At 34.2% G+C, this 69,321-nt stretch overlaps 10 protein-coding genes across 19 annotated transcripts; 5 read left to right on the top strand and 5 right to left on the bottom strand.

Annotated features, from left to right (window-relative positions):
* The first annotated feature begins 13,950 nt into the window (after positions 1–13,950).
* On the top strand, positions 13,951–15,037 carry LOC135135103 (ribosome-recycling factor, mitochondrial). Its single transcript, XM_064064089.1, has 4 exons — positions 13,951–14,245; positions 14,295–14,432; positions 14,482–14,692; positions 14,741–15,037. Exons 1-4 carry the CDS (start codon positions 14,035–14,037, stop codon positions 14,979–14,981), a joined length of 801 nt encoding a protein of 266 aa, XP_063920159.1. The 5' UTR covers positions 13,951–14,034; the 3' UTR covers positions 14,982–15,037.
* Positions 15,027–16,135, bottom strand: Prosalpha6 (Proteasome alpha6 subunit). The gene has a single exon (XM_064064088.1). It carries the CDS (start codon positions 16,029–16,031, stop codon positions 15,198–15,200), a length of 834 nt encoding a protein of 277 aa, XP_063920158.1. The 5' UTR covers positions 16,032–16,135; the 3' UTR covers positions 15,027–15,197.
* Positions 16,136–18,624: 2,489 nt separating this feature from the next.
* LOC135135630 (uncharacterized) lies at positions 18,625–23,723 on the top strand. Its single transcript, XM_064064722.1, has 4 exons — positions 18,625–22,145; positions 22,272–22,429; positions 22,480–22,531; positions 22,724–23,723. The coding sequence occupies exons 1-4, from the start codon at positions 18,625–18,627 to the stop codon at positions 23,721–23,723; spliced, it is 4,731 nt and encodes a 1,576-aa protein (XP_063920792.1).
* A 6,422-nt stretch (positions 23,724–30,145) lies between these two features.
* Vps45 (Vacuolar protein sorting 45) lies at positions 30,146–32,176 on the bottom strand. The gene has a single exon (XM_064064810.1). It carries the CDS (start codon positions 31,965–31,967, stop codon positions 30,258–30,260), a length of 1,710 nt encoding a protein of 569 aa, XP_063920880.1. The 5' UTR covers positions 31,968–32,176; the 3' UTR covers positions 30,146–30,257.
* A 152-nt stretch (positions 32,177–32,328) lies between these two features.
* Positions 32,329–36,184, top strand: LOC135135674 (isoleucine--tRNA ligase, mitochondrial). The gene is made up of 13 exons (XM_064064808.1): positions 32,329–32,568; positions 32,619–32,741; positions 32,817–32,961; positions 33,016–33,214; positions 33,290–33,394; positions 33,442–33,805; positions 33,857–34,093; positions 34,148–34,320; positions 34,378–34,510; positions 34,683–34,978; positions 35,028–35,241; positions 35,303–35,737; positions 35,793–36,184. The coding sequence occupies exons 1-13, from the start codon at positions 32,395–32,397 to the stop codon at positions 36,021–36,023; spliced, it is 2,829 nt and encodes a 942-aa protein (XP_063920878.1). The 5' UTR covers positions 32,329–32,394; the 3' UTR covers positions 36,024–36,184.
* A 1,114-nt stretch (positions 36,185–37,298) lies between these two features.
* On the bottom strand, positions 37,299–39,109 carry LOC135135677 (major antigen-like). 3 transcript variants are annotated; one of them, XM_064064814.1, is made up of 8 exons: positions 38,953–39,109; positions 38,749–38,895; positions 38,305–38,687; positions 38,194–38,251; positions 37,991–38,146; positions 37,541–37,936; positions 37,441–37,490; positions 37,299–37,395 (listed from the first exon to the last, which is right to left on the bottom strand). In XM_064064814.1, the coding sequence occupies exons 1-8, from the start codon at positions 38,992–38,994 to the stop codon at positions 37,383–37,385; spliced, it is 1,245 nt and encodes a 414-aa protein (XP_063920884.1). In that variant the 5' UTR covers positions 38,995–39,109; the 3' UTR covers positions 37,299–37,382. The 3 variants fall into 3 exon arrangements, with proteins under 3 accessions (XP_063920884.1, XP_063920882.1, XP_063920883.1); XM_064064812.1 differs by having other exon boundaries at positions 37,441–37,936; XM_064064813.1 differs by having other exon boundaries at positions 37,441–37,936; positions 38,770–38,895.
* A 345-nt stretch (positions 39,110–39,454) lies between these two features.
* LOC135135676 (paramyosin-like) lies at positions 39,455–41,542 on the bottom strand. Its single transcript, XM_064064811.1, has 5 exons — positions 41,383–41,542; positions 40,699–41,327; positions 40,364–40,646; positions 39,610–40,307; positions 39,455–39,565 (listed from the first exon to the last, which is right to left on the bottom strand). The coding sequence occupies exons 1-5, from the start codon at positions 41,422–41,424 to the stop codon at positions 39,553–39,555; spliced, it is 1,665 nt and encodes a 554-aa protein (XP_063920881.1). The 5' UTR covers positions 41,425–41,542; the 3' UTR covers positions 39,455–39,552.
* A 239-nt stretch (positions 41,543–41,781) lies between these two features.
* LOC135135635 (small ribosomal subunit protein uS9m) lies at positions 41,782–66,943 on the top strand. 2 transcript variants are annotated; one of them, XM_064064734.1, is made up of 9 exons: positions 41,782–41,949; positions 42,003–42,206; positions 42,258–42,431; positions 42,484–42,569; positions 42,635–42,879; positions 42,937–43,052; positions 66,419–66,581; positions 66,632–66,726; positions 66,780–66,943. In XM_064064734.1, the coding sequence occupies exons 1-8, from the start codon at positions 41,854–41,856 to the stop codon at positions 66,721–66,723; spliced, it is 1,176 nt and encodes a 391-aa protein (XP_063920804.1). In that variant the 5' UTR covers positions 41,782–41,853; the 3' UTR covers positions 66,724–66,726; positions 66,780–66,943. The 2 variants fall into 2 exon arrangements, with proteins under 2 accessions (XP_063920804.1, XP_063920803.1); XM_064064733.1 differs by lacking the exon at positions 66,780–66,943 and having other exon boundaries at positions 66,632–66,765.
* Positions 51,177–65,067, top strand: Wtrw (water witch). 6 transcript variants are annotated; one of them, XM_064064725.1, is made up of 2 exons: positions 51,177–51,690; positions 61,786–65,067. In XM_064064725.1, the coding sequence occupies exon 2, from the start codon at positions 61,790–61,792 to the stop codon at positions 64,724–64,726; it is 2,937 nt and encodes a 978-aa protein (XP_063920795.1). In that variant the 5' UTR covers positions 51,177–51,690; positions 61,786–61,789; the 3' UTR covers positions 64,727–65,067. The 6 variants fall into 6 exon arrangements, with proteins under 6 accessions (XP_063920795.1, XP_063920794.1, XP_063920798.1 ...); XM_064064724.1 differs by having other exon boundaries at positions 51,177–51,699; XM_064064728.1 differs by lacking the exon at positions 51,177–51,690 and adding an exon at positions 52,559–52,579.
* On the bottom strand, positions 66,681–68,916 carry LOC135135634 (probable arginine--tRNA ligase, mitochondrial). 2 transcript variants are annotated; one of them, XM_064064731.1, is made up of 5 exons: positions 68,780–68,916; positions 67,537–68,698; positions 67,356–67,480; positions 66,957–67,180; positions 66,681–66,906 (listed from the first exon to the last, which is right to left on the bottom strand). In XM_064064731.1, exons 1-5 carry the CDS (start codon positions 68,813–68,815, stop codon positions 66,756–66,758), a joined length of 1,698 nt encoding a protein of 565 aa, XP_063920801.1. In that variant the 5' UTR covers positions 68,816–68,916; the 3' UTR covers positions 66,681–66,755. The 2 variants fall into 2 exon arrangements, with proteins under 2 accessions (XP_063920801.1, XP_063920802.1); XM_064064732.1 differs by lacking the exon at positions 66,681–66,906 and having other exon boundaries at positions 67,087–67,306.
* Between the last annotated feature and the right edge of the window lie 405 nt (positions 68,917–69,321).

Below are 69,321 nucleotides of genomic sequence, written 5' to 3'. Positions count from 1 at the left end.
ATTTCTCGTCATGGCTACCAATCTTACCGATCTAAATTACACCAGATCTATTAAAGAACTCCTTTCGGCTATTAACGAACTGCTGTGACGTCATTTGCGTGCTTTAATAGCTCTATTAGAAAATCAAAAAACGTGCGCGGTAGAAAAATTCTTTCAAAAACAGGCCACCATGGGATGTGATTCTTTAAAATTCTTTCGAAAACAAAACACCAGAGACCTCCTTAAAAATGTTTTTAAAAAAATACTAGGAATCCCAGAGATTTTTAAAAATTCTTTCAAAAAACAAAATACTTGGCGTCGCTGAGATCCTTAAAAATTCTTTAAAAAAATACTATGAGCCCCTGAGACTCTAAAAAATCCTTTCAAAAACAAAAGATCAGGGACCTGAGATTCTTTGAAATTTGTTCGAAAACAAACCACCAGAGATTCCTGAGATTCTCCAAAACTGTTTCAAAAACACACTAAGGGCCCCTGGGATTCTTAAAAATCTTTTCAAAAACAAAACGCCAGAGACCTATGATTTTTTAAAATTCTTTAAAAAAAACACTAGGGGCCCCTGAGCCTTTTTACCTTCAAGAGCAAAACACCGGGGATCCCAGGGATTCTTTAAAACTGTTTTAAAACCAAAACACTATGTCTCCCAGAGATTCTTACAAAATTCTTTCAAAAACAAAACACCAGGGATCCCTGAAATTGACTCCTTAAAATAGTGTCAAAGACAAAACACACAATGTCAGGAGCCCTGAGATTATTAAAAATTCTTTCAAAAACAAAACACTAGGGATCTCTGAGTTTCTTTAAAACTGTTTCAGTTACAAATCGGGTGTTGGCAGCTTGCACGCCACGGCTAGTTTACTTACTGACCGCAGCGCACAACTGTCCCTTACCTGCAGATTTTTCTGACCGTGGCTGGCAACTGACCCATGCCTTACAAATTAGCAGAGGCCCCTGGGATTCTTTAAGTAAACCGAGTTCTTAACGTAAATAATATTTATTGTTAGTAGTGTTTGAACGACCGTGTTGAATTTTAATACTTAATTAATTATACACCAGACAAGCTTTTTGATTGTGAAAGATACGCTAAATATATATAATTTAGATCCTAATTTAATTTATAATGACGTCTTTTACTAGTTCTATGATTTTCTAAAAATTTTATTTTGTTCTGTAACGACCCCTATTAATAAAAAAAACATGGATAATAAAAGTCACAATTTAATAAAACAAAAAACAAAGTTCATATGCCATTAAGCAATATTTTCCATGCCGCTTATACTGATATAAAATATTGTTGTACAATTTGACGCCTAGGGTAAAAACTCAAGGCGGATTCATAAACCACAAGTATAAGGGTATGTTATTTTATAAAATTTAAATAGCATTTATAGTGCAAACTTTTGAAGTGACGTCGTCAAATTGTCAATGAGATGGCCAGACAATTTTTCTACACAATAGAAACACATAAAATTCTAGGTGTTGAATCCTACTTTTGATGCTTTATACTTTTAGGTCAGGTTTTCCTTTTACAGCTATCTCCCAAATTCCTTTATTACTATCTATTAGTGGCACCGGTTGTTGGGTTGGTAACGGCAGGAAATTTTGGGTTAGCACAAAAATAACGCCACAAAGAAAAACAAACTGTCATTAACTAAGAAATCTGGGAGATAGCTATAGAAAGGAAAACCTAACTTAAAAACATATAAAATTTGACAACAATCGGTCCAGTAGTTTCGGACATAAATAAATATCGACACAGTAGATGACAAACCACAAACGACTAGACGACAAACAATAGGATTCTGTCTAGACGGAAACAGGAGACCTATTTTTTCATGGCACGGTCTGCACAAATGCAATATAAAATATATTTTTAAATCAGATAATCAGCGGGAAACCATGTATTCTTAATTCCTAGTAGTTGTTTAACTTTGACTGTTTATGTTTAAACTTCGAAAGAATTCGATCATTACCAAGTCATATCGTATCAGCGTCGGAATTGAAGTACGTAACGGTGGCATTAAATGCATGCATGTGTGTTAAAAGAAACTAAAATTTGATTGATTTTTTTTCTCTTCAATACAAACATACTCGATTTCTTTCTCCAAAAAGTATGTATAATAGCAGGATAGTACAAGAACAGCAACAAGTTCGCTTACACTCGTAGAAAAGGTTGCCGTTCAATTTCCATTTGTTTTGCGAAAATTAAGATGCCTCGGAGAAAATTTAAAGACAGATTCATGAACAACAAGTGCACAAATATGTTATCTTATAAAAATTAAACCCTACTTATTATGAAAAATTTGTAAGGTTTTTATCTAATCATCCCCACCAATGACACCGCCCCAAAATTTTGCACTGTAAGTACTATTTAAATTTTCTAAAATAACGTACTCCTACACTTGTGGTTTATGAATCCATCTTGATTTTTAATCCTAATAGATGTTCGCAAAAAATGCAGATTGTGTAACCTTTTATATTAATATAGCAGCAATGGATCGGCCGTATAGCTAGTTGGTTAGAGTTTCGTGGATTCAATCTGCTCATAGCCCACTTTAATTTTTCTTACACTGTAACTGGTATAATCCATATTTTTTGTCTAAAGCAATGACTTTATTTAAATGTATTTCAGGGACGAGGGAAGTTCTGTCTAATAACATAAGACCATTTTTTTTATATTTCTAACAATTAATTAAATATACGAAACTCCTCTGTAAATAAAAAAGTGGTACTGAAAAATTTGTACAGCAAATAATTACCAGACTTCGGTATCGCGGAAGTGATGTTCATACAACTTCGGGAATTCTTAATAACAATTACTACTTTTTCTAGGTTTTCCTCAGTTATACGAGTTTTCCTAGATGTTAAAATGCTTTAAAAATCAAAAATTACTGTTCAACATCACAATTTTCCTGACGATTTTGATCAGCTAAATCCTGAATTGCATCAAACGCCACTGAGGTTGAGATTGGACAGTCGGCCAGCTAAATTTATCGCCTGACGTCGCGCCGTCGTTTTTAATATTTATCTAATTGATTCCCCATCACTTCTGCTGTGCCTAACTCTGATAATTACACATGCATTGCGAACAATAATAATGCTGATGATAATAAAATAATAATTTTAGTAAATAATGCAAATTAATTCAGCTCACGCAATTTTCTGAACCATACTATATAAACAATGCAGTGAAATATGACCATGTTACTGCAGTTTGAACGATATTTTTTGATAAGGATGTATTTCATATTTTTTTATTTAAATAACATAATGAACTTTCCGGAGGGAGTAATGTTTAGTAATCCCTAAGTCGATATAGAGTTCTATGAAGCTCTTGATTTTGATGCAGTCCTCATGACTTATGTACTTCTATATACTATATTTTCAACAATCAAACGATACAGAACGGGAAGAAGGAACCCCCATTTTTGTATTCTAGGTACGCTAAGGTGACACCGAAACAAACGTTCAGGTTCCAAAAAGCAATTTACCATACAATACTTAAGCCCACAAGAAGTAAATGAATTAAAAAATGATGCATACTTAATACACCGTACCAGATTATCAGTTGCCACTTCAATACCTTTTCAGACTTTCCTCAATGCGCGTAGTGGCACCAAAATGGACCAAATATAATTATCCACTTGTCGATGTAAACACTCGGCGTTATCATCCCGATCTTGATCAATTTCCCAGACAGACCGGGCCTTAAGAAGGGGCGCCACGTTCTGAACGTGTCCGCGGGGAGACGATCTCACCTCCACTGTAATTATGCATCCAAGCCGCGAACCTTAACCAGCTTATAACACCCCGTTTAAACAACGAGTAATTATCGTGGACGCGACTTAAGTGGCCGCCAGTCACGCACTCTTAACGCCCCAGAGCTGGTTAGCATCTAAATACCGCCATGTCTTATTATCGCCACCTTATCATTATTACACACCGTGCGAATCCCGCAAGAGCCACCTGCGGGACCTCTGCTGTCCGCCCCTGAATCACGGGCGACCTAAAAAATCGAACGTAATGAAAAACGACGCCGACAGTGGTAATTTGCGGCTCGTTTTATTTTTGCAAAGTACTTGGAAAGGGATTATGGGGGGAAATGATGATGTAGAGGTGTGAGGATGTGGAATTATGGAAAATTGACTTAATGGAGGCTGTTATTATGACATAGTGGTTTTTATGGCGATGTTGATTGTGATTAGAGTGGCTCGGATTAATTTGGTTTTTTCTTCTTGGAAGATGAGCTACTGGGTTTTAACCTTGGGATTAGAGAGCTGAGGTTTGTGCAGCGAACGAGATTTACGCAGCCCACATACTGTAGATAATAATGGTAGATAATAAAGTTTTTTAAATTGTTTATGGATCTAAAATTTTGATCTGTAACAATTGACTTTCATGGAAAAACTGATTATAAGTAGCCATATAGATGATTGTTTGGAATTTTGCAAAAGAATTTTTAATTATCTTACCTTAACACATGAGACAATTGACCATTTATAAATTGAATAGTTCTGCATAAATAAATTAAAGACTGCTTGACTTTTTCGCGTATGTTAAGGCAAGGTCTAACAAGTGTCGTTCAAAACTCTGAACCACCATCTTTAAAAATGGCGAAGGTATGATTTTTTTAAATATAACCAATTTTTTCCTTAGAAATGCAAATATCTTAAAAAACATTCATCAAAAAACCCTTGCATCTAACATATTTGTTTCCTTTTTACTTTCCGATCGTGAGCTAAGGGAGTATTATTAGAGTCCATCCGACGAACAGCTACTTGCATGTTTTTTCGACGTTTTATCAAGTACGAAAAAATAAATCTCCCGTTTCCGTGTGTCTGTATGGTCAAAATCAAAATAATAATTCGAAAATAAATGTTCAAATTCAAGCTGCAAGAAATTATTCATCCTGTAAGAAAATATTGAAGCCCTTCCGTTTTCGTATCCACGATGATATTAATTTAACTGATGATAATTTTCAAGGTCCTTTCTTTCAAAATGGATCGATGTTAAAGATCAGTTTAAATGCAATCTCGAGTGAGGAATTATGAAATTTGGATAATTTAAGTAAAAACATCCAAAACTTTACATACGTCCTTACTAGAAATAAGTTGAGCCTAAATAAAGAAATTTCCCTCCACGTGTTTTAAAAAAATATTACTATAAACTGTGAATCTACAAACAATAAAGCAAAAATAACACGTGTTGACGGATTCGCCGAACAAAATTGCGGATTAGAAAATCGCTAATTAACTGATCTTACACTAATTACATTTTTTTTTCAACAACACAACATTCAAAATAGGTTTCGCAGTGTTGTTTTTTTCGGCGCGAAATTCAATTTTTCAAATCGGGACACCAAAACACATTCATAAATTAACGATATTTGGAGCACATTACATATTTTTTTTTGTTACAGCAGTACTAAATATGGCATGTTTAAGTGGACGAAACTATATTGGTATGAATTAACAACAGAAAATAAAGCCTAAATGACCTGGCGGTATCAAATTTTTAGTACAAAAATTTTGGTTTGCGTTGTAATAACAAAATATCCACCGGATGAAAAATTTCTCACGTTCTAGTGAAAATGATCGGTTTCGTAAAGTCGCCAACAAACGACAAACGACGGGCAAACGGAAACGGAAGATCTACTTTTTCAAATTCTAGGAGCTATGAAACGTCGACAAAACATGAAATTTTGTATTTTACTAGCTGTGAAATTCCACAAATTGTCTATCCTATTCATTCGGTTTAATTTTATCTAGACATTCTTTTGATTACTTAATTCTTTAGTTTATCATTAATAAATGTATTTGCAATATCAATCTAGAGAATTAATTTGAACCAAAATTACATTCAATTAATTTTCGTGCAAATAACAGCAAACAATACAATTGATTGATGAACGGATAATAAATTCTAGACTAATATCATCCTCACAGAAATAATGATGGGCAGATAATTTCCAAGTTTCATTAATATGCATTATAAATTATAAAATCGTTTAAAATTATTGAATAATAAATTACAGCAAACAAAGAAACGCACATTAATAATACCTAACATAAAAAGGATTGCATTTTACTGCGTATTTTCCAGTAAAAATTAATAAGTACCATCTAAGACTAGTCAATTTTTTAGTTCCAGACATTATTGAAACACCAGGTGACAAAAAATGTTTGTTTGTTCGTAAAAGAGAGAAAGTTTGCAAATACGTGTATTATTCAAAATAAACATGAATCCGCCAAGGAGCAATGTAAACTTGTTTCTAGTACAGTAACTTGAAATTGAATATTTACCCTAACCTTATAAATAATTTAAATACTGCAGTAAAATGCTTGTTGTCAATTTGTTATTATTTGCCATTTTCCTTGGCACGCCAGTCCCGACTTTTCTGAAACTTTAAAAATTTAATCATGCATAAAATTCTAATATAAAACTTTAAGGGATTCGAGTTAAAAAACTTGTTCGGGAGAGAATTGCCTTCACAGACCGTCGTTTCCGCTTGCTTATTAGAATTTCACGTCAGTACACAGCTCGACTATGGGAAAATATTTGTTACCGGTTGGAAATTCTAAACCAATTTTAAAGCAAATATGCCTACCAGCAGAACGAATATAACTTTTCATTTTTTACCCTCCTGTATATTAGAAAAGAAAAGACAATGATGATATAGTTACATTAAAAAGCGACTCGAGGAAACAAAGGAAGTGCACCCAGACCACAAAAGTTTCCCGTTTATTTACATGTATTTTAGTTAAAAGTTTCAAGTCGTTTGTTTCTCTTGTGCACTTCCAACATCAAAATTATTATTCGAGAGTTGCAGATTGTTTTCGCTGTACTGTATTCAAGTAAAAAACAAAACTTCAAATGCAGGATTAAATGAAGAATGGATTGTTTTCATCATGGAAGCTGGAGGCGATTTGGGTGATATTTGAGAAAGAACATTTCGTACAAACAAATTCTTTGATGCTCGGGCTCAGCATCATACAAACATCCACAATGGACAGGTTTTGTAGAATTTAGTTTTTAGAGAATTGGTTTTGGGCATCCATCCATCATGTCCAGTGAAACACACAAGGGTAGTTTTCACCCAGAGAGACGTATTTTGAAACCTTTGTGGATCAAAAATAAACTTAAAAATCCATTTTCACAATAATAAACAACCACAATAACAAGTAAAAAAATATGAGCTAATTAATTTTTAATTTAATTTACTCTGAAACTTCAAAACTAAGGAAAACTAATTCAGAAAGTCGCACATTAAAAAAAGAAAGAAATGAAAATTATAAGAACCGCTCGAAGTTGGTAAAACTCGTTGTTTTTTTTTTAAGGTAAGCTTCCTAGAGTGAAATTCTAAAGTTATTTTTTATTGTTGAGTGAAATTTTGCAAATGTTTTGATCAAACATAATTCCAATTCTAAATTCAGCAGTAACTGTTATTACCTTTAGATCTTTACGCAAGGTAATGAAATTCAATACCCTTATTTGCATTTAACGAGAAAAATAAATTATAAAACTTGTAATTTATTCTTAATTTATGTTCTACTCCCACATATTACTAAGCTACTCAATCTTGTTTATGAGGCGGCACCTTTTCTGCATCATCGCATAATAAAGAAATTATAATATGATGACATAATATAGATAAATGTCACATTTTACTGGATTAGAAGAATTTTCCTTGTTAAAAAAACTTGCTAATAACAGTGGACCAATTTACTCATGTTAAATATTGTTATAGTTTAATAATAATAACCTCGACTCGAACCTGGTTTAGCTTCTAGGTTTAGTATTTTCTAATTTTTGTCGTTGTTTCGAATATTCATACAAGAATTGAAAAGTTACTGCTCTTATTTTTCCTTCATAGTTATAAACATAAAAAACTAGATTTAGTTCAGCTCTCTTGTCTCTTACAAAATGACCCGGGCCTCTACTTAAGTAGCTTGTGTGATTACTTTAAATTGTATGTTTATAAGTATGCCTTAAAGGTGTGTCAGGGATCTCATCTTGGTCCCTTATAATTTTTAATTTTCTTTAATGATCTGTACAATGATTCAGAACACAGAAACATGAAATGACAACCATAACTGTCAACTTGCCAAATATGTATACCTACCATAGACAAACTCTCTTGCTTTGTCTATGATACCTACTTTCTCAATTCCAATTTCGATTCATTCATAACCTTAAAATCAGCATTGACAGTTTTATAACTAAAATTGCTAAAGACCGTTTTATATACTTAATAATAATTTTTATTGAACCAATTTTGAATAAATAAAATAAATTAAATTAAAAACTATTCATACAAAATAATAATAATATATACATAGTAGCTGCTAAAATAAGACCGATTTTGACAAATGACATACCCTCTAAGAAAAGAGAGGGTCGATGGGCGGGGCTAGTATCTGCTAAAATAAGACCTATTTTGGCAAATAACATACCCTCTAAAAAAAGAGAGAGCGGGTGGGCGGGGCTAATACCTGCTAAGATAAAACTGATTTTGGCAAATGCCATCAATGCATTCATATTGCTTATATGGGGTGAGTAAAAAATCAATAAAAATAAAGTCAAATTCGAAGAAATGCATTTGTTGGACTGTATTTCAGGGAGCTTCAATAAAGTAATTCTAGATCTTTTTTAATAAAGGAACAATTTTTGCACATTTTAATTTGGAAAGAACTTTTTTTCTGCCATATGGTGACACAAAATTTCCATACATTACAAAATTACGAAACCTGATGTTTCTTTCCTTGATTAAATTTAAAATAAAAAGCAACAATAGCTATCACTAGAGTACTAGGATTGAGCTTTGGATATTTGCTTTAGACAATGAGTTTAACCAGAGAACATAGAGAAGCGTCATAGTTTAAATTAAATGACGGTTAAGGACTCCTCGACTTATGTTGGCAACAGTGTTTGTTTCGAACTAGGAATAAAATTAACTACTTAGATTTGCCAGAATATTACAAGCTGCTTACTGTTTCCTTCACTTTAATTCAGGTCACACGAATTACAGTTCGTCGTCTGAGAACTTGTTTGATCTACAAACCAGAGCGCACTCAGGCCAATGTCGACTCTAAGCGTTCGGAAACGATTTGATGATCCGTGATCTGATACACATCCTAAACGGTTTCGACCATAATTTCTTGCTGTTTCAACTTTCGAAAGTTTAGTTTGGGGACTTTTCAGTTTACTCCTATTTATTATTCAATTTTTGGATTTTACAATTTCTCAATTTTTCAATTTCTCGGTTTTCACATTTTCTCTTCAATTTTACAATTTTTAAATATTTCGATTTTTCAATTTTTGACTTTTTTAAACTCTTTATTTGTCGATTTTTCAACTGATTGATTTTTCAGATTTTTTGGTTTTTCAATTTTTCTATTTTTTCAGGTTTCAATTTTTCAACTTCACTTTTTAGATTTTGCGATTTCTCAATTTTTCAATTTTCTAATTTCTCAGTTTTTGGATATTTCAATTTTGGGATTTTTCAGTTTTTCGATATTTTAGTTTTGGGATTTTTCAATATTTCTGTTCTTCGACTTTTCCATTTTTGACTTCTGGATTTTTCGATGTGTCGACTTTTTATTTTTTCGATTTTTAAATTTTAGATTTCTCATTTTTTTGGTATTTTAATTTTTCAATATTTAAAATTTAAGATTTTTCGATTTTTCATTTCAGCTCTTCCATATTTCAATTTTTCAAATGTTTCGATTTCTTAATCTTTCGATTTTTCGACTTCCCGGTTTTAGATTTTCTGTTTTTCAATTTTTCGATTTTTGAATTTTAGATTATTCGGTTTTTTGATATTTTAATATTTCAATATTTAAAATTTTAGATTTTTCGATTTCTCGATTTTTCATTTCAGTTCTTCGATATTTCAGTTTTTCATGTTTTCGAATTTTTCAAATGTTTTGATTTCTAATCTATCGATTTTTCGACTTGCCGGTTTTAGATTTTTTGTTTTTCAATTATCGTTTTTTCAAATTTTCGATTTTTCAATTTTTCAAATTTGACATTTATAAACTGTCAATTTTTCGATTTTACAATTAATCCGTGTTTTGATTTTCCCATTTCTTGACTTTCGAGGGGTTCGATATTCCTGTTCTTCAATTCTTTAATTCTTCGAATTTTCATTTTTTAGTTTTTTAAGGTTTCGATTTTTCGACTTCACTTTTTGGATTTTTCGATTGCTCAATTTTTCGACTTTTTAGGTTCCCAGTTTTTGGCTATTTCAGTTTTCGGATTTTTCAGGTTATTAGATTCTCAGTTTTTCTTTCATTTTTCAGTTTTTCGATATCTCAGTTTTGGGATTTTTCAATTTTTCGATTTTTAAATTTTAGATTTTTTAATTTTTAAAATTTTAGATTTTTCGATTTCTCGATTTTTCAGTTCAGTTCTTCGATGCTTGAATTTTTCAAGTTTTCGAATTTTTCAAATGTTTCGATTTCTTAATCGTTTAATTTTTCGACTTTCCGGTTTTAGATTTTCCATTTTTCAATTGTCATTTTGTGAAATTTTCGATTTTTTAATTTTTCAAATTTGACTTTCATTAACTCTCAATTTTTCGATTTTTCAATTAATCGATGTTTTGATTTTCCCATTTCTTGACCTTCGAGTGTTTCGATTTTCCTGTTCTTCAATTCTTTAATTTTTTGATTTTTCAGGTTTTTGATTTTTCATTTTTTCGATTTTTTAAGGTTTCTATTTTTCGACTTCACTTTTTTGATTTTTCGATTTTTCAATTTTTGGATTTTTAAATTTTAGATTTTTTTAATCTTTTGATATTTTAATTTTTCAATATTTCTTAATTCTTCGATTTTTCGACTTCCTGGTTTTAAATGTTCTGTTTTTCAATTTTTCATTCCCGATTTATCGAGATTTGATTGTTCGGGTTTTCGGTTGATCAGTTTTTCAATTTTTTTATTTTGGCCTATTTCGATTTCTCAGTTTTTCCAGTTTTCCATTTTTTCGTTTTTTGATTTTCTGCTTTTCCAATTTTTCAACTTTTAACTTTTTGTTTGTCGATTTCTCTATTTTTCGATTTTTCGACTTCATCACTTTTCGACTTCTCGTTCTTTTGATCTTTCAATCTCTCAATTTTTCAATTTTTCGAATTTTTAAGTTTTTTGATTTCTCGATTTATCGAGATTTGGATTTTTCGATATTTTGATTGTCAAGTTCTCAATTTATAAATTGTTCAATTTTTTACTTTTCGATTTTTCGATTTTGGCCGATTTCGATTTCTCAATTGTTCGACTTTTCGACCCCACGATTTCTTGATCTTTTGATTTTTCGATGTCTCTGTATTTCGATTTTCCAGTTTTTCGATGTTTCGATTTTTCAGTTATCCGATTTTTTAAATTTGGGAGTTTGGATTTCTCGATTTTTCGTTATTCGGTTTTTAAATTTTAGATTTTTTAATTTAACATTTTCTCGATTTTCTGATGTTTCATTTTTCGATTTTCAGTTCTTCGATATTTCGATTTTTCAATGTTTCAGTTTTACGATTTTTTAAGGTTTCGATTTTTCGATTCCAAACCAACCAAATCGCTTCTGAACGCTTAGAGTCGACATTGGCCTGAGCGCGCTCTGGTCTGTAGATCAAACAAGTTCTCAGGCGACGAGTTGTAGTGAAACAAGTTTTTTTATTGGCATCGACTATTTAAATTTGGCGCTTGTCTTTGGCGGTTGAGGACTCCAATGTCAATAAGGATGGTTTTGCAAAATCAGCCTGTATGTCGCATCTATATTAATCTATAGTTTAACTTTGTCTAGATAATACGAACGTGGTTGGCGAAACGCGTCGGCAAATATTTTGTGAGTTTTTGGTGTTGTGGGGATAAACGTTATATTAGACAATAAGTTCTAGACATGTAACCTCAAGATATACGGTCCAAAAGGCGAATGAATTATATTTATAAAAGTATCGCTGCCTAACGATAAAAATATGGCCAAAAATACTCAATTTTGCCTTTAATAATAGTCAGTTTACATAGCAACAGAGTTTTGAGCATTTTTCAGCTCCTATTTTTGTTCTGAAAATGTTGTTATACTCGTATAACCTACTCCAAACTCAGTGATACACTGTACTAATCAAACAATACATTTTTCAAAAGAAATTAAATAATAATAAAATATTGTACATAAAGTAGCGGTCATTTCTACGGAACCACTCGATAAAAAGTCAAGTTGGTAGCCCTGTCATCTAGTATTTTACGCCGAACGCGGTTGGTAGCGGTAGTTGATATGGCAATCGAAACTAGCACAACACGAATGTTTCGGTTGCCCTCAGCTATGCCGCACTGTATCCCGTGCAGACTGTATGTTCTGTTCATCTATTTATTAAAATAAAATATCTACATTGACAAAATGGCCATCTAACCTGTCAAATTTTTGACATATATGTTTTCCCCCAGAAACCCGTCAAGGCCACTTACACCAAACAAATTTTGAAAATTTACACTAGGGAGTGGTTCTATAGAAAAGATCGCGACTTTATAAGGAATTCACGTTCGGTAGATGTAACTAGATTTGGTAACTTTTTTTTTTAAGCTGTGTAACTGCGGACATAATTGTTCTAGTGTATAATGTATTACTGGAATGTCAGAAAGTAGGTATCAAAAATGTGACATGTAAGTAAGTAAAGGTCAAATATCGAAAATGTGATGGTTTTGTGGTAATCTGGTGAATCTATTTTTGAACCAAGGAGAAAAGCGCATCCCTCTAAAAGCCCAAAGAGCAACCCGCATCTAAAATTTTGAATCTTTTCCCTTCACTAGTTTTTTTAGGAGGACAAGCTTTGATGTCATCATCATGGATCCACAATTTCACCATGGATCCGTTCTGGTATATCCATGTCTCATCCAAGAAAATGAAAAGTAAATCTTCACCACAATCACGCAATTGGAGATAGGTACCGTCTTAGAAATTTGATTCTGGCAGCTATAACGTGTTTAAAATGTGAAAAACTTCGCCTTCGGAAACCTAAATTTATACGTGTATTACGTACAATTATTTTCAAAGCCGAGTGTTTTACCTCTTACAAAACAATAACGATTATATAAAACTTAAAAACCAATTGTAGAACGGAACCAACAAAGCATGTAGGTATATAAATCTGCGCAGTCGTCTTTCTGATTCTGATTATAATATTAACGGCACAAGCGCCGCTGTATCTGTATTATTTTAAAATTCGAAAAACACTCGACAACACTAGCGAACTTTACGGAGAATATTTCTGCCACCAGTTTAACTGTTTCCGTTTTACCCAATTTTTTGAAAACCACGAAATATTTCTTGTTTCTTTTCCTTTAAAATGAGCTTTCTCGTGATTACTTTTATAGAAATTGTTTCCATGCTGTATTTAAGGATTTTCTTGAAACGAAGCGTGTTAAAATTAGAAAAACTTCGTTTTTTTTCCACACAATTCAGATTTGACATTTGAATTAGAAAATTAGACAGTTGATGCCAATCTTAAATTTCTAGTGATCTTAAGATTGCAACTTAACCACAGAAAAGTTTCTGTCAGTTACTTCTACCGAACGTGAATGCTTATTACTCATTCTTTTATATTATTTAATCCAGTTTGCTTCAGACAATAGACTGAAACGTGACTGAAACTAACAGCAACAAAATACCGAGTAAGGAGTGACTACAAAAAAAATATCAATGTTTGTGATTTTTGGTCAGTGGCAACATATTTAAAATTTTATAATGGCATACCTGATATACAGATGAAATTTTGGTCACCATGGATTTGTTAGGAGCACTCGTGTCAAAATTGACTATTATGAACTGGATATGCAAACATTGCTGCCAATAATTCAGAAATGTCAATCCAAAAATTTGCAATCACTAATGGTTATTTAAAAAAATTGATGTGGTAAACACAGACATCTAGTAATTTCTGCTTTTCAGCAACCGCTTCACGCTTCACGTTGGCGGCATTGTTTGTCACTACCTCACATTTGTAGGTTATCAACACTTTGAAACTATTTTCAGCAAATATTTAAAATTGCTGCAATGTTCACATTTAGAACATTATTTAGGAGTGCTAATTGTGGAATAATTACCAACAGAACTTACTTTACTGTGACAAAATGCTGCCAGAATTATATTAAACCGTCTCCACTCAATCAGGTGTTCACTGAAGAAAGAAACTTCACAAAAAATGAAATACTATATACCTCTGTAAGACAATATGCTAAGTCTAAAGATAAGAAAAAAGAAAAAGGTAATTGTTCAGTAGTTTATAACAATTATCATTTACTTTTTTGTTACAGGTAAAGCAAAAGTTGCCATTAATGAAAGCCAACTGTCTGAAGTAATCAACCTCGAATCACTCAAAACTCATATGCAAAAAGCCGTAGAGACGTTAAAAGATGAGTACACGAAACACTTGTCAGTCAGAACAAATGCAGGTAAATTTTTATTTTAATTAAATAACTGATACATAATTTTTTGTGGTAGGTTCCATTGAGAGTATCCCTGTAGAACTTGATGGAAAAACGCACACCTTGCAAGAACTTGCTCAAATAGTTAGGAAGAATCCTAAAACAATGGTTGTTAATATGTCAGTCTTCCCTCAAGCCATACCAGCAGCTTTAAAAGCAATTGAAAAGTCAGGAATGAACCTGAACCCACAACAAGATGGAACAACGTTATACATACCAGTTCCTAAGTAAGAATAACTGTGTCCAAAGCTGAAATAATTAACAAACAATTTTAGAGTTACAACAGAACACAGAGAAAACTTGGCTAAAAATGCAAAAGCTTTATTTATAAAATGTAGAGATGCCGTCAAAGATGTGCAAAACAAGCAAATAAAATCACTGAAGAAAAAGGACAAACTATCGGAAGATCTAGTCAAGAATTGTGAACAACAAGTTGTTGCTATTGCTAACACATATGTGACTGAAGCTGAGAAAATATTGGAAAGCAAACAGAAAGAATTACTTATGAAAAATTAAAATAGGTCACACTTCTATTTGTTACATTTGAAGTAAAAATACAAATTTAAGGACAATTTATTTATTAATTAATGGTTGCATACAAATAAGAAAATTTATATAGCGATACTGTGCCGTGGCTGCCTAGTTAAAAATTAGACAGCCACGGCACAAATTCAAGCACGTTTTTCAAAGGCAAAAGGTAGATTTTTAAAAAAATTAAAAATCTTCCTTTATTTATTCTGTATCCATTGCTACTGCTGCGGCTGGGTCTCTGGGACCCTGGTCCTGGTCCCCCGCTTCCTCCCGTAGAGGTTCCGCTCCTGGATCATGAGTCCCACCACCTCTTCTTTCCTCTCCTTGAATCATAGCCAAGAAGGGACCAATTTCATCATCCACCAAAATCTTGAAAGGCTGTCCTTTTCCCACATACCCAATAGACACATTCTTGATGGTTAAATCAACCTCAGGCGGCAAAGTATCACGCAACGCCCTCAAACCATGCTTAATCAATTCCTCCAAAGAACTCGATGAAACCTCTTCCAAATGCTTCTCTAAATACGTGCGCGCACTCTGCGACCTCGCCCCAATCGACATCGCCTTACAATCATAAAAATTAGCTGACGGGCACGTTTGATAAACGTGAGCCCCTTGATCATCGTACCCTGCCACTAGCAGCCCCACTCCATATGGTCTTCGATCATATCGCTGCGTACACAACTGCATTTTATTTCCCAACTGGCTAATCAAACGGTTTAGGGGCAATTGCGTGTCATGCGAATACTTGTAGTTGAGGCATTCGGTTCTCATGTAGCGGCTAAGGATTCTTGCATCGGCGGTCAAACCTGAGATTGTGATTCCGATGTGGTCGTCGATGTTGATGACTTTCTTCTGGTACGCTGAGAGCTCGGAAGACGCTCTTTTGAGAGCGATTAAGACGGCGTGTGTTTTACTTTTCAGGCCGACGGTCGCTGAACCCAAATTTACGGCCTCCATGGCGTACTCCACTTGGTGGAGGCGGCCCTGGGGGCTCCAGACGGTGACATCGCTGTCGTATTGATTGCGGAACATTGTTTAACACTGAGTTTTGTTTAATGTTACCGGGTTTGTTTTTCTAACCATGTACTGCTGTGTCACTTACGGTTTTGGACAGAATAACAGTCATGAATTTTGACAGCGCGGGTTACAGAACTCTGTAGTGCTAAGCATTTTGGGTAATTATATTAGTAACCGCGAGAGGGCCAATGAGTGGGAAACAATTTTTTTCTGAAATAATTGACCCTTTTCCTGTAAGATCGTAAAACTTCCATAGTGACTTTCCGTGCGCACGCATCTTCAAAACCACGTTGGAAATAGTATCCAGCACTCCGGCAGCAGAGCAAACGCTTGTGACAACAAACCGCTTTGACAGAATGCAACCGGCTACACATGCGTAATCTGTCGCTCATTGGTTAATTTTAACTTGGCGCTCCAAAAATCTGACTTCGCCTGCGCGATGTTGTCTCACTCTGTATCATTGGAATTTATATAATGTCTACTCACTTTGCTTACAGGAAAAGGGTCAATTATTATTGTTTTAATTATATGTAAAAAGTGTTAAAGATAATATATTAATTTTTATTTCTTTATAAAGAAAACATATTTTTTTAATAATAATTATATAGCTGCTATTCCTAATCCTACATACACTGCACACCCGGGGCCAAAAATAATTTAGGTTGTATTTCAATTTTTGGCCGTGATTATACATATTTTAAACAAAAATTTTGAAAAAATATATGTATATTAACTATTAGTTAGAACTTTCCTCGCCCCTAAAATACAGTTCAACAAATCCAACTTCTTCAAAAAATTAATTATAACATTTGACTTGGTTTTTTTTATGATAACTCTAATAATTTGTGTTAGTGTTAAAGTAAAGTAAATGTTCCTATGGACTCAGAATTTATAAGCACAGCGTCTGTCATTTATAAAATACGGTGTTCTTTTCTACGTGAGTGAGGAGTGGTGAGGATTAAAGCAAAAATAAAAATTACTACAGACTCGTAATCTCAATCTGCTATAGTCTACAGTGCAGATTTTTTTCCATTCTATAAATTTTTTATTAAATTTTACTTTCATTGCCCGTTTTAAGATTTGTTTTGCTAAAAAAAATACTACAACACGTGCATTTTATTTAAAAGAACACTCATAGTACATAAACAGGTATTTTTAATTTGTTGCTATTTTTCACTAATATTTTATTTGTTTCAGATGTTTGGACCCATCCTCGCGGCTGACGGCGACCAGATCTAACGACCTTTAGGCACGCATCACCCATGGAAAAACCCAGTTTTGAGGAAAACTGTCAAGAAGCAACTGTTTTTGTAAAAACGAAGACGCCAAGAGGAGATACTAAATCCAGGACTGTTATTCTCGACAACCAAGAAAGAATCCGGAAAACTGTTTGGAAGATGCTTCAGACGCAGTTTCCAGCAAGACCAGTAAAAGCCCATGAAAGGGGAAAACGTCGCCAAAGTGAAAACGTTGGGCCTATTCCCAAAAAAAAATATACAAAAAAATATTATTGTAGAGTAATGAGATGCTAATAAAACTTTATACTCGTATATTTTTTTTGTTATATTAATTTTTAATAAACTATCTGCGTTGTGGCCGTATCTGTTTGAACTCAAATTTCGCGATGAGAAAAAAAAGCAACGCTGCGAAACTGCATTTGATTAATTAGAATTTGAAAAATAATTAATTTAAGAAAATCGTTAAACTTTGTGGTGACCGAATTTAAATTAATTAACAGCGGCGCGAAATCACATTTGAATGATTTGAATTTGAAAGAGAAAAAAAAATTCAATCACAAAAAGGAAAATCGTTATACATAGGCAACCTGGTGCACGGAAACGCTTGCTTGGTAGTCGGACGATATAGCGCCAGGGGATTTTAGTTAGAGGGTTAGTAGAGACAGGGCAGCATGGCCTAGAGTCAGTCTGAATGTGCTTGTGTGAGTGTAACTACGTGGTAAGAGCTAGGTTTAAATTAGTTGGTTTTGGTAGTTAATAAAATGGGAGGAAGCCTTTGTTTAACGACAATCAATCGTGTTAACGCCAATAAATATTGTCGGGATGTTTGAGTTTATTATATGTCTCCGCCGCCTAGGCCAGCTGCGGCGACACCATTTGAGGTGCCGGCCGACAGTGCCGAAAGGGGCGGCTTGTATCTTAGCAGTGCCGAACATGTGTAAACGGCACTAAGAGTTGTACTGCAGTCGTCTGGACGAACAGACGTGTTTCGGGAAATAAATGTAGTTTTGTTAAACAGCGTTTAATTTCCACACAAACGAATTCTTAAAAAGAATTAAACATTTTGGTCCTTCGAGCCGGATAGTGATTACGAGCTCAACACTGAGCATATCGCAAAAAGTGACGTGATGCAGCTGTGGTAGAAGATTCCCGCGCACGGATTCGCCACCCTTCACGACACAACAAATTACAACAATTCCTCCAAGAGTGAACACATCGAAAGGTCAGGTCGTTCCAATTATTCCTATTCGTATTCCTGTGAATTTTGCAAGCTTTCGGTATCTGTGTGGCGTTGTATGTTTTAATTATCAAATCGGTGTTATTTTCTTTAAAATCTTTATAACTTTCGATAAATTACAAAACTACCTACCATGCCAAATACGGTTAAAAGTTTAAAAAGCAAACGAGCAGGTGTAAAACAACGTCTTACGCGATTTCAAACATTCATCACTAATCCTAGAAATGTTGATCAAAAACTAGAAATTAGTAGGCGATTAAAGGATGTCGAACCGTGTATGCGTGAATATGAAGATTATCATTTTCAAATTGCAGAATTAGACCCTTCTCAGGTGCGGGACACGGATTTGATTGCGTTTGAAAACGATTATTACAAAATTATTACCGACGCCGAAAAACTTTTAGAAAAAACCGATGAAGCGGTTAGTTTGCCGGACGGTGAAAATTGCAATGTCAAACTACCAGACATAAATTTACCTTCATTCAGTGGGTCATTTGTGGATTGGGTAGGATTTCGTGACTCGTTCAAATCGCTAATCCATAACAATAAATTATTAAATGAAATCCAAAAATTTCACTACCTTAAAAGTAGCTTAAAAGACGAAGCATTGCAAACCATAGATCATTTAACTCCGTCAATTGCCAGTTACAAAACAGCTTGGAGTCTATTGGAAGACAGATTTGACAACAACCGTCTAATCGTACAACATCATGTTCGTGCCATTTTTTCGTTAGCACATGTAACGAAAGATTCAAAATCATTGAGGCAAATGATTCAAACCACAACAACACATCTGAAGGTGTTAGAATCGCTTCAAAGACCAGTCAAACAATGGGACGATTTATTAATACATATAATTTCGTCAAAACTAGATCATAATACGCTTATTGCATGGGAATCTTCACTTGGTCATGAAATTCCTACTTATGAACAATTAGAGAAATTTGTCGTTCAACGTTGTCAAACCTTAGAATCTCTTGAATCGGTATCAATTTCTACCAATAATAAGTTTAATACAAATGTGAACCAAAGTGCAAAACCTATTCAGAAAGGTTACATGACACGACCTGCAACTCATGTCTCCACAAGTTCAATACAATGTAGTATTTGCAATCAAAATCATCAATTATTTCGTTGTAAAAACTTTTTAGAAATGACAGTCGCACAACGTATCAATGAAATTAAAAAACATAAACTATGCCAGAATTGTTTTAAAGCTAATCATAAAGCAGACACTTGTACCCACAGTCAGTGTCGTAAGTGTAATAGAAAACACAACACGTTACTCCATATTGAAAATACTCCGGAAAATGTTGAAAGCTTAACGCCCATTAGTAGTCATTGTGTGTCTCTGATTTCTCAAACTGTCATTCTCTCCACAGCATTAATAAAAGTTTTTGATAAAAACGGTAAAGAGCATCAGTTAAGGGCATTGCTTGATAGCGCATCAACTTCTCACTTTATTAGCGAAAACGCAGCGCGAAAGTTAGGTCTACAAACAAACAACATTACGTTACCTGTGGTCGGAATTGGAAATAATTCAACAAAAATTAGGAAATCTACTTCTCTTAAAATACATTCCAACTATAACCGATTCAGTGACACTTTATCGTGCCTAATAATTTCACGAATAACATCAGACTTGCCTGCCATTACATTCGATAAAACTGCTCTCAGTGTTCCAAAAAACATTAAATTAGCAGACCCCCAGTTCAATGTTTCATCTGAGATTGATATATTAATCGGTGCATCTCTATTCTGGAAATTATTATGCATAGGGCAAATCCAAAATTCTGACAAGGGACCAGTTTTTCAAAAAACTTACTTGGGGTGGGTAATCTCGGGAAATATTCCAGTAACCCAACCACCCACATCCGTTTGCAATTTCTCAGTCGCTGCTTTTGACGAATTTGATAACAGGGAGAATAAATGTTTATTGCAAGAGCATGTTGAATGTGAACGATTATTTAAACAATCAGTAACTAGAAATTCAAGTGGTTTGTTTGTCGTAAAATTACCATTTAAAAGCGATCCACCTTCAGTGGGCTTCACAAAACACGCTGCAATAAGTCGTTTAAAAAGTATAGAGCGCAAATTCTTGAGAGATCCCCAACTTAAATCCGATTACACTGCATTTATGCGAGAATATTTAGAAATGGGTCACATGCAAAAATTAAAGGAAGATGATGATGGAACACAGGTTTGTTGTTACATTCCACACCATCATGTTGTGAAACCAGACTCCGAAACCTCAAAAATACGAATTGTATTTGACGCATCAGTCAAATCCTCAAACGGGAAATCGCTAAATGACAACTTATATGTGGCAGAATCATTACAACAAGAGTTATTTTCAATTTTAGTTAGGTTTAGAGTTCATCAATTTATCTTGAGTGCAGATTGCGCTAAAATGTACAGAATGATCTTGGTTGATCCGGAACACTGCAAAAGATTTCAAAGAATTTTGTGGAGATTTAATTCAACAGAAAAAATTCAAACATATCAGCTTAATACGGTTACTTACGGATTTGCATCTTCACCATTTTTAGCTATACGATGTTTGCAAGAATTAGCTAAAACGGAAGCCGTTAATTTTCCAGACTCGTATAAAATCATTTTAAGAGACTTTTATGTTGACGATTTATTAACTGGTTGTGACTCTATGGAGAGTGCATACAAAATTCGCGACGAAGTAACTGAAATTCTCAGAAAAGGTGGATTTGAATTACGAAAATGGTCGTCAAACATTAAAGAACTACTTCCAAAAAACTGCACACAGTCAAAAACAGTACACCTTATTTCTCAACCAGAGAAAAAAACGTTAGGTTTGTGTTGGAACAGCGAATCGGACACAATTAAATTTATTCCCAGTGATATTCCGTTCAGTAACAAAGCAACAAAACGCACAATACTTAGCACTTTAGCGCATGTTTACGATCCAGTGGGTATAATTTCTCCCACCATAGTCACCGTAAAGATTCTTTTACAGAAATTGTGGTCTTTAAAGTTAAACTGGGATGAATCTATTCCCGAAAATTTATATACAATGTGGGCAAAATTCTTACAAGAATTTAAAATGATGGAACAAATTACCATACCTAGAAAAACAATACCTCAACATCCCACCACAGTTCAAATTCACGGCTTTAGTGACGCCAGTCAATCTTCATACGGTGCATGTGTCTATGTTCGGTGTAAGAATGAAAACGAAACATATACATCACATCTACTTTGTTCGAAACATCGGGTAGCGCCTTTACGTGCCACAACAATACCGAAACTGGAATTGTGTGCTGCAGTTTTATTGGCAGAATTAATGAACAAATTACGAACAGTTTTAGATATTAACGTTGAAAAATATTTCTATTGGACGGACTCGGAAGTTGTTTTAGCATGGCTTAAGACTGATCCAGCTAAACTTAAAATTTATGTCGCGAACAGAGTAACTAAAATACAAGAATTAAGCAAAATTACAGATTGGTCGTATGTCAAGTCCAAACAAAACCCAGCTGATATTTTATCACGCGGTATGGCGGTCAAACAGCTGCAGAAATCGTTTCTATGGTGGCATGGACCAGAGTTTTTATTACAACCTGCTAGTAAATGGCCATACAAAAATATCATTCAAGACGAAAATTTGCCAGAAATAAAGCCGTTATGTTGTGTAACACATATTGATGCAACTTTCGATCTTTTATCACGATTTTCGTCATTTACAAAATTAATAAGAGTAACCGCTTATTGCCTACGATTCATTCATTCATTTCAATTACGTTATAGTTCGAAATACAAAAACAACGATTCAACTTCTGATTCCTCGCGTAAAGCGCCCAGTAGTTTAACTTTATCCCGTAACGAACTCAATAATGCACACGACATTATAATCAAAATAAGTCAGCGAGAATCGTTTCATAATGATATTGAATCTTTGAAAAAAGGTAAACCATTATCACATCACAGAAAATATTAAACTTAAACCCGTTTTTAGACCAAAAAGGACTATTGAGGGTAGGAGGAAGATTGAGACATGCACCCATTCAGTACGATCAAAAACATCAATTAATATTAGCAAAAAATCACAGTGTAACAAAATTGATAATTACATTGACACATATCACACATTTGCATGCCGGGTGTCTTGCAACACTTTACGCAATACGTCAACGTTATTGGCTAATTTCAGGACGAAACGCGGTGCGAAAAATTATACATCAATGCATAATTTGTTTTAGAGCTAAACCTAAGTCTTACCAACAACTTATGGGACATTTGCCTGAGTCACGGGTCCGACCATCAAGACCATTTCAGTACTCAAGTATCGATTATGCAGGCCCAATATTATTAAAGAATGGTCGTGGTAGAACCACTAAAAGAATTAAGGGTTACATTGCAATTTTTGTTTGTTTCGCAACTAAGGCCACTCATATTGAATTGGTGTGTGATTGCACCACCGAATCGTTTCTAAACGCACTTAAGAGATTCGTCGCGCGCCGGGGGAAGGTTGACACAATTTACTCGGATAATGCTAAAAATTTTGTAGGAGCTGACCGAGAATTAAAATCGCTGTACAATTTATTACAATCACCAAATTTTCAGAAAAAGGTAATAGATCATTTAATAAACCAACAAATTTGTTGGAAATTTATGCCACCACGAGCTCCACATTTTGGCGGTTTACACGAAGCCGCGGTCAAATCGGCCAAAAACCATTTACGAAGGGTGGTAAAAAATGCCGTACTTGATTTTGAAAGCATGTACACCCTGTTAACGATGGTGGAAGCTTGCATGAATTCCAGACCCTTGTCTCCCCTTTCCTCCGATCCAACAGACCTACAAGCATTAACACCAGGTCACTTTTTGGTTGGCGACTCGTTATTGGCATCAGCGGAAGCAGATTTAACGGAAGTGGCGACAACAAGGTTGTCTCAGTACCAGAGGTTGGAGCAAATGAGGCAACATTTTTGGAAACGGTGGGCTGCCGAATATCGCAATAATTTGCAACAACGTTATAAATGGGCTACCATCTCCGATCAACCCAAATTGGGAGCCCTAGTACTCCTGAAAGAAGACGACGCGCCACCACTCCAGTGGCCATTGGGTCGCATTGAAGAACTTCATCCTGGGAAAGATGGTTTAACCCGGGTGGTGACTGTGCGAACAGTGCGCGGTGCATTTAAAAGGCCTGTTACAAAAATATGTGTGATTCCTATCGAAGGTGGAGTGCGTGAGTGACAGTATTTCAAACCATTTTGAACACCTTGTAACTGTTATTGTTGTTTTTCTCTTATTCATAGACATTAGAACAATACTATTGTAACATATTCGTTGAAACAGTGAACATTTCAACCCGGGGAGCAATGTTAATGCCAATAAATATTGTCGGGATGTTTGAGTTTATTATATGTCTCCGCCGCCTAGGCCAGCTGCGGCGGCACCATTTGAGGTGCCGGCCGACAGTGCCGAAAGGGGCGGCTTGTATCTTAGCAGTGCCGAACATGTGTAAACGGCACTAAGAGTTGTACTGCAGTCGTCTGGACGAACAGACGTGTTTCGGGAAATAAATGTAGTTTTGTTAAACAGCGTTTAATTTCCACACAAACGAATTCTTAAAAAGAATTAAACAAATCGTAACTGATGTCACTCTGCTGTCCCCAACCCGCGCGGTTAATTCTTGCGGCCTTTTAATCAAAAATTGCGAACTTCCGGTCAACGCAAAACACGTGCTGTAAATTTGTTTTATTGTTTGTAAATTCACCAATCAAGTTAGGTTTTCTTAATCTTAATCTAATTTAACAATCAGGATTATTTAAATAAACCACTTGCTAGAAGATTTCATGAAATTCACTTAGTCAAGAAAAACACCTTTGTTGTTTCATCACGGATAGGTTTCTAGATGCATGTACGTAAGTATTACATTATAACACTTCTAAATTCTTCACACAAGATTGCTAATAGTTCATTTACGGCAGTTAAACAAGTTAAGCGGTTATCATCGTTATAATCATCGTTATCATGATCACATCACTGGGGCATTTTCTCGCAACGTTATCGATTGATTATTTCATCGGGGCATGTCCTCACAACGCTACAGATTGATTAATTCATCGAGACATGCCCTCACAACGCTACAGATTGATCAATTCATCGAGGCATGCCCTCACAACGCTACAGATTGATTACTTCATCGAGATTCGTCCTCGCAACATATAAAAATAACATCACCGAGACGCTTTTTCCTCGCAACCATTTAAAATTTACATCACCGAGACGCTTTTTCCCTCGGAGCGATGATTGGATATTTTTATGTTTGTTTATTACTTTTGTGTTTTGTTGGGGTAACCAGTTCGCGGTATTTTAAACTCTCAAAGTAAATTGTTTTTTTTTTTAAGTAACCAATCACTTAGACCATGACATAATTTGACATAATGTAAACTCTTTGTTTGAATCGTTGATAAAGTGTGGTAATTATTAACCTCATGTAAATTTTGTTAACTCTGCAATTTTCCACCTCATACAATATTTCTCAATCTCACAGTTTTAACTTCAGTAATTTTATTTGTTGTATAATTTTAATTGAACGTAAATTTCATGTTCCACAGTTTTAACCTCACATAATATTTCTATTTGTACAACTTTATTTCACACCAGATCTTTTGTTTCATAAATCCTTGCTAAGTTTGTTTTGTAAATACTTTGTTGATGAATGTTTCTATCATATAAATTGTTTGATGTCCAATTTTTATCTCACATAAGATTTATATGTTGTTTAAAATTTCACAAGATTCCATGTATGGCAAATTTAAATGTTGTTTATTGCTCGTTGAAACTTTAACACTTGTTTGGTTGTTGTTAATATCAGAGTAATAAGAAATTGAACATTTAAAAATGGAATTGAGGTTAAATAACACAGAAAACGTGGCAGAAGCGAAGTGCGGTTCCTAGTCGGGCTGGCGAGATTTATCGTGTCACCTGTACAAGCCCACAGGTTTGGATAGATTCAGAGGCGGCCGCGGATGTTGTAGTGCTCTCGACTTGGACCAATAGTCGAGATCTAACTGCGGGTCTGGTGACCGTAATGGTCTAGTTTCGCACAGCATGATCGTAATGGGGGTGCGTGCGGGTAGGTTTTGCGATAGATAGAATCACCGTCGTGGGGGGAGAACAGCTCCAGACCGGTAGCCCCAAACTCCGCTTGTGCTAGCATACCTCAGGGGTACTTTTGTTGTGCTCCTGTTAACTGCCGTAACTTTAAATTCTGCCGCCACACGCCCGTAATGACTTGTGTATTTGCATCTAGTTACTTAATTCAGATTTTGCTTTGTTTTCCTGTGAATATAGCCCTGGGGGGGGGGGGGGTTTGGGAATGGAGTCCGATGACGCCTTGGCCTTGCGGAACCACCAGAAGGGCACGCTCACGCTGAGTCACTTTTGCTCTTCGTTTCTTTTCCTCCTAAGGAAGGATGCCATTTCGGCCCCTGCCTAATTTTTGTCTATTATTTCTTGCGCTCTCGACTCGCACGCAGTGTATGCACTTGTATGAAAGAACGTCTTCCCGCCACTTTTAAAAGAAAAAAACACATCGTAGGTTCCCATTTGTTAGACGATCACAGCCAAGGCCAAATTTTGAATTTTTGAATTTTTCGCGGGCCTTTCAAACTTTTTCAAGGTCAATTTAAAAACGGGAAGTTTGGGTTATCACAACTTACATAGGCAATCATGTGTTGCTTCAGTTAGGGTGGTAGCCCGTCCTTAGTAATTAGTAAATGTCAGTTATAATAAATGCCAAATTGTTGATAGAGCGTGGCATAATTTAATATCATGTAAATTCTTTGTTGTTTAAAATTGTTATAGTATATTAAGTATTAAGAACGGTAAGGGGTGTTTACTGGTCGAAGGCAAAAGTTTGGAGACGAAGCGAAGCGACGTCTCCAATTTGTCTGAGACCAGTAAACCCCCTTAACGTTCGTGATGCTTATACTATTTTTTGTACGACCATCAAAAGATTTGCGTCTTTTTATCAAATTCATAAATTAAAAGAATTTATATCAAACATCAACAAGGTCGGTTTTTAATTTAAAATTTGTTACTATGGTTTCGATTAATATTATTATTATTATTATTAATATTATTATTAAAGAAGCGACCGGGCAGAGGCGTGGCCTGTTGTGCCCGCGCTAACATCAAGTGATGGGGTGACAGTATTACTCTTTAGTTAGTACAATAAGTATCATATTTGGATTTAAATATTAAGGTAGACTCCGCTAATTGTAACTTCTTGGGGTAGTGGTATGAGAGTTTTCCTTAAGTAATTTAAGGGGATGTCCTCTAGTACGTTTCGAAAGATTAAGAGTAAATAATTGTTTAATTGGAGAATGAGCATTACTTAGAGCTTGATAAGTGATTATTAAATCCCCACGTTTGCGTTTGTCAGAAAGAAGACAAAGTTTCATTGCATTAAGCCTACCACAATACGAAGGTCGGTTTCTACCAAAAGGAATTCTGGTTGCCCTACGCTGTACCAGCTCCAAGCGTGCGATATCTCGTTTTAAAACAGGAACCCAGGCAGTGTTGGCAAATTCCAGTAACGGTCTCACGAATGTTTTAAAAAGTTTTCCAAATATGGATGGACTAGCTTTGGCAAAGACTTTACTTAACAGATAAAGCATCGAGTTAGTTCTCTTGGTGACACGCAAAATATGCTCACTCCAAGAAAAATCGGAGGTACGAGAACGCCCAGGTCGATGTGAGATTCCGTTACGGATATCTGCGTGTTCCCAATGTAGTAGGGGTGTCTTGGGTTTTTAGTACCAATATGTAAGACTTTGCACTTATCAAAATTTAATGGAAGTAACCAGTTACGAGACCAATCATATACAGCTTGTAAATCTTTAATTAACGAAGGGAATTTATCGCAGCTATTATATAATTTAATGTCGTCAGCATACATGGCGAAGGAGGATGATATAATTCCTTTGATGTCAGCTGTATAAGCAATGAAAAGTAATGGACCCAGCACAGAGCCTTGCGGTACGCCACTTACGACATCAACATATCTGCTGAATGCATCCCCAACTTTAACGCGAAAAGTTCGGTCGCTTAAAAACGAGCCAATCCACCTCAACAGACTACCACGTAAGCCAAGCAGATTTAACTTATGTAGGAGACGTAGTTTTGGCACTTTATCAAACGCCTTAGAGAAATCCAGATATATGATGTCTAATGCTCGTTCAGAATCAAAGCTTTTGGTCCACTCCGATAAACAGCAGAGGAGGTTTGTTTGAACCGACCTCCCTGGCAGAAAGCCGTGCTGTTCATCTGGGACGAGATCTTGTTCCAGTAGAAACTTCATTACCTGATCATAAATGATTGATTCCATAACTTTTACCACAAGCGAAGTTAAACTTACTGGTCTATAGTTCAACAATTAAATATATAAACAACAATTTTAAAAATCAGTTTCAATTTTGACCGCTGTCGATTTAGATTTGATCTGGCTTGATTTCGAGTTAATTTTCTTTCCGTGACTATTAGTGAGTGATTTATTTGCCTAAAATCAGTGCTAAAATATCAATCATGAGTGATTCTGAAAGCGAAAATGTCGAAGTCGAACACGCATGGAATTTAAAATAAAAAAAATCTTGAATGCATGATTACTTACCGTTCGCCTCTTAATTGTTAGTCGTAGCAACCCGTAAACTGAACTTACTGCTATGGAAACCTATACGGTAAACGATCGAAAAAGCAATGGTCGTACAAAAACGTAATTTAACATCATGTAAATTCCTTGTTGTATGCCGTAAGCCGAAAAGGTGGTTATTTTTTGAGAGAGAACAAAATCTATGAAATAAACTTGACAAGCATATTTTCCCAACTACAAACCCCTCCATCTTTTCGAGTGTAAAATTACAAATTTCTATCACATAAGCACAGCTCTTTCTTAAAAGTACACAATGCTTCATTTTGCAATTTCTTTTCTAAGGAGAGTGGAAGACAATGCTCAAATTATTATGGTAACGTGATGGCAGATTTTTATATTTTGACAGTCGACAAAAAAAAAACGATTTAATTGTCACTGAACTGTGTCTTTGCACCAACCACAGCTACGTACAACCAAGCCGCGGTGTCCCCACAAACGGCCGCTATCTTTATGCTGTGTCCGCCGGCGCCTGCGGGAACTCCTTCAAGTATTATTCCGCAACTATACTCCCTCCACCACGTGACACACGACACTGTAAAGTTTCCTTTACCAGCAGGACATTCTCCGCATATCTCGCGTTGGTGGAATCCGGTATGCGAATAAACAGTTACATGGAAAAATTTGTCAATCTAGACTTGGGCCGAACTCGGCAATTGAATTCAATAAAGCAAAATTAATGAACCAAGAGTACATCGTGAATCGAATTCCCCATCCTCCAAGACATAAATACATAAAACACATGTTAAATATGGCCAAAAACACAAAATATCATTCGGTACGTACGTCGCTTTGAGAGGTGCGTCCGAGAATAAATGTTCCAAAATTGGTATCATAGAACACATAAAACATAACACAAAATCAGCATAAAAAAATATGTTAGAATTTCAAATAGGAATCTATTATAAAATAGTGCATCCAAACATTTCTGGTATAATATCTATGATTTTTTTTTTTTGTCATACAAGAAAATAAAATGTATAATTTCTAGAGATTTGGTGAAATTAAATAACAATTTTATCGCTTTTAACAAGTCCGAACGCGCAAATCTATATTACAAAAAAATGTCTTCTTTCTAGTGTTAAATTTAACTTGAACCCGAACACTACAATTTGTTTTGGCATTGCCCAAAAGGATGTTAAAATTGAGACTTCATGGCAAGACCCGGATCGGCGTGAAACACACAGCTTGGTTTCATATCTGGCTAGTTTGCGAAGACCAGATAAAGAATGCAATATGCGGCAGGTTTTTTGGGCATAAATTGTGGAACGTGTGTTTTGCCTATGTATAGATTAGAATCATCGAGGAAGGGTGACAGACTTCGACGAGGAACTTAAATTCCGCTCTCGTTATAACGTTCACTGTAATTCGCTTGGTGAATTCTCGGCTACCATAATTTAAATTTGCAACATCGTAATGACTTGTGTATTTGCATCCAGTTACTTTAATTCAAATTTTTCTTTCTCTTATTTTTTAAATTTATGATATTCAAATATCTGCAATGAAGGTTAGGCAGATAGTTTTCCTTCAACTTAAAGATCGACTTATTGAACACTTTTTGTGTTTGATTTAGAGGCGTATAAAAAAACACAACGTAGGGTTCCATATTTAGGGATTTTTTCGCGAGCAACCGTTGATAGCCGCGGTGATCAAAATCGGTTATCCCCCCACTCTTCAATCGTATTTTACAACAGCCACATAACCTTGTAGTATCCGACAGACTATACTTGATTATATCTACGATCGGCCCGGCGCATCCACCATTCTACACCGTACATTTTAGAAAATGTAGAAGGCAAAATAATGAAAAACAAATACAACTGTATATGTATTTGATCTTTTTATATATTTTTAGCACGATTTATAAACACTTTTGTTAAAATATCACGCACCTTCAAGGCAAAAGCGACCTACAAAAACAAACATAGTTAAATTTCTTAGGCAAATTAAACTAATTAAGTCACTTGCAGCATAATTTATATTCTCAATATAACATTTATTCAACTGATATATCTATACACAAATAAATAAAAAATATAACATTGTAATATATAAAAATTAAACATTTTATCTTAATCAAATCGCACGTTTCGAATATTTCTAGTGTGCCTTCTGGTCACATTCCTGGTGGCTTGTTCTACTTCAGCTAGAAAACTAGTGGAATTGTGTACAGTTGTACCACCAAGCACAATATTAAAACTGGGATTACTCTTATTAAAGGAATGTACAGTCAAAGATTCTTCATATGTGGCCCCTCCAACAATAAAAATTATCACGTCTTGTGGCCTTCCACTCAGGAAATGATTACCAACATATGGATACAAGCTATCTTTCAGGCGCCCTTTCGCCAGTTCTTCCAACGTTTCATGAATCAAGGGCTTATGTTGTGTATATACATTATCAACTCCACTCAAGCCCTTGAAAAACCTTTTAGTACTCTGTAAGGCATTTTCCACATTGAGAAAATCGCTTTGTCTAGCATGTGAACCCGCATATTCCAATATGTTGACAATGTTTCTAATAAGGCGTTCCGCCACTCCTCTCTTTTTCAACAACTCAATCAATCCAACTACATCGTTATTACTATGATTTTGATAACGCAGGGCATACAACATGACCAACTTCGCCAAATCTGTGTTCCTAACTTTGTCATTATTGATCAGTTTCTTTATATTTTGCAAATGGGAGGAGTGGTCATTCTGCGACGAAATTTCTTGCTCCACTTCGGAAATATCAAGCAGTTGGTATTTATTCACCATTGAACTCAATTCACCAACTACAGTTACATGTTTGGTGAGATTCCCTGAAAGTTTTTTAAATTGTGGATATGCTTCAACGAAATTTTTCATGTCCGCGATGCTCTCGATTTTTTGATGACTCTTAGCTTTGACTTGAAATTGATCCATCAATTGTTTTATATTCTGTCCTATTTCTCCATAATTTAGGAAAATATTTTTGGCGTAAAATGGGTCCTGTTCTGCTGATAACACGACTTCTGATAATTCTTTACTAACTCCTTGTACATTGGATAAGTTCACTCGGTTGTTGTTTATGGTCAATAACTCATGAACCATAGCTTGATAAGTCCATTGGTTTAATAAAGGCGTCATTGGGTCATCTCTCCTATCCAAAATAAGCAATAAAGGTTGACTGTTTTGTCCAAACGCAAACAGCGACGATTCTTTACTCATAACTTCATCAATTCTTGTCCCCAAATCCTTACAAAGTTTAGAATTAGCTTGATACCTAATAGCCGGGCTTTTCTTCAGAGACAACAAAACAGCAATAATACCCTGAACTGTCCTCTGCAATGCCGTCAAATCCCAGGAAAGACTATTCATACAAGTGGACAAACCTATAGAAAACAGATGCGGATTCACTGCCAAATAATCCATGTACAACTCTTGCACTTCTTTAACAACTTCTTGTTCGTCATGTTCTGCCAAAACCTTAATATCTGCTTTAGCGATAATATTACTGAAATAAATATAGTAGGCCCCATATTTCGGATATCGTAATTCGTTACACAACAACTCTATGTTTTCTTGAGTTGGACGTAAAAACACCAAACACTTGAGGTATCGCAAACCCATTGAATTACTCTGGTTAGCTGAATCTAATCTCTCCAGTAGAAACACTTCTTTTTGTTGAATTTCGGACTGCCCGTATACCATACTAATGACACTGGTGGTCTCTTTATCCATCAAGAGAATTTTCATACCAGGTTCACTCTCCTCAGTCATTTTTGTAACATACGCTTTAACAGCCGCGATTACGTTCATTTTGGTTACTGATTATAATCACAGATAAAATGACTTGATAAATCTATAAAATGTGTCGCAGGCACCAGAACTTTCCTTAATTTTTATTAAAAACTGGGACTTGTTAATTGTAATGGTTATCTGCCAATATTTTGACGTATAAGTATATAAGTCGGTGTCATTTATGAATATAATCTACTATTAAAAAACCTACACCATTTTTTATTTAATCTAATTTATTCCATGATTATTGATTCCGCCAAATCAATGAAAATAAGTTGCTTCTAAGTGAGACTGCTGTAAATAATTTGTTTTTAAATTTTACAAAGTGATTAATAATTTAAATTACCACAATTATATAGTAGGTTTAATGTACACATCAGTAGATGCATGTAGCGGGTTTCGTGGCCATGAGGAATTGTTAAGGTTATGTTTGTAATTTGAAAAAATGTTTTTTAGGCTAATTTCTCGTCAAAAAAGAGTTTTTAACAGGGTATCGTACTGCACGGAAAATGAAAATAAGAAAAAATTGTATAGTAACACTATATTTTTACCAAAAACTACATTTCCTTTGAGGTTAGAAAGCAAAAAATTAGTGGAACGTGATGAAGCAATTACCGTTGTATGTATCACTGTTTCGTTTTAAAAATTGCTATTCTTTGAATTTTGTAGTCAGCTGAATTTGATCACTTGTATAAGTGGCAAAGGAGTTATTTATCTGAACCAGAATTTGTACTACACGATGGGCCCCCGTATGCCAATGGTAGGCTTCATATGGGACATGCACTTAATAAAGTAAGGTCTAAGTTATGCAGTAGCATATTTTAAACTCTTTTTTCTTTAAATGTGCACATGACGCAATAATTGTAGATCTTGAAAGATACAATTTTGAGATACCACATTTTAAAAGGGCATAAAATACACTATGTGCCGGGTTGGGATTGTCATGGTTTACCAATTGAATTAAAAGCGTTATCAAAATTTGATGCTAGTTCATTAGAAATAAGATCTAAAGGTAAATGAATAGTTCACACTGACCTAAGTACTCATTTTAAATCCATAACTGTAGCAAGAAAATTTGCTGAAGATACCATACAAGAACAGAAAGAAATTTTTAAGTCATGGGGAATTCTAGGCGACTGGAAGAAATTTTATGCCACTTATTGTCCCGACTATGTGAAAGTTCAGATAAAACTCTTTAACAAACTGTACAACAAAAATTTGATTTATCGAGATGTGAAACCCATCTATTGGTCACCTTCTTCAAGGTAAAAAACAATAAATAGTCCGTTAGTAAATTGTCAAAAAATGAGCAGCACAATCATTTTCTTTAAAAATTTCAGAACAGCTCTTGCAGAAGCAGAACTGGAATATAACGAGCACCATATCAGTAAAAGCGTTTTTGTCAAATTTAAAATCCAGAACTTTCCTAACAGAAGCAGCGACGGGTAAAACGTTCATTAATTTTTTCCATAATTTCAAAAAACATTTTAAGGATTTATGCGTTGATTTGGACCACCACCCCTTGGACACTACCCGCAAATCAGTTAGTTTGTTACAACCCTTCACTATCTTACAGTTTAGTGAAAAACTCCAGAGACAAACATCTTTACATTATAGCTTCTGGTGCATTAGAAAACTTATCACAGACTTTAAATTGCACATTTGAAATAGTGGAGAATTTATCTGGCGATTTTTTGTCTCACTGCACTTATATCCATCCAATTTATAAAGATAAAACGTTAAAATTTTTACCAGCGTCGCACGCTACAGCGGATAAAGGCACGGGGTTGGTTCATTCAGCTCCAGCTCATGGACCTGAGGATTTCTTAATGGCGGTTAATTACAAAATGCCGATTGTAGGTAGATTTTTTCTTCATTTGACACTATTTCACTTTGTTATTTTTTAGAATAACATGGTGAATGAGTTAGGTTGTTATAATTCCACTGTTGGACAAGAACTGGAAGGAAAGTCTGTCTTAAAAGAAGGCACTGACAAAGTTTTACAGATAATTGGAGATGATATTGTTCATTTTCATGAATATGAGCACAGTTATCCTTATGACTGGAGGACCAAAAAACCTGTTATTATCAGAGCTAGTGAACAGTGGTTTCTTGATACTGAATCTATAAAAACCAGAGCGATAGTACGTTATTTCTTAAAATTATTTGTCCTAGATTGGAACGTAATGTTTTTATAGGAGCTACTAGAAGATGTTAAAATTATACCATTGTCTAAAAGCGACATATATAAACGCAATTTAATAAATCAAATCCAGAAAAGACCCTATTGGTGCATCAGTCGCCAAAGGAAGTGGGGTGTCCCGATTCCTGTACTTTTCAATAAATCAAATGATGATGTTTTGATTAATGAGTAAGTTGGTGACAACAACATAATTTTAGTAATAATAATTGATAATTTTGTTTCTAGAGATTTAATTAGACACTACTGCATGTTGATAGATAATCATGGTACTGATTTTTGGTGGCAATTGCCTGTAGAACAATTAGTTCCAGATGAATTACGACAAGGAGTCTCTGTTGACCAAATTCAGAAAGGACAGGTAAGTTCGTCAAAAAATTGGCATTGAAAATAAGACGAATTAGAATTAGCTGTGAGATCAGTTGTATGGGTGGTACTACTGCATAATTGACAGTTAGCTGACAGGTCTGTCACGTGTCATCAAAAATTACACATGCGCAGAGATCTGCGTACATTATTTTTCATCATTTTAGGATATATTAGACATTTGGTTTGACAGCGGAATATCATGGGCCAATGTCCTCGAGGGCGACAAAATCGCAGACATGTACTTAGAAGGAGTTGACCAGTTTACTGGTTGGTTCCAGTCGTCTCTCATAACTTCAGTGGCTTTGAGGGATAAAGCTCCTTATAAAGCCATATATGTGCATGGTTTTGTGGTTGACGAAAAGGGAATGAAGATGTCAAAGTCAGTTGGTAACGTTATTGACCCACTGGATATTGTTAAGGGTACCAAAAATCAAAAACCGTACGGAATAGACACCTTAAGGTAACGGAATTTTTCAAAACTGAATTTAACGAACACGCGTAATTTTTAGATGGTGGGTGGCCTGTCATGCAAACCAGGATTCGCTAGCTCATATAAGCAAAAACGTTCTTCAAGCTAGCGCCGACGAACTACATAAAATCAGAAGTGTTATCAGATTTGCGCTGGGATGTTTGAACGACTACCAACAACCAGCTGTTGATTACAACAGTTTATCGTTATTAGATAAATATATGTTGCATTTGCTGTATTTATTCCACGAACAAGTAATGTTTTATATGTTGGCGACTCTGGACTCTAATTTTTATTATGTGTTATTATTTTTAGACACAAGACGCCATCAACGATTACCAGTTTCACCAAATCTGTAAATCTGTTATAAATTTACTAACCACGCCAGTTTCTGCACTTTATTACAATGGAATTAAAGATCGATTATACTGTGATAATTTAGACGCTACATCTCGAAAAGCTTCGCAATATGTGCTTCTACAAATCTTCGAAATTGTAACTCAAGCAATAGCTCCAATCGTACCGCATCTTGTTGAAGAGATGTTTCAACATTTACCACAGAAAAGTGGTAGGACGTATTTCGCATCGCCACATAGCAAACCAGAAGAATTTTGGAAAAATGAAATAGTAGAGAAACTTATGTGTACTATTTTGAACATCAAGAAAGAAGTGAACAAGGTAGAAGGTGCCAGCACTTTGGAGTCAGTAGTTAGGATCAGTTTTCCTCAAAACGTAAAAAAATTAATAGAGGTAATGACACATTTTAAATAAATTTGTTCCAAGTGTTGTAAATATTATTCTACAGGGAGAAAAAATTTCTGACATCGAAGCCGAATTGGAAGATATTTTGCAAGTGTCTCAAGTTTTAGTGAATTACAGTGATATAAAAAGTGACTTTAATTTGGAAATGTTTAAAACGAATTACTTTACGTGCGCAAGATGTAGACGAGTACAGTCCAAACGTGAAAATGAATTATGTGCCCGGTGTAGCCATGTAGTTGACAATTTTAACGCAAGAACAGCGATTGCAAATTAAAATTTAATTTAGTTTTCGAATTGTTGATATTTCAAACATAGCGAAATAATGTGGACAATTTTAGAATATATGCAGAGGTAAGGCAATTCCAGCAACTTAACTTTTTTACTTTGTATTCCTAAAAATATTACTTTTATTAATGAGTATGTTACTGTTGTTTACCTTTTTGGTTTTTCTTTCCCTTGAGTATTTTCTTTTTATTAATCAATTTAACTTTTCCATCTCCTAAAACATAGACAAGATTAAAAATAAATAGCGAGGATACAAGCGGCATCATATTATTCCTTATATAGTTACCTGTGTAGTTTCGTTTGGAAGTTCGTCACCAAATTGAGTTTGACGATCCATAACTTTTGAACGGACAAAGACAACATATTTCTGTTTTTATCATTCGGTTCTCAATAGTTTTCTGGACACAAGAAAAAAATATCGAGGCCCTTTTATATTTTTTTTTGTCCCAGATTCTTATTTAGTGGGTTCGAATTAGGGAAAGAAGTAATTTTTATTAGTTTATCGATGTAAGTTTAATCGAGATAACTTGGTGTGGCCTAATTTCGAACATTTTTATGATTTGACTTTTTTTCTTCTTAATATACATACTCTTCACAACAAAAGACTGAAAACATGTTTAAAATGGTAAATTTTATCTCTCACACTTCTCTACAAATTTACTATTTTAAACAAGTTTTCAGTTTCTTATCGTGAATAGAAAACTACTTACATATGAGAAAAAAAGGCAAAATACAAACCCCGCTCACCCACCCTCATCTCAGTTGTGATGAATGTTCTTATTCGTCGTGTGCCAAGAAGCGGAGCTTAAATGTAAAATGCTTATTTATCTACAAGAAACTGCCATGTGAAACATGTTTGTAAGTATGAAGTTGTTGAAAGAAAGGTATATATGTTAAGAAATCAAAAAGTTAAAAATAATTGAAAATTGTTCATTCGTCCGTCATACCTTTTGAACAGAAGAAGAGAGCATATGTATTTCCGTTTTTATAATTCAATTCACGATAGTTTTCTGGGCACAGTTGTATATTTTCACCTAGGTATCTGTCCGTTTAGAATTTACGTACACATTCATTGGACGGTGTCATTTTCGACTCGAATATTAAAAAAATAAAATATAGTTTACTTATTAAAGTCTTTTTTGGTTTACATGTTTTGTGTACTTTGCTTTCCTTCGCTTTCAAGACCATGTGTTTTTATTTCTCGTTCTTTTTCTAAATGTACTAATTTTAATCACAACAACAGCGATTGCAATTAAAATACAAATTTATCTTTTCGAATTGTTGAAATTTAAAGCATAGGAACATTATGTAAGTCATTTCTAGTAACTTGTCACTTAATCAAATATTTTTACTTTGTATTCCTAAAAATATGACTTTTATTAATGCGAACTGCTACTGTTGTTTACCTTTTTGTTTGTATTTTTCTTTGGCCGTCAATTCCAAGTTCATTCTGAAACTACGTTTGCTTGTGTCCAGGTTTAGTAAATCAGGGCACTTTTGCCTTACTGGTATTTTTGAAACTGTTTTAGCTCTTTTCGTCTTCTGGACCTCGGTCAGACGTTTAATTTCCTTTTCATTGGAGTTACATGTTGTTTTAACACTTTTGAAGGCATTTTGGTTTTCGATGCTTTCGTCTTCAGCCGTTAAATCTTTTGTAATTAATTGCTGTTGTTCACCGTTCTTTTGAGCTTCTGATTCAAACTTTTCCAGTTCTTTTTGGTGTCCTTCAATTTTCTGTTGCTCGTGTCTCTCACTATTTTTGACCAAGTTTTCATGTTCTTGAACTGTTTCGTCCATTTTATCGATTTGTAAAAATCTTATTGTGTTCTCTGCAAAGGTAGTGTGAAGAGTAATAAGTTTATGATTCAGTGTATTCATTTTTGCATTTAGCTGTTCAATCTCCTGAAACACCGACTGCGTTAATAAAAACTGTGAAATTATCACATTATTTCCCACCCGAGTGATTTCATTTATTTTGTTTTTAGAATCTGAAAGTTTGGCTTCATTTTGTTTAATTGGAAGCTCTTTTGATTCAACTTCTTGCGTAATGTTTCGTATAGGTTCATGTATTTTTAGTCCTATTTCTGAGGTTTCTTTGTCTAGTTGCTCTAACTTTAATTGGAATTAATTTGTTTCTGTAAAATTTGAGTATTGCTCACCAAGATCTCTTGTAGATTTTGAGAAACAGACATCATGCTTGCCTCAATTTCGAGTATTCTGAAGTTTAATTGTAAAATAATTGACGATAGGAATAATGTACATAATTTTACTTATCCTTCATGTCACTATCACTGTTTATTTTTTCGAGGTGTTGTCTGTCATAACTTTTGTTTGTACCCATCTGCTGCTGCTGAATTTTCGTTTCTGTTTTATCTTCTAGTTCCAGGTCAGTTAATAGTGGATTTCGTTTTAATTTTTCGTTATACCGCGCTTTCGTAGACTTCATTACTTTTCCTGTGTCTTCAGTGTGTGCTTCTGTGGCAGATATTTCCTTCTTCATTGATGGATTTTTCACACAGTGTTTTTTTATTTCTAAGTTTTTAACAACATTGGCGAAATTCTTTTCTGCCGTCTTGAGTCGATCATTTTCTTTGGATAGAAGATATAAAGCACTCTCTCTTTGCGTAATAGTACATACACTGTCTTCAGTTTGCTGTGAATATCCACAAATCAGACAAAACATTTTTTTTTCCTACTAAATGTGGCTTAAATACCAGTTTATTCAAGTTACTCACTTCGAAGTTTCGTGTGTTTTGGCTGATGTATAATTTCAGCTCTATTAACAGCTGTTTTATGTCTCTAAAGTAGTCCTGATATCGACCTAAATCTTGCCTCGATAGTGTGGAATTATGTGCTATGTTCTGTTAAATTCAAAAGTAAAAATGAATGATCTGTATAAAGGACTGTTAAGGACTTACCCCGTTTTCTACGACCGTCAAAATTTTCTCAAAAAGAATCATTTTTCAAAATGTTAGCAGGTCTTTTATTTTTTAAAGCTTTTTTTAACTAATTTTTCATTATTTTCAGATGTTGTGTTAAATATGCCATTTTCAACAATTCGTGATGTTAAAAATAATAGTCACCGCCAACTTTAAATTTAAAAACCGTGAAGTTGAAAATAACCAGTACCAACATCAAAAATTTTCGCAGAATTAACTTGCTTTAGTTGGCAGAAATTGCCGCTGGTTTTAAATAGGTTAAGTATGTTTATAACTAAATTTTAAAGCTACTTAAATACAAAAAATACTACTATTGCCAGTGTTGTTTAAAATATTTGAAACAAATTACTTTACGTACGCAAATGTATTTAATATTTAAATACTTATAACACAAACGTGAAAATAAATTATGTAATGTAGTAACAAAATTGAACACAAGAACAGGCGTTGGAAATTGAAATAAAATTTTATTTCTTCGAATTGTTGATATTTAAAACAGCAATATAATGTGAACAATTTAAGAATATCTTATGTAGGTACGCCATTTCCAGCGACTTGAAAGTTATTTAACGAACTTTTTTAATTTTTATTCCTAAAAATACCGCTTTTATTAATGACTTTGCCACTGTTTTTTACCTTTTCTGTTTTTTGTTTTCCTTGAGCATTTTCTTTTTAGCCATAAATTCGGCATAACTGAGTCTCTCGCCATCAATACTACTATCACTTTCCATACTCATGCCGAAGCTACGTTTTTTCGGATGCTGCTTTGGCGACTGAGAACAAGTTTTCTTTACAGGTGGTTTTGAAACTGCTTTAGCTCTTTCCTTTTTCTGAGCCTCTAAGCGTTTAATTTCCTGGTGTATGAGGTCACATTTTAATGCAACACTTTTCAACACGTCTTGGTTTTCTTCGCGTTCGTGTTCAAGCTTTTGTTTTGTGGCAGTTAGCTCTTTTATGGTTGATTGGTGCTGTTCAACGTTTTGCTGCAGACTTTTGTTACGCAGATCGATACCACTAATTTCATTTTCTAATTCGGTTTTCTTTTGAGCTTCTGCTTCAAACTTTTTTATTTTGATCGTCAACTCGACAATTTCTGCGTTTGGAATACTTCGTAACAAGTCGAGTTGTTTTTGCTTTTGTTTAATTTTCTCTTCGTTGTCGGTAATTAACGACACTAGTTTCTCGTTATCTTTTATCAAGTCGTCACGTTCTTGAACTATTTCTTCCAAATTATTGTTTTCTAAACTTTTTTTTTCGTCAGCGGTAAAGTTCGCCTGAAGAGTAGCAAGTTCGTCTTTAAGAGTGTTCATTTTTGTGTTTAGCTCTTGCATCTCCTAAAATATAATAGATTGCGTTAAAAATAGTGAATCGCGTTATTTCTTGCAATTACCTGCGTTATTTCATTTGTTTTGGTTTTAGAATCTGCAAGTTTGTTTTCAGTTTGTTCAACTAAAACCTTCTTTGACTGAATTTCTTGTGTCATGTTTTGTATAGTTTGGTCACTTTCGTGTTCAATTGCAAGTATTTTCATTTCAAGTTCTGAGGTTTCTCTTTCAAGCTGCTCTAATTTTAATTGAGATGAAATCTGTTTTTGTAAAACTTCAATATTGCTTTCTAAGATCTCTTGTAATTTTTGTGAAACTGATAACATGTTCGCCTCAATCTCGACTATTCTGAAATTGTATGTAAAGTTAATCACGACAGTAATAATTCGGGTAATTTTACTTATTGCTCATTTCACTGTTACTGTTTATTTCTTCTAGGTGTTGTCTACCATAACTTTCCTTTTCATCTATCAGTGACTGCTGCTGCTGAGTCTCCATTTCTACTTTATCTTCTAATAATTCCAACTCTGATCTTAGTTGGCCCAACTCTTCGAATTTCTCGTCATACTTCTGTGTAGTACACGTTAGCACTTGTTCTGCATCTCCGATTTGTGTTTCTGTGTCACATATCTGCTTTTGTATTTCATCCTCTTCCTTCAGTGACTTCTCCGTCTCATCCTTTTTTAATATTTCCATGAGTTTAAGAGCATTGACAAAGCTCTGTTCTGCTTTTTTGAGTCGGGTATCATTTTCAGCGCACAGATGATTTAAAACACTCTCTCTTTGAGATATAGTAGACAAACTCTCTTCAGTTTGCTGCAGATATCCATGAATTAAACTAAACAGCATTTTTGTTTCAACTGAATGTGAATTAAATTCCAGCTTACTGAAGTTATTCACTTCCAAAATTTGTGTGTTTTCGTTGCTGTGTAATTCCAACGCTGTTAACTGTTGTTTTAATTCAGTAATGTACTCTTCATATTGATCTAAATCTTGCTTAGATAGTGTTAAATTCTCCTGTGCAGCGGTCTGTAAAGTTAGAAGTAAAAGCGAATTATATATGCCTACATTGTTGTTGACTTACCCTGTTTTCCAAGACCTTTAAAGTTGTCTCAAAGAGATCCATTTTGGCACAAATGTTAACAGGTGTTCTATAGTTTTTAAACAATTTTTAGTTATCTTCACAAATGAGTTAAGTCTGCCATTTTCAACAATTCGTGATGTTAAAAATAATGGTCACCGCCAACTTTAAATGAACCCTAAGTTGGAAATAGTCAGAGGCGCCAACACAACAAACATACTGGCACTGCTGTAGAAACTAATTAATACGTAGACTAGTTAATATTATTTTAGTAATAGTAAAAAAAGTATGCAATATTTTGTATTATATTAATAAATCGATTAACAACAGCTGTTTCTAATTATTAATAACGAAAATAACCCAATTAATTATTTATTTAGGGAATTGACTCGCTTTGGTTGGCAGCAAGTGTCGCTGGCTAGGTTAAGTCTCTTCATGAGGAAATTTTAAAACTTTTTGTATAAAAATATTAATATGTTGCGACACCTCAACGCTCTTGTCGAACCTTCCGTAAAATATTTTCAGGCCAACAATCAATGGGTCAGTGTTCTGTTCACTGCTCGCATTGAGGTTAGTTTTTCGAAACCAAAAGACCCAATTTCGTACTAACAGACCATTTTAAGGCCAAAACATTTTCAACGTCGCCCCAAAAACCAGAACCTCAACTGAAAAAAAACGTGAGCAAGGCAATGAAGGCGTACCTTGAGCGTGCTAAAGAACACGATGAGTTTATGAAGCAACAGAATGTTGAATTTCAGATTGGAAAGAGGCATTTAGCTAATATGATGGGGGAGAATCCAGACACATTTTCACAAGAGGATATAGATGTTTGTTGTAAACTATAGTAAAGTGATGTTGATTTGACAATACTTTTTTAGAATGCTATTCAATATTTGTTTCCATCGGGGCTATTTGAGAAAAAAGCGAGGCCATTTATGCGTCCCCCTGAAGAGGTCTTTCCGCAAAGAAAAGCGGCAGAGTTTGATGAAACGGGCAGACCGTACCATTTTTTGTTTTATACAGGGAAACCGAATTATTATAAGTTGATGCATGTATGATCAGTTTGTAAGTAGTGAGAAAACGTGTTTATGGCAATGTTTTCAGGATATTGTTGACCATATAAATGAAGCTTATAAATTTGAGGATACAATGATTAGAAAAGGGATAAAGCCAGATCCGAATTTAGCACTGTAATTTTTTTTTTTTATTTAGTTTATAATTTTTATGATGAAATTATTTTTTTTTTTTTTTTTAGAGATATGTCAGGCTTTCAATGGATTGATAAAGAATCATTAGAAGCTGAATTGGTTGAAACTATTGGTGATAAAGATTATGAAACCTTTAGTACCACCATGGATAGACTGTATAAATTACCTTACTCCTATAGATCAAAAGATTTTCTTTTCAAATACAGAAAACCGTTAATGAGTCATGAAAAAACTTATCAGGCTCCCAAACCGCAATATGATGCTGATGGACGCGCATTTATTACAACATATGGTAGGTTTTCTTAAATTTATTAAAAAAATTTTGATTGTTTATTGTTTTAATTATTAGAGTGCCTAAGAAAACGAGCTCGCGGACATGTTACTATAAGATCGCCTGGAACTGGCAAGGTAACAGTAAATAATCAAGACCTGACATATTTTGCAGAAGTTCAATCAAGGGAACAAGTAAGTGAAACCGTTTTAATAATTAATAATAGAGATGTTTATCCTTTTATGGAGGAATTAATAGATCGCCCTTTTTCAAAGAAATACGACATTTTAAAGAAATACAACATGTGTTGATACAGACGGAAATGGAAAACCTATTTTTTCATACTCTAGGGGTCACGAAACGTTGAGAAAACATGAAAGTCGGTTGGACCCTATTACAATACTTCCTTAGCATACTTACGCTCGGGAAGTAAAAATATGGGTGTTCAAGTGCTTTTTCTGTACATAGAATTACAGAGGGGTCCGTTTTAAATTATTCTAGATTAATAATAATATAAAACACAGACCAAATAATTCGTGAGGTTTTACATAAGCATTATTAAACTGCACGCAACCAATAAAATTCATATTTCACGCAAAAGTTAATAATACAGTACTTTTTATCATTTATATATGCGTATAATTTTGATTTCAAGGTTTAACTGTTGCTTCTCATTTAATGTAACAATACTAAAGTTCCGTATCTTTTTTTTTACTGTTGATAGTGTTAATTGTATTTAATTAATTTTAGTAGTTTGTTTTCATTTACAACATTCTAATAGTCTGTTTGATTATTCACGTCTGGGTTTTATGGTTTTTTTGTTTTAAATTGTACGCAAAATAGTACGATCAGATAAAAGTACCCAGTTGAACGTCGCTCATGTCTTCTTGGTATCAAAAATATTAAATGGAACCAGAATACAACCAAAATAAATTTCGCATCGTTGTATGCTTGTACTTAGAGACCCTAGATATACTTTCCAAAGTATATCTAGGGTCTCTACTTGTACTGACTCTCATATGAATACACATAACAACGTTAAAAATTATTGCAATTATTTTTTTATCGTGATTTTCGCCAGCTTTATGCACAAATAAAAAATTGGTTCAAAGTCATTTCCATGGAATTTCCCTCGCCCCTGAGCTACAATAAAACAAATCCAACTTTTTCGAAAAATTATGAAACTTCATTATGCGAATATTATTTTTTTATGAGAATCCTTATAAGTTAAAATACAGATTTATTCGGCAAAATCTTGAGATGACGGCATCAATTTTTTGGGAGGAGGTAAACGAATAAATTTTGCTTAGCGATTAACCATCATTACGATAACCTTAAAATATTTACAAGATTTCTGAGCAATTCAAAGTTATATTGCAAAATATTGTTATTCAGTCTAGAATTTTTTCCAAAAATGTATTATTTTACTAAAAATGGATACAGACATTAGACAGACGGACGGAGACGGGAGACCACTTTTTCGTACTCTAGAGGTTCGAGAAAATATGAAAGTGGCAATTCGGCCGATGGACTCGATTACTGTACTTCCTGACGCTCGGAAAGTAAAAAGTATATTGAAAAGTCTGTTAAATTTTTTTCAATAATTCGACGGTTACAGAAAATTTCCATAGCAAAGACATTAATATTAGCCATTTATTGCACATGAAAAAAGTTAGTAGCAATACAGGTAATGTGTACTAAAAGACTAAATTACATCCGTTTATAGTTAATGTAAGTGCCGGTATGCCTACCACTGTTAATTAATGACTGAAACTATAAACTGTACGGGTGTCTGAACAATCTAGTGGTAGACGATTACATTTCACACAGTCGATGTAATTCATTTAAATCTACATCTAAATTATGTTTCAATATCGACTGTAAGTGGAGTAATGAATTTATTATCTTAATTACATACATATTTCGAGTGAAAACACTTCCATTTTCTGCCGACGTGCTGACACAAAATGAAAGCATTAATTGTTAAAACTATTTAGGTACTAAAAAGCTGAAAATTAAAAAGTTAAAAATTTAAAACTTGAGTAATGTGATAACTTTCCCTCAAAATTTTTCATAATTAGTAGGATTTAAATTTTTAAAATAACATGGTCCTGTACTTGTGGCTTATGAATCCGTTTCGAGGTTTTCCCAAAGGTATCCAAATTTTTGCAAAAAAAATGAAATTGTTCAACAACCTATTCTAGCAATATACGCAGAACTCGCACAAGGGTATTCGATAGCGCAATGCGTCGACAACTTCCGACTTGTAACGCGTTCGATTCTCTCATGAGTTTCTTACACTGTTACTACTGTTATATATTTTTTTAATCTACAGCGGTAAAATTATAAAATTTCGCAAAATCAAATGTTATCGAACAGAGGCTATTTGAAGTCGATGCTTCTTTAATCCGAACAAAAACTCTGCAATCCGAACTGAACTTGGAAACACGCAGCTACTTGCAAAAATGACGCAAGATCTTTCTGCATATGTTGTATGGAATATTTTGAAATTTTTAAAAATCGCGATATTTCAATGCACTGAATTAATTAACTAATTCTGGAAACAAGGTTGAAGTTATCGAAGAAGTGAGGCCCGAAATCTACAAGAAAAAGTATTTAGGTAAATTTCGAAAATCGTCGAAAATGGTTCGAAATTTGCATGAGGAAAACTTTATTTTTAAAAAGATTTTCTAAAAATTTTGACAAAATTTTAAGAGATATATGTGTATCCCGACGTGCTGATTCCGAAAATATGGCATGTTAATGGTAACCGAGCAATATTTTCGGAAAATTCGGTGTGAAATTAGAATTTTTCGAAATTTTTAAAAATTAAAATGACTTCAAAGTCTACAAGAAAATGTATTTAGTTAAATTTCGAAAATCGTCGTGAATGGATCGAAATTTGCGTAATGGAGGTAATACATAATGGAAAATTTAATTTTTGAAAAATTCATCTAAAAATTCTGAAAAATTCAGCTAAATTTTAATACTAGCTAAAATTTTATAATTTTTTTTGTTTAGAACGAATTTCTGGGACATAGGTAAAATCGCACAAAAATTGCCCCCCCCCCCCCCCCTAAACGAAATCCTGTATCCGCGCCTGTATACCGGGTATATGGAAAATGGCGCATTAACTCTCCGCTACGCTCTTAACAATCAACTGGTGAGTCTGGGAAAAATAGTACAAAAACTCCTTCTCACGTTTTGGTAGAGTTATAAGCTACATACGTTTAACAACTAAGTAACACATTCACTATCACAGTAAGTAGTTAATAAAACGTTTAGTTAATATTTCTCTCGTCCATGACCATGTTTAATTACTATTTCAGTTAGAATAATTAGCGAAGGTACAAATCAGCAAAAATCGACTAAGCAGTTAAAAATGTTTGGAGTTAATTTTAGGTCCCCTGTTGTTTTATTTTAGGATAAATTTAAAGGAATCTGGTGTTTTGTTGCTGGATGAACTTGAAAAAATTTTTTGGGCTTCTAGTGTTTTATTTTTTACGAATTTGAAAAAATCTTGAGTGCCGCAATGTTTTTTTTTTTTTTTTTTTTTAATTCGGAAGACTTTTGGGTGTCCATGGTGTATTATTTTGGGAGCCCATGGAGATTTTTTTTGTAAATTATCTCATTTACCAAAATCAGTTTTACCTTAACAGGTACTAGCCCCGCCCACCCTCCCTCTTTTTTCTTAGAGAGTACCTCATTTGCCAAAATCAGTCTTAACAGGTACTAGGCCCACCCACCCCCTCTCTTTTCTTAAAGAGTATCTCATTTGCCAAAATCAGTTTTACTTTGGCAGGTACTGCCCCGCCCACCCACCCTCTCTTTTCGTAGAGAATATCTCATTTGCCAAAATCAGTCATATCTTAGTAGTTACTACCCCCACCCACCCACCCTCTCTTTTCTTAGAGGATATATCATTTGCCAAAATCAGTTTTATCTTAGCAGCTACTATCCCCATCCGCCATTTCTTTTCTAGAGGGTATCTTATTTGCGTTATTTTATAATTTATAAATATGTTATTAATTTTTTTTTTTGGTTTATTAATCAAAAATATCAGCTTGTTTTGTTAATAATAATAAAAAGTGGATTTCAGTCACCATCGTTACGAAGAGGTGGGTGCGGTGTTGCCAATTTTACTGTATCATAAATATTTTTTTTTGGGACTCCCCAAAACCCCGTACATAACGTATTGAAGAGTTAATCCGCCATTTTCCAGACACCCGGTATAATAGAGTCCATCGAGGAACTTGCCACTATCGTGTTTTCACGACGTTTCATGACCCCCAGAGTACGAAAAAATGGGTCTTCCGTTTTCGTCTAGGCGTTGATTATTGTTGCTAGTGGTATATTTTACCATTTATTTCGATTGAAAACAGTTTTAAAATACGGAAACCTGCCACAAAGTGATAATGTTTATATTATATCCTTTTAAGTTGCCCATAAAATTTTTTAGTTAATGAAGGTTTTTTGAATTACATACTTGATGTTTGTTAATATTATGCTAGCAGATAAGAGTTTTGATTGCTTCCTGTGCGATAATAAAGTAAAGAAATTGGGTCATTTTACTGAACGTCTAAGTTTATATCTTCGTGCGGTTTCATAGGTTCTAGAATACAAAAGTGTGGGTTTTCTGTTTCCGCGTCGGGTTATATTAATAAATTGGTTGTTGAATACTGCCAAAGTATTTGTGCTAAGGTAATGTGCTTGGATTTTTTAGAAAAAGGTGAACAAAGGACACGCTGCATGCACACATTTATTTTATTGATCGTCTCAGAAAATAAATGCATTTATCCCCACGAAGAACTTGGTGACGTCAGATTATTTTTTATGACAAATAATAAATTTTCAATTAATCGATTTTTGAAATTTTAAATTTTTCTATTTTTTGACCTTTGGACTTTTAGATTTTTAGTTTTTTTTTTTTATTCTCTCATTTCTCTATTTCTCCACTTTTCGATGTTTGGATTATTCGACGTCTGCATTTCTCAATTTTTCAGTTTTTCAATTTTTCAATTCTTCGATTTTTTAAGTTTTTCATTTTTTAATTTTTCGATTTTTAAAATTTTCGATCTTTCGATTCCTCATACATTCAGTTTTCTGATTCTCCAATCTTTTTTTGATTTTTCGATTTATTGTTTTATCCATTTTCACCATTTAAATCCTTAATTTTTTTGATTTTTCGTTCGATTTTTAATTTTTCAATGTTTTATAGTTTCAATTTTCCAATTTTTCGATTTTTTGATGTTGCGGTTTCTCGATTTTTCAAATTTTCGATTAATTTGACATTTTAATTTTTGAATTTTAACTATTTTTTTTTGTTCCTGTTTTTGTTTTTTAAATTTTTATATGGACTTCAATTTTGAGATTTTTGGGATTTTTTCAATTTCAGGATTTTTCAATTTTTGGATATTTTAATTTTCCGATTATTCAATTTTTCAATGTTTCGAATTTCAATTTTTTGGTTATTTCAATACAGATTTTTCAATATTTCATTTGTTCATTTTCTAAATTTATTTTCGATTTTTCAGTTTTTCAATTTCGGCGCCTCCAAATTTTGAGCTTCCCGATTTCTCGATATTTTGACTTTTTGACTTTTAGATTTCTCTATTTTGTGATTTTCCCATTTCTCCATTTCTCAACTTTTCGATTTCTTGAGTCTCGATTTCTCGATTTTTTACTTTTTCAATTTTTCAATATTTGGTTGGCGTTTCTAAATTTTCAATTATTAATCGATTTTTGAAATTTTAAATTTTTCTATTTTTTGACATTTGGACTTTTAGATTTTTAGTTTTTTTTATTCTCCCATTTCTCTATTTCTCAACTTTTCGATGTTTGGATTATTCGACGTCTGTATTTCTCAATTTTTCAATTCTTCGATTTTTTAGGTTTTTCATTTTTTTAATTTTTCGATTTTTAAAATTTTCGATCTTTCGATTCCTCATACATTCAGTTTTTTGATTCTCCAATCTTTTTTCGATTTTTCGATTTATTGTTTTATCCATTTTCACCATTTAAATCCTTAATTTTTTTGATTTTTCGTTCGATTTTTAATTTTTCAATGTTTTATAGTTTCAATTTTCCAATTTTTCGATTTTTTGATGTTGCGGTTTCTCGATTTTTCAAATTTTCGGTTAATTTCTTTGACATTTTAATTTTTGGATTTTAACTATTTTTTTTTTTGTTTCTATTTTTGTTTTTTAATTTTTTATATGGACTTTTTTGGGATTTTTGGAATTTTTTCAATTTCAGGATTTTTAAATTTTTGGATATTTTAATTTTCCGATTTTTCAATTTTTCAATCTTTCGATTTTCAATTTTTTGGTTATTTCAATACAGATTTTTCAATATTTCATTTGTTCATTTTCTAAATTTATTTTCGATTTTTCAGTTTTTCAATTTTTGGCGGCTCCAAATTTTCAACTTCTCGATTTCTCGATATTTTTACTTTTTGACTTTTAGATTTCTCTATTTTTGTGATTTTCCAATTTTTCGATTTCCCAACTTTTCGATTTCTCGATTTTTTACTTTTTCAATTTGTCAATATTTGGTTGGCGTTTCTAAATTTTCAATTAATCGATTTTTGAAATTTTAAATTTTGTATTTTTTGACCTTTGGACTTTTAGACTTTTATTTTATTTTTTATTCTCCCATTTCTCTATTTCTCAACTTTTCGATGTTTAGATTATTCAACGTCTTCATTTCTCAATTTTTCAGTTTTTCAGTTATTCAGTTCTTCGATTTTTTAGATTTTTCAATTTTTAAAATTGTCAATTTTTAGATTTTCTATTTTCTTAGAGGGATTTTATTTGCCAAATTCAGTCTTATCTTAGCAGGTAGTAGCTTATTATTACTGCGATTTTTTCTTTGAGGTTATGTTTCATAAAAGGAAAAAGTCCAACGTTGAAACGTCATTTGTGTGTTTGGAACGGTGTGTAAAAAATTTATCTAAAATTATTTAGCCAAAACTTAACTTTCCCTGTCTCTGGAGCACAATAAAAAAGTCCAATTTGCTACTTAAATTATAAAAGTTAATTGACGATCAAAGACAGCCATAGATTTTTGCATTTTCAACTCCAATTTTCAAAATTCTATCAAAGACAAATCTTCAAAAATCAATGACTGTCTTTGATCGTGTTTTTTGTTGCTCACTCGGTATATTAAAGTAACAAATATGTATACATAATTTTAAATTAGTTTTACGTGGGAAAAAACCCAAAAATGTGCACATCCAGAGATAAAAGTGTGGATGCATTGACGTATGATATTTTTGGCATTTTAAATAGAATGTATCTTGCAAAATTTTAGGATGACGTCATCAAGTTTTTGGGGGGAATGAATAGATAAATTTCGAACAGGTGGTTTAGCAGGTTCGAAGATAAATTCGAATTTTCTTATACAGCTTTGATTTTTTCGTATCTACATGTATGAGGTAAAAAATAATGACGGATTAATAAACCGCACGTATGAAGTAACGCCGGCTAATAGTTAAGATTGACATATTGAAGGGCACCAATAAACCGCTTAGGATTATGGCAATGATAATTTACAACGCTGACCTCCTTCTATTGTTTGTGTGAAAGAGCAAAGGAATTTTAAGGTTATAATGGTCAACGATGTCCGATTCGCAAAACTTTTGACTTTTTCGGGCAAGCAACTCAAACGCAGGCAAGCGTTGCAAATCATCACCATAATCTTGAGCAGTTTATTGGGGACTTTCAATAAGTACGAAAACAGGAGACCCACTTTTTCACATTGTAGGAGCAATGAAATATTTGCGGATACACAGCTTAATTAGGCACTATGAATTTATTCAACGTGAGTTTTTTCCTCGATGTTAACATCCGATTAACTTTAATTAAACAAAATACATCCTGTATTATATTAATTTTTTTCTGTACCAAAGGGAAACACAAGGCCGTTTCCTGAATAAACACCTAATTCATTTATTCTCTCAATTTGCATGCCAGATTATTTTACTTTTTTTTCCGACAACTTTCGAGAACGTCTGACCTGAAGGCATGCTCCGATACCAAAAACATTTTTTGCTATAAAGAGTAAGAGGAATTCCCGTATCATGCGACCTTAATTAACCGAGTCTGAAGCCGCGTCTATGTAGGTTTCGAGCAAGATTTAAACCATTATCATTCATGGTGCATCTCTTCCTCTACAACATTTTGCACCGTACATCTTGTAATATTTAGGTCAAATTAACCGCGTTACTCAATCCCGTCGTTGTTGTGATAGTCCGATTTTCTTCGTCCACCTAAGCACTTTCAGCAAGTACAAACTCCTATTACGTAACGCAAACCACCTGCAAGGCCGGTGCATCACCGACTAACCAGTTTCTTGCAGAAGAAGAAGAAGAGGGGACGCGAAATCTGATGAGCTCAACGCGTTGAAAATCCAATCCCATAAACATCATTATCATTCCGAACTCACGTGTAGTCGACGTTTAGCCAGCTCCCTTCTCCTAGGAGGTTCAAAGAGACTCTTTACGAAGCAATTTAACAATTTGCGTTATTCGCAGTAGTTATGCCAGTCTGTCGCCTACGCAACTCGAAAGGCTGCGAATTTACCGGTCGGATTTTTCTTAGGAATCCAAGAACTGTTAGCGGTTCGGTTGCGGTTGTTACTGCGGTGCTCCAATTTTTTTTTGGATTTTCAGAGGTGTTGTGAACCATGTGATTCAGTTTACTGTCATGATTTCATCTAATTGTGTAAGTGTATTGTACGGAATCGACAATTACAACGGCCTCAACAAATGTGTCCAACTCTAGTTAAGCGGTCGCATGTGGAATTTTTTATGTGGGAAGGCGAATTTAAAAGGTGCGGATGGTAAGTAGGTTTTCCTTGTTTTTTGACGCTTCTTCTTGTAGTAAACACTTCTGATAAGACTAAAATACTTTTTGTTACTTTTGTACCACTAAACTAAAGTTAATGCACTCTATTTTCGACAAACATTGAAAACATGACGAGATTTTTTTTTAACGTTATTGTTTTCTAGTAAATTTGGTAAATTATAATGGATCGCATTTGTCTGCTTTGAAACATATAATTTTCAGAATACCGCCACTACCATTTATTTCTAACTTTTGCACGTCATATACTATTGTCCTTTTTCGTTTCCCACACTATAGCTGCACGGAATTTCATTCATTCGTACATTACCTTGATGCGAAAATACCATTTTACAATGCTATGTTCTGTTGTTATTGACTTACGCTTTCACGTGTTTTCAGATACATTACTTTTCAATGAGTTGGCTTTGCTACCAAAATATTGTTAAATTTCCGCTTTACTCACCGTGGTAAACAGTCCGAGTCAGATTGTTTTTATTTTTCGCGGTTTCTGACTGCTTTATAAGTAACAACTAAAAGAGAAAATTGAGAAATAAAACAGTCGGATTTTATTTTGATTTACTTTGTCAATAGCATTGGTTTAGTACTGAAGATGACCTTAACTTTAACAAACGATAAATTATGGACATAGTGAAAGATTAGTTGGTGACTCAACGACGAGGGTCAATTTTTCCAAACTATAATAGCAGGTATGAAGAATAATGGCTTGGGTACCTGACGCTTAATACTTCCTAGTTAGTTCTTATCTTATCTAAATTTGAAATTTTCAGTTACTGTTTCAACGTGTTAAAACAGGTCACTATTGGAATATAATTTTTTGCACGAGTCGCACTATTTGTGTTTATGAAACTTATTAAGTAAGTAGAAGCCTATCATTAGATATGCAAAGTAGGACTAAATTATTACAACTTGAAAAGTTCCGGCTAAAAACCAAACCGCTTTAATTATTATATGTGCAGTTTATTATTGTTTTTAGTTGGTCGATATTTTAATACTAGACAAAATAAACCCAGCTTGTATTTCCCCTAGAATGTTTTTTTTTTGTTTTTTGTACATTATTATTTTGTCATGTTTTTGACTCTTGTAAGGTGTTTTTAAGTAAATTTGGAAGCAATAGTTTCGGTAAGAAAACAAACGTGATAATCGTAGTGAGTTTTTGTTCAACTGTGCGACAAATAGTACTTTTACATACGTAACTATTTTTTCTTTTTTAGAATTTGTCACTAGATAACAAGTGTTCAGACTGATAAAATCTTTATCTGCAGACATTTAGTGGGTTAATTGTAAAGCGGCTTATCTCAAATTAGGTTTTCCTCGAAGTATAATTGTCTACGATTCATAATTTAACACACTTAACTCTCCATTAGGATTAAGAAATGTGAGTAACTGTTATTTAATAGACGCTCAAAATTTTCGGTTACTGCATACAACAACAATTTATTTGTTTGTAACAGAAACATACTTCTGATATTAAATTTAATTCGGCAATACATATTTTGTACCTACTCTTGTTGTCTGCGTATCAATCCTCAAAAATTTATGATTTGCGAGAAATTTATTCATCGCCAAATTGCTTGCACTCACTCTGATTTCTGCGGAAATGCACAATGAGACATAATAAATTTCATTTTCTTGTCATGACGTTAGTGTTTCTTTAATTTTGTTGATTAAACTCTTACCAAACTTTTCTCACTTTTCTCAGAATACCGTCAGTGCTTCCCATTTTGTGGCTTTTGTTTTCCGGTGGCAAATCTTCAATATTACTACGATCAGTGTTGTCACAATTATATATTAGACATTATCTTTATTTGAGTTTTTCGTTTTAAAAAGTGGGGTGAATCAAAAAAGTTCACTATAGCAATTTATATTAATTTGAATTACATACATTTAAATAAATATACAGGGTGAGTCACTGAGCGCACGTTCTTTAATATCTCAATAATAATAATTAAAGAAAATAGAACGAAATACACAGATGAAATTTGCAGTAACTAAATATAAACGGTAAAATAAAAGGCAAAACCACAAACATTTTTATTATAGAAAGAGGGCTAACATGTTTCGGTACCCACTGATACCATCATCATAGCCGAAAAAACAAAGAAAGACAATTACGTTATACTGATATTTAAAAAGAACTACTAAAAATCGCCGTGAACCATTGCATCGCCAAAAAAATTCATGAAATTTGGAAAAATGAACTATGGTTATACAAGAAGAGGCCAATTCGAAAATTACGTAGATGTTTTTTTGTCGATTTCGACTTGCAGATTTCCTTCGAAAATTCTAACCATTTTTCCAGATTGACTAAGACGAAGTATGGCAATTTTTGGGATAAATATTTTTGCAAATTTGAAGTTGAAACGGAAAATTTCGTATATCTTGCTTTGTTAAAAAATCATATTTTCATTTTTGAAACTTTGAAATGTTTGACGTCTCTTCGAGCACTTTTAGATTTTTTTGGTAATAAGTTCAACTTGTATAAGTTATTTTCGGTTGCATGTCTTCAAAATTCCAACCACTACCAATCACTAAAACAATAAAATGTGCCCAATTTTAGCCTTTTTTCGAGTACCTTCGAAAATTACTTGGACATATTTTTGTTGATTTCCGACAACATTTCTTCTAAAATTCTAACCACTTTTCCAGACTCACTAAAATAAAATTTGCCCGATTTTGGGATTTTTCTGAGCACTTTTGAAAATTACTTACAGATTTTTTTGTTGATTTCGACTTTCTGAAGGCATTTTCGACAACATTTTTTCGAAAATTCGAACCATTTTGCCATAATCACTAAAACAAAACTTGGCGAATTTCGACTTATGGTAGTGATTTTCGGCAATATTTCTTCGAAAATTTAACCACTTGTCCAGAATGACTAAGATGAAATGTAGATATTTTTGGGATAAATATTTTTTAAATTTGATTTTGAAACAAAATTTCGAATATTTTGGTATGGGTCCATCAACATGCTTTTTTTTTTTGAATGAGCTGATCTATATTCATATCCTAGAATTTCCTGTGTATTTTTGAACAATTTTGCCAAAAACTCAAATTTTCAATACTCGCCTTTTGAAATTTTAACCTTTTTCCGAGTGCTTTTAAAAATTACTTAAAGAGTTATTTTCGGATTCATGTCTTCGAAAATTCCAACCATTTTTCCAAAATCATTAATATGAAATGCGACAATTTAAATAAATTTGATTTAGAAACGGAAAATTTCACATACCTTGGTCTGCTTTTCAGTTAGCTTATCTAGATTCACATCTCAGGAAGTTTATTTTTAAGCAACTTTGTAATAAGTAAACTTTCAAAACCCCTTTTTAAATTTTTTACCCTTCTCCTAACATTTTTAAAAATTACTTGGAATTTTTTTTGGTGATTTTAACTTGCAAAAGTTATTTTCGGCTTTATGTATTCGAAAATTCCAACCACTTTTTCAGAATCACTAAAATAATAAAATATAGCCAGTTTTTAACCTTTTTCCGAACACTTTGAAATTATTTAATATATATATATAATCTGTTACCCTCTTTTACCCATTGGGTGTCGAGGGGGGAGAGGCACCGAGCCGCTCAGATAGGTATGGCGATCTTAGCCACCCATCCACAAAGTGACTGCGGACAGCGTTGCTTCATGAGCACTATCGCTGTGCCGCGCTAGGGGCTATCTGAGCCGTACTGCTCCCTGAAATTATTTAAACAAATTATTATTTTCTTTGATTTGGACTTGTAGAACTCATTTTTAGGGACATTTCTTCGAAAATTGCAACCACTTTTCCAGAATCACCAAAATAAAACCTGACCAATTTTTGATCATTTTCAGAACATTTTCTAAAATTAGTTAAAGATTTTTTTTGATGTTGATTTCGACGTACAGAAGTGATTCTAGAATGAGATATGGCAATTTTTGTGGATAAACATTTTTAAAATTTGTTTTTGAAACAGAAAATTTCGAATATCTTGGTCTGGTTCATCAATAGGTTGCTTTTTAAAATTGGCTCATTTAGATATATATCCCAGATTTTATGAAGTATTTTTAGGCAACTTTGGCAAAATTCAAATTTTCAATTTTGCAATTTTGAAATTTTTAACCTTTTTCCGAGCCCTTCTAAAAATTACTTAAAGAGATTTTTTCGGCGATTTCAACTTGCAGAAGTTATTTTCAGCTTCATGTCTTCGTAAATTGCAATCACTTTTCCAGAATCACTAAAACAACAAAATATGGCTAATTTTTGACATTTTTTCGAGCACTTTCCAAAATCACCCAGAGATTTTTTTATTGTTGTTGATTTCCACTCGCAGAAGTCATTTTCGACAACATTTCTTCGAAAATTTACACCACTTTTCCAGAATCACTTAAGGAAAATTTGCCCAATTTTGGGTTTTTCCGAGCACTTTAGAAAATTATTTATTTGGAGATATTTTTGTTGATTTCGACTTTTAGAAGGCATTTTCAACAACATTTTTTCCGGAATCACTAACACAAAATTTGACCAATTTTTGACCTTTTTCAAAGTTATTTTCAGCTTCATGTATTCGAAAATTCCAACCACTTTTCCAGATTCACTAAAATAATAAAAAATGGCCAGTTTTTAACCTTGTTCCGAACACTTTCGAAAATTATTTAAAAAAAATTATTTTTTGTTAATTTCGACCTGCAGAGCTCATTGTCAGCAACATTTCTTCGAAAATGCAACCACTTCTCCGAAATGACCAAAATAAAACCTAACCAATTTTTGATGACTTTCCGAACGCTTTTGAAATTTACTTATTAAAGCCATTTTTTTGTTGATTTTGACTTACAGAAGTGGTTTTTGACGACATTTGTTCGAAAATTCTAACCACTTTTCCATCATCGCTAGGATGAGATATGGCAATTTTGGGGATAAATATTTTTTTGAAATTCTTATCCTTTTTCCGAGCACTTCTAAAATTACTTAAAGAAATTTTTCTGGTGATTTCAACTTGCGGAAGTTACTTTCACCTTCACATCTTGTCCTGACCTGACCTGACCAAATTTCAACCACTTTTTCAGAATTACTAAAACAACAAAATATGACTAACTTTTGACTTTTTTATTCGAGCGCTTTCGAAAATTACCCAAAGATATTTTTTTTGTTGTTGATTTCGACTCGCAGAAGTCATTTTCGACAACATTTCTGCCAAAATTTCCACCACTTTTCCAGCATAACTTAAACAAAATTTGCCAAATTTTGGCTTTTTCCGAGCACCTTTAAAGATTACTTGGAGATTTTTTTGTTGATTTCGACTTTCCGAAGGCATTTTCAACAACATTTTTTCGAAAATTCCAACTACTTTTCTGGAATCACTGACACAAAATTTGACCAATTTTTGACCTTTTTCCGAACACTTTCAAAAATTATTTTCGGCTTCATGTATTCGAAAATTCCAACCACTTTTCCGGAATCACTAAAATAATAAAATATGGCCAGTTTTTAACCTTTTTCCGAATGCTTTCGAAAATTATTAAAACAAATTTATTTTTTGTTGATTTCGACTTGCAGAACTCATTTTTAGCAATATTTCTTCGAAAATTTCAACCACTTTTCCAGAATCACCAAAATCAACCTGACCAATTTTTGATCATTTTTCGAACATTTTCTAAAATTACTTATTACAGACATTTTTTTTGTTGATTTCGATTTGTAGAAGTGATTTTTGATAACATTTGTTCGAACATTCTAACCACTTTTCCATCATCACTAGCATGAGATATAGCAATTTTTGGGGATATATATTTTTTAAATTTCATTTTGAAACGCAAAATTTCATCGTGGTCTGGATCCATCAACAGGTTGTTTTTAAAATTAGCTCATCTAGATTTATATACCAGAATTTACTATGTATTTTTAGGCAACTTTGCCAAAAATTCACATTACAATTTTGAAAATTAAAAATTTTCGATCTTTTTCCGAGCACTTTTAAAAACTGCTTAAAGAATTTTTTTGGTAATTTCAACTTGCAGAAGTTATTTTCAGCCTCATATCTTGGTAAATTCCAGCCACTTTTCCAGAATCACTGAAACAGCAAAATATGAGTAATTTTTGACATTTTTTAAACAACTTTCGAAAATTACCCAAAGAGATTTTTTTTTATTGTTGATTTCGGCTCGTAAAAGTAATTTTGGGTAACACTTTTCCAAAACCACTTAAACAATAAAATTTGCCCAATTTTGGCCTTTTTCTGAGCACTTGAAAATTACTTAGTGATTTTTTTTATTGATTTAGACTTTCAGAAGGCATTTTCAACAACATTTTTTCGAAAATTTCAAGCATTTTTCAGGAATCACTAAAACAAAATCTGGTCAATTTTTGACCATATTCAGAACACTTTGGAAAGTGACTTAAAGATATTTTTTGTTGAGTTGAATTCTGACCGCTTTTCTAAAATCACTATGATGAAATATGGCAATTTTTGGGATAAATTAAATTTTGTTTTAAACGGAAAATTTCGAGTATCTTTGTCTGGATCCATCATCAGGCTGTTTTTCGAATTAACTCATCTAGATTCACATCTCAAAATTTTCTGTGTATTTTTAAGAAACATCACCAAAACTCATATTTTCAATGCTTCCTTCTGAACTGTTTGGTCTTTTTTCGAACATTTTTGAAAATTACTAAGGACTACCAAAAATCACCCTATTGTGTTTTTTTTGCGAACCGTTAGTTGCCAAAAAAATTCATGAAATTGGAATAATGTGGCATCCGATTTTCAAAAATAAGTGGGGTATTACTTCTCGAAAACGTCACACTCAATAAAATTGAAAATAATTTTATTCTATAGTTGCTATTCTTGTATTGTGTACTTGAGAAACAGAGAACTAGCAACTTTGGACCGGAAGATCTTGTAAATATAATATATTCATACTTGCCCCTTGCTACTCAAGGAACCCCACAATTTTTGTCTTTTTAACGTTTTCTTATACTTTTAATGTTAATAAGATTATCAAAAAACGCGGGCTTTGTGAGTCACCCTGTATGTGAGCGTGGGAAAATAAGTAACCAGTGTAAAACACAAGCACGGAAATAAATCAAGATCTAGTGTGAAAAAATCATAACAATAAAAAACATTCAGAAAGAGCAGACTTCCTGTCAGATCATATTTTAAGATTGAAAATGAAACATTTCCTCGAAAAACATTAAAACGTTTACTATTTTAACATCCCGATGTTGCAACCTTGTCGACACCTCAAATCAAATTTTGTGTTTTTTTTAATGTGATGTCATCTCAAAATATTCCTAAGTAAATCCCAGTTTCAGAGTACAGCTGCAAGTTTTAGCTTCACGGATCGTCGCCCACAAAAAAAGTGTAATTTATCTCAGAGATTACGTAGCAGATGTTCGGTTTGCTAAAAATTACATCTATTTAATTCTAATATATTGTTAAAATTAATTTATTGATCCTTCAAAAAATGCATGACATCATCTAAATACGTCAATATAAACTGGAAAAATCACACCCTGAAATGTAATAATTCTGCTTGTGCATTTCAAAAAAGAAAAACTAATGTATGCAACATTATTAAAAAGTTGATGTCATCTCAATAAATCTTGTAGCTTGTTAGTTGTTACACCATCAAGCCAACATTTTAACGAATTTGAACCGAGCCGATGCATACCACTGCAGATTCGAGATTTTCGTAGGTGGTAATCAAAAACTTCCACAAATCTGTGTGAAACCAGTTATTTTAAAGTAATGTAAATCACAAGATTGCATTATAAGCTAAAATACTAACATTTAAACATTCGTCTTTTAAAGGTTCAATCGTGTTTAAATTTTTAGTTCGGGAGCTTAACTGAACACAATTCTGATGTACCGGTTGCTGAATTGCAGGACTTATACAACTCAATTTGAATAATTGGCATGATTTCCTGCCGTAATTATTGTACAGTAAACTCGTAAGAAGAAAAGTTGCAGGGATTAAGAGGTAGTTTCGAAACCACTTTTATTTTTTCTTTATCTTTATTAATTCTGAAGTAATGAAACCAGTAAAATTGTAAAAAATGTAAAAAACACCATTTACTGTTATCGAATCGTCGTAAAAGCGACATTTAATTTATTGTCCGTGTAATTTCACGGAACCCATTTTCTCTTGATTTGAAAAAGCTGCCGCGCTCGCGTTATTATGCAACGGAAGAGAAAATTTTTCTAAGAAAATTATAGTAGTGTAGAATTTCCCTGCGAATCGAAGCGTCTACTGCGTTTTATCTCAAGAACAATACGATAAATTGTTGAATTATCTAAATAAAAAATTCTGTTGTGTAGTAGTCCACAATTTCAGGCAAAGGCTAGTTAACATTTTACTGAATGCCATTTTTTTTTAGTTATATATGTCTAACCCTGCAATTATGCCATCCAGCCCCATAAAAAATTGTTATAAATCAGTTTATTTTATTTATTTATTTATTTATTTATTTATTTATATATGAAAACTATAATGACGAATATCCACAGATTCATGTTAAACTAAATAGAATGTGTGCAAAAAAATCTCTTTTTTTAAACTTTATAAACATTTTTACACTGCCAATTTATAATACTCTGTTACGTGTCACTAATCCAAAACGTCCGGAAATGATGGTTCATTGCCATCACGCGACAACGTATGTGTAGAATTAGTTCAAATCTGGAATTTAATTAAACATTCCACTTAGTCATCACAGTAGGTAGTAAAGCTTTTATCAGAAACGGAAGTTTTTGGTTTTAAAATTTTCATCAATGAGTATTGTTAGTGCGCAAAAATTAACTAAGCTCTTTGACATCGCCAAATAAAGCCACCAAAACCATTCAGGCCTCCTATATTTATTGCTAAATCATAGCCCGTCAATCACAAAGACATGGAGTTTCCCGCTGAGAGATTGATGTGATCTCATGTATAATTTCCACTATTCGACATTCGCATGTTTCACGTTACTTCTTTTTTTAGAAATAATTACCGAAAACTGAGACTGATTGTTACTCTTGTTGTTGTTATATGTACAGTTATATATTTTACTTTTTTGTCGATTTTATGACTCATCGTCCATTTTGAATATCACCTAACTGTGCTGTAGGTGTCCAGTACAGCAAACTTGTCCATTGCGAATACATAGTAACGTCACTTGTAAACATCTAATGTACCAATTCAGAAGCAATCAGTGTTATTAGGGCAGTGTTGGATGTCTTCAGTCAATCATCTTACGCAACACAGTACTTCTTTTTGTTTTCTGAGAAGCTGTTGACAGTGCGAGTGACGGTGTGAATTATATTTAAATGTCCAAAATGGTAATTAAAGTTTTTCTTACGTCCTGTGTTTACCACGGTCGGTAATTAAGTCCCATAGTTAATTTATAACACGCAAATGCGAAAGAAGTGTCGCATTATAATAAGTACCAGTGTAGGATTGCATTCTTAAAATTTTGATTTAATCTGGCTTAAGTCACTTTGCGAGTAATGAATTTTGTTAACTCATTAGTTAGCATGTCTAGAATGCTAATTCGAAATAAAATGTATTGTGTATATTACTGAGTAAATATTAACAGTATTGTCAATCGAATTATGTCAAACTCGGAGTCCACATGCCGGTTAAAGATCGTCCGTTATTTACGCTTTCTAAATTTTACTGTTTGCAGAAATAGTTAACCTTACATATCTTAACAAATTTTCATTAATGAACCGCAAATGACTTAAGTGCGATTTTATCACCATTGGCGAAAGGTAACACAAACCGTATAACTCTTTGTCCACACAGTACTTAACCAATCCATTGACCTTCAATAAACCATTGCCACATAAAATTCAACGCTCTCTCTATGTATATTAATTTTTTTGTGCCGTGTTTACAAGATTTAAGATTAAAGTATTATCGTTATCTTTGTTCAAGTCAAGAGATGTTAATCTCCGCGAAGAGTAACCCACAATTAGGTAATAAAAATTTCCATAAAACTTCGACGTCACACTTCTCTCCACGAATTTGTCCCTCTTAAGCAACAAAAACATCCTTATCAGAAGTGTTTTGCGCTCTTATCGCCCCCACATAATAAAACCACCTTATTCTTCAGGTAAATGGTTTCCGCCTCAGACAATCACACCAAATCCCTAAAAATGGACAACATGGGTTTCCAAGATTCCACAAATTCCCGCAAGCTTGGAAGATCCGTCAGTGTGAACGCAGAGGTCGAGAGCTTCCCTCTTTACAAAACGCACACTCTGCCGAATGCTCTGCGATGGCGTCGACCTCGAGAGGACCCAGAAATCATGGTAGAAGAAGAGTTTCCGTCCGATGATTTCGAATACATGGAGTGCGGCCCGTCGCCACCTGCCGATCACACCCCCAACATATACGAGAGCTTCGAGGAGTTCTCCAGAAGCGAACTGACGGTGCAGATATGCCACGACACGATTCGCATGAACCTTCTCGAGCACATGAAAGTGTCGTCCGGGAGGCACCAGCTTCTGGACGACATCGAGAGCAAGAAGACCGTACAAGAGAACCTAGCTGAAGCTTTCCATGGTGCGTCGAAGCTGGAGATTAACATCGCTTTCTTGTATGCCGCTTTCATGAAGCGGTGGGACTTGTTGGATGGGTTGTTGAAGATGGGGGCGCAGATGAGGTACTACGAGCCCAGTCAAGGGTTGAGTGCGCTTCATCTTGCTTCGTTCAGCGGGTGCATCCCTGGTACTCAGTTTCTTCTAGCGCAAGGGTGCGATGTTAACGCCATCTTTAAGTGTTATACACCCTTGCACTGTTCCGCGTTTGGGGATAGTCCAGAGACTGCGATGATTCTTTTGAACAATGGTGCGAAAGTTCAGGCTTTGACCAACAGTCCGAATAATTGTCACGAGAGTGTGCTGCATTGTGCGGTTCGAGCCAACGCGATTGCTTGCGTTCGGTTGTTCACGGTGGAGGGGGCAGATGTGGGACAATTTGAGTATTCTGGACTGTCCCCGATTCATCTGGCTGCTGATTTGGGGCATCCGCAGTGTTTGAAAATCATGCTGGAAGCGAAGGGTAACAATGTCAACGGAAAAACGAAGGAAAAGGAGTTGACTCCTTTGCATCTAGCAGCGGAAGGTGGTTACGTGGAGTGTATAGAAATCCTTCTAGATAAAACCGCGGATGCCAATATTCGTAACCACAGAGGACAAACTCCTCTTCACCTGGCAGCACGAGCCCAAGCATTTGACTGTGTGGAGATGCTTCTAAGAAAAGGCAACGCGGACCCTAACGTCGGCGACTTCGACAAACGAACTCCCTTGCATGCAGCTGTAGTCAAGTCGGCGAAATCTTACGATATCATAGAAATTTTAGTCAGCTGGGGAGCTGACGTCAACACCAAAGACCAATACGGATATACCCCTCTTCATATAGCAGCCCTCAACGAACTCTCCCAGTGCGTCGAAATTCTCATCCACCACGGAGCAGACGTGACAGCTAAATCCAAATTCGGAATGACAGCTCTTGGGATCATCACCAGAAAAACCCCAGCGTCTCTAGCAATGGTGACCCACAAACTCGACTCCGCCATTACGCTTCACCATCACCCCGAGTCCTCGAACCGCGAAGTCGAACTAAGACTAGACTTTCGAAGCATCCTGCAGCACTGTCATCCCAGAGAGATCAGTTTCCTGAACACTTTCGTCGACGAGGGTCAAAAAGAAATTCTTCTGCATCCACTCTGCTCGGCTTTTCTCTACCTCAAATGGGAGAAAATCAGGAAGTACTACATCGCCCGGATGCTCTTCTGCTTCATTTTTGTTTTAAGTTTATCTTTGTACGTCCTCACGGCGCTAGCACATAATTGTTACAACCACGGTAAAAATATGAATGATACTCAACCCCAAAACGTGATCGAGTTGTGTGAGAAGAAGTCGATGATGGGACACATGTTGAGGACTAATCCGTTCGTTATCGAAATGCAATGGTTCGTGTTGGTTGGAATTACTTGCTGTGAGATTTTGCGTAAAGTGTACGGGATAGCTGGGTACCCGACTGTGAGGCAGTACCTGTCGCACCCGGAAAATATAATCGAATGGACGGTGATTGTAAGTGTGTTTGTTATTTCGTTCATTTATACTGGGAGAACGTACACTTGGCAGAACCACATTGGTGCATTCGCTGTCTTGTTTGGTTGGACTAATCTCATGTTGATGATCGGACAGCTACCGGTGTTTGGTTCTTACGTTGCTATGTATACCAGAGTACAAGGAGAGTTTGCCAAATTACTTTTAGCGTATTCTTGTTTATTGATAGGTTTTACTATTAGTTTCTGTGTTATCTTCCCAGATTCATCAACGTTTGCTAACCCCTTCATCGGGCTGATTACGGTTCTTGTTATGATGACGGGGGAGTTGAATTTAGATTTGTTGGTGGACGACGATCCAGAAGATCCTCCTTTCTTGTTAGAAATTAGTGCCCAAGTTACCTACATTTTATTCCTACTTTTCGTTACTGTTATTTTAATGAATCTTCTGGTTGGTATTGCCGTTCATGATATTCAAGGACTGCAGAAAACAGCAGGTTTGTCAAAGTTGGTACGACAAACCAAACTCATTTCCTACATGGAGTTGGCACTATTTAATGGGTATTTACCGCGGTACTTGTTGAATTTGTTACATTGGACGGCACTAGTGTCCCCCAAAGCGTATAGAGTAGTTTTAAATGTCAAGCCACTGAATCCTAGAGAGAAACGTCTACCCCGAGACATACTGAAAGCGGCACATGAAATCGCCAAGAAGAGGAAACTCTACACTCATACGATTTCGTCGCATGGTAGCCACACTAGGAAAATTATTAATAATAATATGGATCAAAACAGTGAGATTTTAGATTATCCTAGCGTCTTTCCACTACTTCAAAGCAAAATTGAGAAAAGCACCGAGCAGATCGAACACCTAAGCAAAGAAGTTAGGGAACTGAAATTAGCTCTTCAAAACAATCAAAAAATCATGGAGCAGTTGTTACAAACGATAGTGAATACAAAGAATAGCTCAAATTGTTAGTAGGAAAGTACAGACTGTGATTTTTATGATACTGATATACTGTATACTCTCATTGTTTTCAGATTTAAGGTAAAAATACGTACACAAAGATGTTGTTATTTATGTAACTCATTTATGTTAGTAATTAAATTTTTATCTTGCCATTAAGCAATGTGTGATATTAGTGAAATAGTGGTTGTGAGATTAAGTTTGTTATACAAATAGCGTCATCTCATATTGTCATACTTAGTTTTATAATGCTTGATATTACAGTATTAAGACCGTTCAAGTGCCTTATAGAGACAATAACGATATATGTATTGTTTTGATTACATGGCTTGTGAAATAGCTTTTATCTTTTTAACTGCGTTTTTTTATTACAAATTACCCCCCTCCCTTCCACCTTAACCACAATCATCAAAAAGGTGACATTTGATTGAATGATTGAGAAAATTGGGCGGAGCCTGAGTTATACAAGTGTACCTATATAATATATGAATTTTTTGAGGTTTTCAAGATTTAGAAGCACCGATTAAAAAAATTAATTTTCAAATCAAATTTTTCGAAAATCTTAGCTTTTCCGAATCAGCTCATCGAAATCTTATATACCAGAATTTTTGGGAATTTTTAAACACATTTTCAAAAATTTCGATTTTTCAGTATGAATTTTTTTTTCGAGATTTTTCGAAAATCTTGATTCGGTACCATTGCTGTGCTATATGTTTCGAATCAGCTTCTGGAAAAGTATTTCTGAGAATTTTTTGAGGACTTTTAGGCAACTTTTCAAAAGCCTCAATTTTTCAAAATTCTCATCCTGTATGATTTTTATTCAGTGATTTCCTTTCGCTGACCTGATCTGACCTGACCTGATTTCACTAGACCAAACCTGACTTGGCCTGAATTGACGTGAACTTTTTTGGGCGGAGGAGAAATCTTCAACTTCATCTTTTTGATTTTACCTGACCTGACCTGACCTGGCTTGAATTCGCTTAGCCGTTACTCGTCTCAAAACAACAACCATCTGCGTTGAACACTGTATCCTCATTTTTAACTTGACTTGACATGATCTGACTTGACCTGATTAGATTTGGCTTGACTTGAAGAAACTTAATTGTTTTTTCTTTCGTTTTCACTGGAAGACAAAACCATGGACGGCATCTGCTTTGAACACTCTGTTCTCAATCTTAAATAAACTGAAAATAAATTTATTAACAATCTTACTTCAAAATTGTTGGATATGACAAATTCTTTGTAGGTGGCAACAGTGATCTGACTTGACTTGATTTGATTTAGACTGACTTGACTAAACCTGATTTGATTTGACCTAAATTGATCTCATATTTGCGGCGGAGGGGAAACCTTCTAAAGGTTCCCCGCGCCTGATTTGATCTGACCTGCCCTGACATGACTTTTCACTTTCATTTGAAAAGAAATGAACCACCATCTGCGTTGAACACTATGTTCCTGATCTTGACTGGCCCTGACTTGCTTTGACCTGACTGAGCCCGACTTGACTTGACTGACTTGGTTTTACGTGACATGATCTGACGTTGCCTGACTTGACCTGACATTATTTGACCCGTTGTGAAAACAAGACTATATGTATATTAAAAAAAAACTCCATCTGTTCGGTAAACGGTCTTTACAACTGAGTGATTTTGTTCTGAGCTACTCATAATTTTATGAAAAATATTCAAGGAAAAACTTTTGTAGATTCTCTTCCCGTTGTTGTTCACCAACATGCACACTAAAGTCGATGTGGAGGCCTTTGTAGAGGGTGGCGGCACCTCCAGTCAAGCTGGGGCAATTAGGTGGGGTGTAGCATGGGGTTTGAGGAGTTTCCTAGACCACGAGACCATTGAAAAAATGCGATTAGGTTTGTATGCAACGACTTTTCAACAAAACCTTATTTGTACATTTTCACAGCTGGTCTACTGACGAGGGACTACCGCACAAAAGAACGACAGAAGCCTGGTCAAGAGAAAGCTAGAAAGAAATTTACTTGGAAAAAACGTTAAAATGTATTCTGCTTAAGTTATTAAATAATTGATCACATTTCATTTAGGGGTTGTAGACCTAGGATTTTCATTCCTTCTCCTAGAACGCGCCTGGCAGTGCTGAATAAGAGTAATCTTTGGGACGCAACCTCTGGATCTGCGCTCTTCACTTGTAACACTTTGAAGGCTCTGTTAATATGGTTGCTAAAATAATTCCTGATTAATAAAGCTGTAAATAATATGGAATGTGCTACCATAAGTGGAAGAGATAAGTTACAAGTAAGCACGCTTCTAGTTGCTCATTGGATCGGTATAAAATTTCCTGGAATCGTGCTAATTCCCTAATTAGAATAGTAGCTTCAGGTTCTAGAATAAGCTGCGGAGCTATTTTCTTAGGATTAAAGGCTCCGGAATTTTTTTCCAGGCTGTAGAGGCGGCAGTGTGTGTACTGTAATCGAATCCCAGTGTCACCCTGAACCTGCAACAATATCCCCAACTAGCTAGACCATGCCGTACACAGAAGTACGTCCAGAATTTTTACGTAAATGGGTGTTGAAGTCAAGACCAAAACTCCACGGAAAACGGAATTTCCAGTAGGTATAGACTACGGTGTAAAAATTCTGCAGGTACCCAGACAACTATTTAAAGTATACCTGCAAAACCTTATCCCATGTAAAGTCATAATCCTTCTGTCTTCTTTGCTTTAAGTCATTTATAATAACGCATGATACACCCAAAATGTCTGAAACGTTACTATTATCTATAGGCACCCTGGTGTCTAGAAGTTGCGTCATTAATAATTTATTTAAAATCCGCCACACGTCATAATCTTACTTGGGGACTCAATCTGTTTCTTAATCATCAAGTCCCTACATTCATCTAATATATCTTTTAAAAATACCGCGGTTCCTTTTCTCGTACTCATGCCGCGTATCCGCCCGAATTTTACATGAAAAAGCCTATCACTCCACGGGAAATTCATCTTCCGTAATACCGCTTTCAGTGCAGTGAAGTGATCACTCTGACTACTATCAACAATATAGAGCATTTTATCAAAGTCGTATTTATTGAATCTATCAATGGCCGCTGCCACATCTCGCGTTAAGTACAACGTGGAGCCGTCGCTCTTCACCAATGGAATTTTCTTACCATTGTCAACGTCTACAACTAACTTTCCGTCACTTTCTTTGTGTGTTACGTGCTTCTCGTTACAAAGATCAAGCACAGGTTGAATTTTTTTGGCGTTATACGTTGACTCAAAATTGTACTCATCAAAAACCACACCTAACCTTTTGTACGTCGCTTCGAGCTCCTGTTTGCTATACTGCATGTATTCCTTCCAGTGGTTTGCATCCTCAGGTGACCCTTTTTCCAGTCTGTTGAACTCCTGACGCGCTCTTTCCGCTACTTTTGGGTCTTTTTCAGCAAGTTTATTAGCATGGACATATGAATCATATAATACTTTCAGTGGATTGCGTTTAATATCTTCTTTTGAAGGTTTAAGCTCATCAACCCCTACTTTAATAAAACCAAACTGGGTTCCCCAGTCACCTAAGTAGTTCAGTTTTGTAACTTTGTGGTGTAGAAAGGAGTTTAAGTTGCCAATGAAGTTCCCTATTATGGTTGAGCGTAAGTGACCCATGTGGAAGGGTTTGGCGATATTTGGGGAACTAAAATCTATGACTAATGTCTTGGGTTTTAAATTTATGTCTGGTTGTGTACAATTCTCCAGCACATCTTGAATGAAAATTGTTTTTTCAATTTCGAAGCTTATTTTTCTGTTAGCGCGGTCTTTTTTCGTGACTATGCTCTTGATGATGTCGTCGGGCTGGATTTTTAGGATTCCGTTCACGTTGGGGACGCCCAGTTGGTCTTCTAAAAGGGTCAAAGGTAAGTGCAACTCGAATGTGTTTGTGACTGCGGTGTTTCCGACACAAATTAGAGGAAGTAAATCAATTGTGGTCAAACTGGTTGCTTTTGTAAGAGATTCGATTACCTAAAACATTTAATTCAAAAATGAGGTTAAACCGATTTTTAGGTTATAATAATGTAAAAGTTGAATGAAAATTTTACGAACCTTTCTGCCTAAGTATAATTTTAGTTTTGTTGACATGATTTTTCTTTTTTATGCAAGAATGTCTAGGAAATTAATGAAAATGATGAAATCAATACATGAATTTTGAGGTTAGAACAGACAACACTGACATAACAGAATGACGTTTGTTACATGTGGATGTAATCATGTAAACATGTCAATCAAGTTATGTAAGAGAAAATACGTTGTGTATTGTTGGTTGCCCGAACCTCATATTTAAAATTTCATAAAAGAACCTGTGTATAAATTAAAGTTGCCAAGATATTCTTATTTATTAGTGGCTTAAAATTATTAACTTTCGATTGGTAGAATTTTTAAAAAATATTTACCGGCCTTTGAGTACCGAGTGACCATTAATGACTGTGATTTTTTGTGTCAGGTTGGCAGCATATTTAAAATTTTATGATGGCATAGTCAAAATAAAATTTAGGGCACCTCATCATCTCATCACGTTTGTAAGGCGCTCATGTCAACGGTGACAACTCTAAGTTAACATCTTAACATTGCTGCCAATAATTCAGAAT

Source organism: Zophobas morio, unplaced genomic scaffold, assembly GCF_036711695.1.
Source record: "Zophobas morio isolate AGI-343-1 ecotype UQ-CSIRO unplaced genomic scaffold, CSIRO_AGI_Zmor_V1 ptg000024l, whole genome shotgun sequence".
NCBI lineage: Eukaryota > Metazoa > Arthropoda > Insecta > Coleoptera > Tenebrionidae > Zophobas > Zophobas morio.
This window is presented reverse-complemented; position numbering and strand designations above follow the sequence as displayed.

Coding starts and splice junctions, on each gene's coding strand:
- LOC135135630 (XM_064064722.1), top strand. CDS start 18,625: ATGCCAAATACGGTTAAAAGTTTAAAAAGCAAACGAGCAGGTGTAAAA. Junction 22,146..22,271: donor AATTTGCCAGAAATAAAGCC/GTTATGTTGTGT, acceptor ATTACGTTATAG/TTCGAAATACAAAAACAACG. Junction 22,532..22,723: donor TTGAGACATGCACCCATTCA/GTACGATCAAAA, acceptor AATTTGTTTTAG/AGCTAAACCTAAGTCTTACC.
- LOC135135635 (XM_064064734.1), top strand. CDS start 41,854: ATGTTGCGACACCTCAACGCTCTTGTCGAACCTTCCGTAAAATATTTT. Junction 42,432..42,483: donor ATTATTATAAGTTGATGCAT/GTATGATCAGTT, acceptor CAATGTTTTCAG/GATATTGTTGACCATATAAA. Junction 43,053..66,418: donor AAGTTCAATCAAGGGAACAA/GTAAGTGAAACC, acceptor AAACTTTTGTAG/ATTCTCTTCCCGTTGTTGTT.
- LOC135135676 (XM_064064811.1), bottom strand. CDS start 41,424: ATGGATCTCTTTGAGACAACTTTAAAGGTCTTGGAAAACAGG. Junction 40,647..40,698: donor AACAGTGAAATGAGCAATAA/GTAAAATTACCC, acceptor ATACAATTTCAG/AATAGTCGAGATTGAGGCGA. Junction 40,308..40,363: donor AAACAAATGAAATAACGCAG/GTAATTGCAAGA, acceptor ATTATATTTTAG/GAGATGCAAGAGCTAAACAC.
- LOC135135103 (XM_064064089.1), top strand. CDS start 14,035: ATGTTCACATTTAGAACATTATTTAGGAGTGCTAATTGTGGAATAATT. Junction 14,246..14,294: donor AGATAAGAAAAAAGAAAAAG/GTAATTGTTCAG, acceptor TTTTTGTTACAG/GTAAAGCAAAAGTTGCCATT. Junction 14,693..14,740: donor TTATACATACCAGTTCCTAA/GTAAGAATAACT, acceptor AAACAATTTTAG/AGTTACAACAGAACACAGAG.
- LOC135135674 (XM_064064808.1), top strand. CDS start 32,395: ATGTTTTTTAGGCTAATTTCTCGTCAAAAAAGAGTTTTTAACAGGGTA. Junction 33,395..33,441: donor CCTAACAGAAGCAGCGACGG/GTAAAACGTTCA, acceptor AAACATTTTAAG/GATTTATGCGTTGATTTGGA. Junction 34,511..34,682: donor ACCAAATTCAGAAAGGACAG/GTAAGTTCGTCA, acceptor TCATCATTTTAG/GATATATTAGACATTTGGTT.
- Wtrw (XM_064064725.1), top strand. CDS start 61,790: ATGGTTTCCGCCTCAGACAATCACACCAAATCCCTAAAAATGGACAAC.
- Prosalpha6 (XM_064064088.1), bottom strand. CDS start 16,031: ATGTTCCGCAATCAATACGACAGCGATGTCACCGTCTGGAGCCCCCAG.
- LOC135135634 (XM_064064731.1), bottom strand. CDS start 68,815: ATGTCAACAAAACTAAAATTATACTTAGGCAGAAAG. Junction 67,481..67,536: donor GAAACAGATTGAGTCCCCAA/GTAAGATTATGA, acceptor CGCAACTTCTAG/ACACCAGGGTGCCTATAGAT. Junction 66,907..66,956: donor ACTTATCTCTTCCACTTATG/GTAGCACATTCC, acceptor GAATTATTTTAG/CAACCATATTAACAGAGCCT.
- LOC135135677 (XM_064064812.1), bottom strand. CDS start 38,994: ATGATTCTTTTTGAGAAAATTTTGACGGTCGTAGAAAACGGG. Junction 38,688..38,748: donor TGAGTAACTTGAATAAACTG/GTATTTAAGCCA, acceptor GGATATTCACAG/CAAACTGAAGACAGTGTATG. Junction 37,396..37,440: donor AGAAAAATACAAACAAAAAG/GTAAACAACAGT, acceptor TCATATTTTTAG/GAATACAAAGTAAAAATATT.
- Vps45 (XM_064064810.1), bottom strand. CDS start 31,967: ATGAACGTAATCGCGGCTGTTAAAGCGTATGTTACAAAAATGACTGAG.